Source organism: Vitis riparia, chromosome 6 (assembly GCF_004353265.1).
Source record: "Vitis riparia cultivar Riparia Gloire de Montpellier isolate 1030 chromosome 6, EGFV_Vit.rip_1.0, whole genome shotgun sequence".
In the NCBI taxonomy this organism is placed as follows: domain Eukaryota; kingdom Viridiplantae; phylum Streptophyta; class Magnoliopsida; order Vitales; family Vitaceae; genus Vitis; species Vitis riparia.
In genome coordinates, this window is record NC_048436.1 from 6,642,323 (window position 1) to 6,704,761 (window position 62,439).

The window sequence follows — 62,439 nt, forward strand, 5'->3', positions numbered from 1 at the left end:
TCTAAACTATTGAAGATGTAGTTCTTTTATAGGAACTCATAACAATTCCAAACTTTTATGGCTGCTTGCACTTGCATATTAGTTTCATTCTCCTTTAGTGTGGGGGCATCCTCATACAAAACCTAAGTAAAATTCAAAGTCACAAGGTGGAAGAACATCTTTTGTTGCAACCTCTTGAAGTCTATACCAATAAATTTCTTAGATTTCTCCATGATTTTAAAAATAGGATCGGACTGGCCAGTCTGACCAGTCCAATCGTCGGTTGATCACGGTTCTGATCCGGTCCAATCAATTGGACCAGAATTAGATTGAAATGGGATTGGATTGTTTAAATCGACGGTCCAACCGGTTCCTTTCGAACCGGTCGGTTCGATTAAATTAAAAAAAAAAAAAAAATTACAGCATCAAAACGACGTTGTTTTGGAGAATATAAAACCACAACTGTAAACTCTCTCTCGTCCACCCCGCAGCAGCTGCCGCCCTGCCCACCCCCGACATGCTGCGACACCCACACTAGGACAGCTCCCACCGGTGGCCGTTACACTATGCAAAACCATCGCCTGACTCGCCTCTTCCCCACAACGTCGTTGCAAGCTGACAACCCCCCTTATCATTGTAAACCCCAACTGTAAACCACCCCGACCAAATGGTACTCCCATTCCCCCAATCAGCTGGTAATTCAGTTTTGAGATATTTTCAGGGGTGGAGTTCGATAGGAAAGAGGCATTTGAATTTGAATGTGGAGGCGATGGGTGATGGGGTTGGAGCCAATTGGGATATGACAAAATATCAGATTTCTTGCATAAACTGATAAACAACCCCCACTGTTCTATGCCATTATTCATGATGTGATTGTGATGTTTGGATTTTTAGATAAATTTACCCATTGATATGTGATTTTTATAAATTATTGATGACTTTCATTCTCTAGATTAATGTAGCATTTTTGTTTCTAATTTGATAGAGAAATAAAAAAAATGGAATCAAACTTGACCCCATCCTCTGGCCAAGATTCAACTACCAATTCACAAACAACTAGAAGTAAGACCAACCTTGCATAGAAGCATGTTTCTGAAGAAAGATATGCAAATGGAAAGAAAGATCTTAGTTGTTTGTATTGTAAAAAGATTGCAAAAGGTGGGGGCATTCATAGAATGAAATAACATCTTGCTGGAGTAAAAAGAGATATTGGTCCATGTAAATCGGTTCCTCCTGATGTCAGATTTCGAATGGAAAATTCTTTGCAAGAGTTTGTGAATTCCAAGAAAGCAACCCAAGAAGCATAAAAATATAGAAATCCTTATGGTCCTAATGTGTCACAATTTGAAGGGGATATAGCAGAAGGTGAAGAAGAGGTTCAAGAAATGCAAAGTCATATGGAAGTTAGTAGTGGAAAAAGAAAACAATCAATAGTGGATAAGTATTTTGTACTAAGAAATACTCAAGGAGCTCAACTTTCCATGAGGGGTGTATTAGCTAGGAAAAAAGCTATTTGGAGAACAGATATGGTGGGTGGGAGATTCTTTTATGATGCATGCATTCCTACTAGTGTTGTGAATTCCTTCTACTTCAAGCCAATGTTGGATGTTATATCTACAATTGGTCCTGGATATAAGGGTCCAAATTACCATCAGTTGCGGGTTAATCTTTTAAAGGATGCCAAAAAGGAAGTTCAGTTACTTGTGGACTCTTAACATGCAATTTGGACAAAAGTTGGGTGTACAATAATGGGTGATGGTTGGACAGATAATAGACAAAGAACACTCATCAACTTCCTTGTGAATTGTCCTAAAGGAATATCGTTTGTGAAATATGTTGATGCTTCAAACATTGTCAAGGATGCAACTAATTTGTTTATGTTATTTGATGAGGTGATTGAATGGGTGGGTCCACTCAATGTAGTTCATATAGTGACTAATAATGTAACAAATTATGTGGTCGCAAGAAGATTGATTTTTTAGAAGCATAAACACATCTATTGGTCACCTTGTGCAGCTCATTATCTTAATTTGATCTTTAAGGATATTGGTAAGATGAACCATGTTGTTGAACTTGTAAGACGTGCATCAAATGTGACAATTTTTGTGTATAATCATGTTGCTTTGTTAAGTTGGTTGAGAAAAAAAGACAGATGGATAGAGATTCTATGACCTAGTGCAACTCGCTTTGCTACTACATTCATTGTACTCAAGAGTCTTCATGATCATAAACATGACTTGCAAGCTTTGGTGACTAGTAAGTTCTTTGTGGGCTCTAGATACTCAAAGAATAATAAAAGCAAAGTTGCAGTTTCCATCATCTTGGATAATAGATTTTGGACTGATTGTTTGATTGTTGTGAATCTTATGTCTCCACTAATGCGCTTATTGTGTATTGTTGATTGTGATGAGAAACCTTCGATGGGATATGTGTATGAAGGCATGTATAGGGTTCATTTGGGCATCAAGAAATTGTTTAACTATAATAAAAGACTATACAAACCTTATACAGAGATCATAAAGCAACATTGGGATCAACAACTAAAGAAAAACATTCATTCAACAGCTTATTGGTTAAATCCATATTTCCAATATGGTCAGGAAAACTTTTGTAATAAGCTAACTGTTATTGGAGGTGTCATGGATGTTATTAATCAGAAAGTTCTGAAAGGCAAGCTTGATACAATGAATGAAATGAAGTTGTTTCGTAATCGATTGGGAAGTTTTGCAAATGACCTTGCTTATCCTTCACGTGAAGTATTTCAACCTGGTAAAAAATTATTTTCATTTATTAGCATGTTTGTTCTTTTTTATTAGTTACCTACTTACTATTTAATATTTTAAACTCCAATACTTTTTTTTTCTTATTTTTAATGTGAAATGGTAACTAGATGAATGGTGGAGGTTACATGAATATAGTGCACCACATTTGCAAAAGTTGGTCATTCAAATATTGAGCCAAACTGCATCGTCTTCTGGATGTGAGAGAATTGGAGTGTCTTTGAACATATACATACCAAAAGAAGGAATAAATTGGAACATTAAAGGTTTAATGATCTTGTATACGTTCATTACAATTTGCGGCTAAAAAATCGGTACAAATGTTTTCTCTGTTGTTTTGAATTTAAATTCTTTTATTCACAATTATAAATAATTATATGCTTTTCTTTTTTAGGTTCTATAACAAGAAAAGAATCTATGATCCCATTGACTATGCAAGCATTGATGAAACCGATTTTTGGATAGTTGATGAGGATTAGCCAATAAAGCTAGATGTTGAAGAATTGAAAAATCTTCTATATGAAGAAGGGTCAATTCCAATAAATGAAATGGAAGGTTCAAGTTCTCACATTAGTTAGTAGAATATTTAAACTTATAAAAGTTCAATAATTATATTTTTTTTCTTCAAAAATGATTTCTTATTGGTATATATTCAATATTTTTGTAGATGACGAGGATGGTGGTGGCATGGCTATAGAAGGGCTTAATGTGGAGAACTTTGGCTTTCCAGATGCTCATTTTCAATCTCCATATTCCAATTTCCAAAATGAATGAAGACTTGAATTTTATATTTATTAGTATGCAAAAATCTTCATGAATATTCAAACATTGACATGTTATATTTTGAGTAACTATTTAAGTGTTGTGGTTAACATTTGTATTATCTATTATGGACAATGTGTTAACAACTCTTTGATAATTTGGTTATTATAGAATAGAAATGGTTTGATTATTTGATAAATATTGGGTTTATTGACATTATGAATGTATAACATCTTATATTGTGTTATAGATATCATATATGATGATTGATGACTTCTACAGGTAAAAATTTTGTGAAAAAACTCAACAAACAAAGAAGATGTTGTCAAAATTTAGATAGAATTTATTAAAATTTTAATTTTTAACAATATATAAAGTAATAAAATATATATTTATGACATCACCAATTCAACCACCGGTCCGACCAGTGAACCGTGAATTGGTAACTTTTCCGGTTCAATAATCGGTCACGTTCTGAAAACATTGGATTACTCACCATGTGTGACAGTAAGAGTTCAAAAAGAATATATTAAGGTCATTCTCACTAAGAACTATACGTAATTAAAATAAAATTAGCTATGAAAAAAAATTGTTCATCTTAAAATTATTCTCCAAATTATTGAGAATATTTGGATCAATAAGTGTAAATAAATAAATAAAACAAATAAAACTCAAAAGTAATGTCAATCAAGGCTAGAGTTTGACTCTATGTTCTTAAAACGAATATGTCCTACGTAGGTACTTATGGTTTAGTAGCAATCATCTATTATAAGACAATGATAAGTTTCTTGTAATAGTAGCACGTCAAATCCCAAGAAACATTGAATTAAATAATACTTTGTACTCTCTATAAAAGTTTGACACTTTGAACATTGCACATTAATAACTCAAACTTAACTTGGAAAGGAATGAGAATGACTTAGAATGTACAACACTACAATTGGGAATTGATAGAGAGATGGATGATTGTTAGAACAAATGAAATGTCATGAAGGGGTCCCCTATTTGTAGTTGTAGGAGGTAGCTATTGGAAAGGTTGTGTCTTTATTTTAAAAAAATTATGGCTTAAGACACCCAGAGACGTTTTTTTTTTTTCAAAAATAGGTGTCTTATCACTTTAAGCTTAATTTTTCATTCACCTTTAAATGGATTTAAGTAATTTTATTAAAACCATTTTCCAACACTTTGCTTGTGAAAAATAAAAAATAACAATGATAGATGATATAGACCGGGTGATAATTGAGCTTCAAGTTAACTTTAGTTCCAAAGTATTAACAAGTTTGATTTTTAACTTTGGATATTAGTGGAACCAAACTCAACTCAATATCCTTACAAGGATGCAATCACAAGGTTTTCACTATATTTCCCTAATTTCACTACTACATGCCAACATCCAAGTTCAAAAGTCAAAAATCTATCTTACCGCCTAACCTTTCATTAACATTGTCCTCATTGTTGTTAAGTAACATATAATGAAAGTATAAGACAATTAAACAATGCAAAAAATTAAAAAAATAAAAATAAAAATAGGAAGGTAGAAGGATATTGTCTCTTATAACATTGATGATAGTGGAATGACTTAGAGGGTTATTTAAAAGTTATAAAAGGAACAAACTAAAATAAAGCAAACAAAATAAAGATGGGTAGATCCTTGTATGTATAAGAAACTCCAATAACTATCATGCAAACTGTTAGCCCAAGGGTTCTCCAATCGGGTTTTGATGATAACAAACCATGGTTAAATGACTAATTGGTTTAATGGTTAAGAATCTCAGGCATAAACTCGAAAATTCATCAAATGACCAAATGGATACAAGATCGAGACATTTGGAAGACTTGTGATCATAGGAAACTAATGTAAGATGAATGCATGAGTGTACTTAGGATTTTCATACCGTTTCATGCAACTTAGAAAACTCGATTTATTCTTTAAAACTTCGATTTCATTAAAACCCGAGTTTTAACAAATGCACCTTAGGCAAAATGTTTTAAAATTGGCATAATAATTCACCTAAAAAAACCTTGCCTAAGTGTTAGAAAAGAAAGGAATTGAAAAATATAGGTTTTCAGAGCCAAAAGGCTCAATCGATCGAGGTTATGGCCAACCGGCTCAATCGATTGGGGAACCGGTCGACCGGTTGCCCTTGTTCGATCGAGGTCCGGTCGAGGGATGCACAAAATTTTCTCTCTCTCCCAGCAGCCTTCTATTCCCGATCGAGGATCGGTCGAGGTCCTATCAAGGCAACAGTAACCTGTCAAGCATTAAATGTTCCAACGGCTAGTGAACCGGTCGACCCCTAGCTTGATCGGTTGAGGTTACCTTTTGTTGTTTTTGGCTCTCGAGCTTAGAAACTTATAAATTGAGAGCTTCACTTCATTTATTGACAAGATAACACTTGCAATCAATTGTCTACCTACATGTTCTTGACCAAAAATCTCTCATTTCTTTCTTAGTGCATTAAATCATCACTTGCATATTCTTTAGTGCACTCTTGTGTGTCATCCTAGCTTTGTCTTGTATTTGAGCTATCCTTAAGCTAGGTTTAGGGATTCATTCTTGTAAAAAATCGAGTGTTAAAGCCTTCAAGAGGTTTGAATCTTGAAGAGATTATGTAAGAGCCCATTGGAGCTAGAATCCAAGTGTAAGAAGATTGAAAGCTTGGTTGAAGCTTCAAGTTAGTGGAACCCTCACTCGGTTAGGAGATTGAGGAGAGTGGACGTAGGCAAGGAAGTGTCGAACCACTATAAAATCGAGTTTGAATTCTCTAACTCTATCTCTTTATTTTGTTTATATTGTGCTTAAACTTGTTGTGATTGAAAATAATTTTAAAAAATGTTTTTCTTAATTAAGCATAGCCTTTATTTTCTCACAAACAAACATGTTAAACAATGGTAGAGAAATCCTCAAGAAAAATAGTGCACTCCAATAACATTTAGTCAAATACATGGCAAATATGTACTATTTCACTCTAGAGGCATGTGGTGAGGTATATCTCCTTGCCTCAACAATTGAAAATTTCTCGAATCTTAAGTGTACACATGATGATAACAATGAGATCACATAAATATATGCACTCAATTTGTCAACTTTAAAGGAAATGAAAGTGATATTCCTAAGGTCTCAAAAAAAAAAAAAAATTAACGATTCACTAATATAATAGAAACATAAATCAACAAGAACCAACCAAGTTTTTGGATAAAAAGTGGATTTAGCTTACTTTGATGATAGTGTAAGTTTAAAAATAAAAAATAAAAAAAGCTTAGAAATGAGAAAATGTATTGAGGAATGGGAGACTTGTGTGGATAGAGTGAGGAAGAGTATGGTGTGGTGAGGCCTTTTTATGGGGAGGAAAACTACTGGGACCCTATGTGGAATAAAAGAAAGTTAAATTAGGATATAGAATGGCAAAGGAAGAAATGGAATGGAAAGTACTGACTTGGAGTGTGGGATGACAATTGATGAAATGGAATAGAAGGTGAAGACTTTGAATGGAAGTTAAAGAATTAAAGTCTAGTTGATTTAAATAACAAAATAAGGATTTGTGAGTTGAATTAGGCTACATTGGAGAGCCCTTATTTGCTCTTAGAAGAGGGTAACTTGATAAACTTGAAGGAAAGAGAAATATGGATGAAAAGAGAGGGAATAACACCACAAAGATGATGCCTACAATGGGTAGAGAGGGGGACTGCCATAACAAGGGTGGCACCCAAAGTGGCACATTGTGACATCACTTTTCATTCTTCTTTTTTTTTTTTTCTCTAATTGGATCTCTAAGAAAACAACCTCTAAAAATTATGAAAATTGGTGATATTTAAGTTTAAGAAATTAGGAATCCAACAAAATTATTTCGGATCATTTGGACATCTTTAATCCCTTCAAATACTTTAAAACATTTTATTGGTCAAACAAGAATAGCGCTTGAAAGCAAAGAACTTTACTAATTAGTTCTCCAAGCAAATAACCTCTAAAAATTATGAAATTTGGTTAGATACAATTTCAAGAAGTTAAAAATATAAGAAAAGTAATTTCAATTCATTTGGAAATATCTTTCCCCTTCAACCACTTAAAAATATTTTGTTAGGTGAGTTGGGCTAACACCAATTAAAAATGGGCAACATGGTAAAGAAAACATAAAAAGAAAAATGCATTCTCTCTCTTGTATGAAGGTCACTTACCTTAAGTGTTTCTTAAGATTTTGTGGCCTCCCAAAGGAAATATATCTCATGAAAAACACACACACACACACACACACAAACATCAATGAAATCCACAATACTTAAAGTGGTCACACAAATTCAAGATCCTTCATGAGAGTTAGTGATAGTAAAAATATGAAGCAACCCACCTAAATAAGGAAAAAGAAATTAAAACAATGAAATAACACCCAAAGAAACAAACTCAAATTAAATTAAGTAAAAAAATATGATGTGGTGGTTCCCCAAGCATATGATGTGGTTGTAGCTTTAAAAACCCGATGAGTTGGATGTCAAACCTCAAGGAAAGGATCTTGGATAGGTGAAGTAGAAATATTAAGAAGTTAAAAGATAGTGGTAGAAAATTTTGTCTTGAAATCTTGCCTTAAGCAAGAAGGTGGTTGGAAAGTTGTTATGTGAAAAATAATAATAATAATAATAATAATAATAATAATAAACAAGTTAAAAAGGCTTAAGGGTATTACCCTTAAGTGCTTGGAATACCCTATGGGTTCTGTATTGATTTGGAATGACCATTATTGAGCTCTTAATGCTACAATTTAATAAATAGAAGAATATAATGTCCGACCAAAATACCAAACTTTTATATATTTGGAAATTTGAGTTTAGAAGTTGCTTTAGGGTATTCCAAGAACTTAAGGGTAATACCCTTTTGACTTAGAATGAGCACTAATGAGCCCTTAATATTGCAATTTGTCAAATTAACATGATTATATGAAAATTGCATATGTACACGAGGATCTAACTAATAGGTTAAGATATTTCAATTCAACTCAAATGTTTAACTCAATTCAAATGTTTTTGTTGGACATTTTCTAACCAAAGGAACTTTAAGGTATCTTGGTTGAAATAATAATAATAACAAAGGTCATTCTATGGTGAGAAAAGGGAACTCACAGGGCATACCCCTTCCTCAACTATTAGTTACAAGTTAGTTAAGACTTTTTAATCAATTCTTGGTTTTTTCTTTTTTACCTAACAACTTTCCAACCACCTTGTCTAAGGCAAGAATTTTCCACCACTCTTTTTCAACCTCTTAATCTTTCCACTAAACCTGTATTTTAATATCCCTTCCCTGAGGTTTGACACTCAACTCACTGAATTTTTAAAGCTACAACTGCAACTTACACTTAGGGAATCGTTATTTCATTAATACATAGTTTGTTGTGGTATACATATATAACAAGATACCAAAATAATTAAGCACTCACGTAAAATTTACGTCATAGACAAGACAATATTTTTTATTATGGTAAAATTTTGAAGAAATGAAAGTGCTAACATAATAAGTTTTAGAAAAAAAATTATCTTCTTTACATATCAACTTAATTATCCAAAATATCTATGTTAATAGATACAAATGAAGAATAAAAATTTATGTTTTTGTTTATCAATTCAATAGTAAAACTAATGAGATATAAGGGAAATTTTTATTTGGTCATGTTTTTATTTTAATTTGGGTTAATTTAATTCACCTCCCCTAAGGTTTTGACTAAATATACCTAGTACTTATTGATTTGATATTTTATTAAATATTTCATTATGGACTTGCATTGCTAACATGTATTCCTACTCAACGATAAGACTTGCTATTATAAAAATTGATTTTTAAAAAATTGGAATTGCTATTTATTTTTAAAGGAAAAACAAAATAATTAATAAAACCCTAAAGTAACTTCTTTTTTAAGAAAAAACAAGTCTACGAAAAACCAAATTTACTCAACGGTGAGACTCGTTGTTATTATGAAAATTGATTTTTGAAAAATTGGAATCACCACTTATTTTTATTTATTTTTAAAAGAAAAACAAAATAATTAATAAAATCCTAAAGTAACTCATTTTTTTAAGGAAAAACATGTGTATGAAAATCGATTTTAAATTCGAGGGTCAAGTTACTTATTAGGAAGGTAGCATAGTGTATCATCCCTCTAAACCTTGAAAAATTCTTTATTAAACAAGTAGAGAAAACTATGATGATTGACTAATAGACCATGAATACCAAGAAATCAAAACAAAAATAAACTACAGGGCATGGTGATAATAAACAAGAAACTGATGATGAATATATGAGCTATTCACATAAATAATGATAGTAATAATAATAATAACAATAATAATAATAACAATAATAATAATAATAAAATTAAAAAAAATTAAACCATAGAATAAAGACCAAGCAAATAAAGAACACTCAAAGCATAGCATGCATATCAAAGAAATCAAGCAAAAGTGTACGTCAATAATGCCTAAAACAAGGGTAGGAAGCTTACATAAGAAAGGATAGGTTAGTTCACAAACATAAGCAATGATGTCATACAAAGCAGGGATCAACCAACATATACAACTCAAATCAAAGGTCAAAGATAACAAAACTAACATCAAAAGAGAATGATTTACATAAAATGCAAATGGGGTAGAACTAGGCAATAAATAGGCACTTACAAAATAAATTCAACGAAAATAGGTTAAAGAGGTTCATGCTACAAGGGTCTGCTTTATCTAACATCTATAAGATATATAATGCACAAATCAAAATCCAAGGAAGGCCAAAAGTGTACCAATTAGGAATGATTTAACAACACAAATAAAAGGTGCAATAATAAGCTAGCATGCTAGTGTATGAAAGGCAGACTTATTCAACGAGGCAAAAGGTAAGATAAAAAAACAAAGAAAAAATTCTATGGCATAAAAAAAATGTATAGAACACATTTCAAAAGCCTAGGGAGCCCAAACATACACCATATAGTATAGATTTCATAAAACATATCACAACTCATAAAATAGGGTAGCATTAGAAAACATGCAAAGATTGAATTATTTAATAAGGTTAAAGATGAGATAAAAATAAGAGTAAAAAATCTATATCATATACAAGATGTCTAGAACATATTTCAAAATCTCAAAGGGCCCAAACATGTACTATATGATACAAAATTCATCAAACATCTCACATCTCAAAAACAGGGTTGTACAACAAACATGCAAAGATTGAATTATTCAACAAGCATAAAAAAAAAAATAAAAAAATAAAAAAAAATTAACAGGGTCAAAGCTCCCTAAGTCAATTAATATGTATAGAACACAGACCAAGCTTTAAAAAAATTAAAAATGAAAGAGTTAGGACTAATTTTTAAAAATACTTCAGCATACAAAAATAAAGCAATAGATAAACACTTGAGAAAAATGAATTCTTTAACAAGCTTTCAAAAGAATTTTTCAATAATATATATTTGGCATTCAAGATGTCTAAAACACATTTTAAGTCCTAAAAATAATTTAAAATAAGTCAAAAATTTCAGATATGCAAAAACATTTTGGGAGTCCAAAATAGGGCAGCAAGAAACTGAAACTTAGCAATCAAGATATATGGGCTTTGACACAAACCCAAATTATTTTTCATAGACAATTCGACATTCCAACCCTTTAATGACCATGGAAAAAGGCTCATAAGGGCTAGAAATAACCCCATTAGTTTCGAATTTGCAAGGGTAGTTCATGTCTCCAAAATCAAGAAAAATTGAAAATCATGTGTTTAAGAAATGAGTGATGTTGGCTAAGGCTTGGGGCCATAGATCAACTATAGGGCTCCCACTCCTTCATAACCCTGAAATAAAAATATGGAATTAGGTTTACATGAGACATGGAAGGCCTAATTAACACTCCGATTTGAAAAAAATGGTTGAAATGAACATGAAAGCATCCATAGAAAGGTATACTCCCATGTGAATTCAAGTCATGTTTGCCAAGACAAATGGCAACCATTAATAATCATAAATTAATCATAATATCAAGCCCTTAATGATCATGAAAAGGTACTCACAAGGACAGAAAAATGATTCTCTAACATTAGTTTAGAAAATCCTTTTAAAATTGTAAAAGAATAAGAGCAATTATCCATATTTTCAATAATAATGGTAAGACTAAAGTCCATGGTAAGGGACTTGACCTTTGGCCACGAGATTGACCATAAAAAAGAGCTTGAAACTTAGTAAAAAAATATCTTAAAGACAAGATTTTACAATCATTTATTAAGAAGAGACCAAGGAAGGCAAAAAAAAGGCTTCATAGAGCATTTCCTACGAAAATTATTTTGGCAAAACCTCAAATACATGTGGTTCCCAATTTTCATTTCAAAATCAACCAAAATACTTTCAAAAATCATCAAAATAAAGGGAAAATTGAGATCCTAAGACTAACCAAAAGAAGGAACATCAAAGACCATAAACCGATATAAGCTCAATATCATATTTTAACTCAATGGGCTTCCATAATAAATAAATAAATAAATAAAAACCACTAAGAAATAAGCAAAACCCAACCAAGCAAGGCTTGAAAAATGATTTAGACAAATGATCAAATATCTTGCAAACACCTAAAATGACAAAAATAAAGCATAGTAGCTTAGAACTAAAAAATGAAAAGAAAATACCCAAAATCAACAATGTGGTTGTGCAATGTTCACAACTCATACAATCATCATCTCGAGAATCAATAAATAGATGAAAACAAATTGAAAATAATCTTAAGAAAATGAAATCAAGAAGAACTTACCAAAAATCTCCTCTCAAGTGAAACATTGACTTCTTGTAAGCATCAAACGTGTTATCCAAGCCAAGCCTTCTTCATATCTCCCAAACTCTCCCTTCTTCTTCTTCTCTCTCAAAATTTGGGTGGAGTTTCCCCTAAACAAAAATAGAGAATGATTGAAAATGAGCCTCAAAACCCATATTTAGAGGCCAAGGGAGGGTAGAGATGTTGACACATGACATCATCTCCACCTAGGCCTAAAGTCTTCTTCCAAACTCTCCCAAACTAAAGCCCAACCAAGGAGACCCAAAGCCCTAGGTTTAAGCCCAAAAAACTCTCCTAAAACCAACCTAAGAAACCAAAAAAAAAAATGATAAAAAAGCTAAGCAAGAAAAGGGGCATCGAAAATGGACAAAAAAAAAAGGCTAAAGAGCCCATTTCACGCAAATAAAGATCTATCTAAGCTCCAAACATTCTGAAACATTGGGGACTCCTACGATGCCACTAAAGTTATATTATAGATCCAAAACTCCCTCCAAAAGATATCCAAAAAGCGTCTCAAAAATCAATGCCAAAGCCAAGTACAAGAATAACTAAGTAAAAGAGGATCTTACATGTACTATAGGAAGGCACAAAGTGAGAATCACTAAGTATGATCAAAGCATGTACCATGAGGATAAAATGGAGGGATTACACTCATTTATCTTTATCATTAGTATTTTCACTCACACCTACTCTTATTCAAAATAAGAAAGATATTTGATAAAATTTCAAACCAATAGGATCAAGTGTATTTAGCCAAATTCTGAGGGGATTTGAATGAAATTAACTCTTTCTTTCAATTTAAAAAATTAAAAATGATAAAAAGAAAAGAGAAAATTGGTTATTGTTGATACATAAATACTTTATTTAAAATTCGAGAGTTTGCCAAATTTTGATTTATAGCACTTTCTAAGAGAAACATCCATGTATATAACTACCTTTTTTCTTAGAAATTGAAATTTTCTCATTTAAAGCTTGTTTGTTAATCATTTTCAAAAATATTTTTTTTTTCGACAACAAAAAAATAGAAAAACATGCTTGATAACTAGAAAATAGAAAATGCAATATGGTTTCTGAAAACATATTTTAATTGTTTTCGGTTGTTTTCAATTATTTTTCGAAGATTGTTTTATGAAATAATGGAAGAAATTAGAAGAATAATTTAAAAGAAAGCACTAAATATAAATTTATTTTCAAATAAGTATTTGAAAACATAAAAAGCAAGTTAGAAAACATTTTATATTCTCAAATGGACTTTTGTTCTAAAAAGCATTAGAGAACCGTTTTGAAAATTGTTTTCAAAAACTATTTTCTGAAAATATTTTTTTTAATATGAATTTTAAGGACTATACTTGAACCTTTTTTTCCCTCCATAAGCTGGATGTTTCTTTTATTTTTGAAACAAAAAGAAAATTTTAGCTTATGGAGGGGAAAAAAGTTGGCATATAGTTCTTAAAATTTACATTCAAAAAATATTCTCAAAAAAATAGTTTTTGAGAATAATTTTAAAAATGGTTCACTAATGTTTTTTAAAATAAAAAAGTCTATTTAGAAACATGAAATGCTCGTAAAGTATTTTTATATTTTCAAATATTTCTTAAAAATAACAGTTATTTATAATATTTTCTTAAAAACATTTTCAAAGTATTTTTATAATATTTCTTAAAAATAATTATATTTTAAAAACAACCCAAGAAATAAAATAAAAACAATAGAAATGCATTTATAAAAAACCTCCTCTTTTCATAACAATAATAAAATTAAGAAAACAAAAAAAGGTGTGAAGGAAAAGAAGGGTCCCGTTCTAGAAGACTTGTACATATTTAAGCATATGTGATTTGCCATGTGAAGCCCCTATATTTACAGTTCCGACCAAATCATTAATTATGTTATAAACCCTAAATTTGTCAAACCTTGACCTAATATCCTAAATCCACCAAACCAGCATGAAAAGTCAGCATTCGTAGATGATATTCAAATTAAATATAATTAACTTTTAAATAATTATATTATAATTTTTTAATTAGACCAGTCAACTTGACTAACTTCTTATATGAGTAACTCAAATCAATCTAATTATATTCAACTCAAATTTCGAATCCTCCAAATATATAGTTTAATTTGGACCGTTCAATAAAAAAACAAATAAAAAAAATTAAATAATAATAAAAAGATCAAGATACGAAATGATAGGATCATTTTTCAAAATACAAAACAATAAAACATCATTAAAATGTTTTATGAAAAAAATACAAAAAAAAAAAAAGATAATGTAAATAATTACTAGGAAGTCTTTTTCAATATGCCTAGCTGGTTATTGAGTTACATTAGTGATGAGTCATGATTGTGCCAATATAAGACAAAGACCAAACCCTATTCTATTGTGGAATGAGTCTTTGTGGGTCAATTCTCTCAAGCCTTTTTGAAAACTCCTCTCTTATTCAATACTGTTCATATATGGATGTGCCTTGAAGCTTTGTCATTTTCATTTGAGGCTTTTGAGTGTTTGGGTTCTTGGAATGTGGGTATCAGAAATAGTATCAATCATACTCAAAGACTCATCTACAATCCACCAGACATCAACCCCATACTTCAATTATTCCACTAGGATTAACAGTGTATGCTACTTTGTTCTTTACCCAGTAATGCAATTCTTCAAAATGATAGCAACTGGGTTCCTAGGATGCCATTTCCAGACAAGACAGCCAAATTTTATAACACTTGAATTTTCTCTCCTAATTTCCATTCAAACAAACAGGGTCTGGGTTGTTGGTATCACTGTCTTTCCCCAGTACATTCAACTCAAATTACACTAGAAGATGTGTATTTTCAGGGTTTGGGTCGGGCATTTGTCTGATAAGAACAGGAGGGCAAACCAAAGATTAAAATTGTTGAAATTCAAGTTCATAAAGGAATGTATCAAAACCAAAAGATGAAATGTGTTTCTATGAAGAAATAGCAATCCAAATACATGCATTGTTTCCACATGATCCTGCAATAATGGTTATTGCGTTACAGTCCTTTGCAATTGCAACCAATTTCAGGCCACATCACTACAAACAGAGCAACCGTTCAATATATAACTGAGAAGATCAGTTCACATATGCACACACACTCACTAGTCCTGTGTTCCATTAAGGAATAAAATGAGAAGAAAAAATGAACTTCTAAGAGCTTGAGAAAGGTCTTCAAATCTTTCAACAGTATGCATTGGCAAATGAACAAAATCTTTTCATACAAAGAAGAAAATGAGAGGAAAAACTCAAACCCTGTGTGACCAGTAATCTAAATCTTACTTTCTATTCCTCCAAGCTGATACCGAAAAGAGTGGTCTGTCTTGACAGCAAATCACTGCACAGCCATGCTCTTCCTTGATCCTATAACCATCACAACCATAACCTTGCAGCAACCTCTTTGCCTGCACCATGCAGTAGTAGCTGAGAGGCATGCTCTGGAACCCAGCTGAATCAAGCCTTTGAATCCACTTCTCAAGTTTTTCATGTCTCTCCTTCCTCTCGACTCCCTCACATGCTATAATGTTCTTAATTTCCTCCCCAAAAAGCATCTTCTCCACCTTCAATCTCTCTATAGATGTTCTTGGTAGAGTAGATTCCAAACAATCAAACAATGCTGCATAGAAGTACAAGGATTCTAATAGCCTCTCCATCAGAGTAGATCCATTATGGTTTGAATCTTGCTCTGTTATGACCATGAGCTTTGGTGTCAAACCCCACAATGCATTAAGAAAGCCATCCATTTTTGGCGAACCTGTGAAAGATGGTGGTGATGATGAAGCTGAGTCAGGACTAAGGCTATATCGATTAACCACATCATTCTCAAGCAATTCACCCAATGTGGTTTGGTTCAATTGCAGGACTCTTTGCAAGTGAACCCCATTTGAATTCTTTGATGCTAGTGAGGATTTTTTCCTAAGGAATTCATCATCATAGGCCAAAAAGGAATGCAATTGGAGAACTGAGCTGATTGCTAGAGCCTCCCCGGTCTTAACTCGCAGCTTCTCAAAATCAAGATTCTCTAATTTGCTAACAATGGGATTGAACTGAAATGGAATATCCAATTTCTCTGCTTCCTCGGTTAATCTGTGAGCCATTTGCTCTAAGACCTCTTTCTGAGGATGAATCCCTGTGATTCTCAAATGGGGTGGGCCTTCGGGGCGAGCACTCAAGGCCTGAAGAAGTGCAATCCATTGTGCAGGTTCAGCCGAATTGAGATCAATTATATGAACCATCCTTTCCCCTTCCATAGCTTCAATAATAGTGTGGTTAGTGATCACATATGCCATCTTCAAGAATGGAAACAACTCAAAAAATAGTTTCCGAACAAGAATATCCTCAGAAGGAAAAGATATTCTGGTGGAGTTGAGGGCCTTGTGGAGACCAGACCATGTCTTGAGTATCCGATCAGCAAGTGCCTCCGTGAAGTAAGCAGCAATGCGCTGCATGGTATCACCATCAGCAGAGGCAAGTTGGGAGATTTGCTCCAGGGCAATATTCACATTTTCCAGGCTACCAGAAGCTACATGGTTTGCACAAGTGAGTAGCAAATGGATCAAACACAGGCCCCGCTCCTCGGATTTTAGCTCTCTAAGCCATGGATATGGTGATCCCAAGCTGGGTGAAGGCGACATCATGGAGAACAATTGGAGAGGCGAAGAAGTAACAGACGAAGATCTTTCATCCATTGGTGCCATTAACACAAATGGAGAGATGGTAATTGCAACAGATGAGATAAAAATTGGACTCAACAAACCAAAGGAATGGATCTCAAATTCCCCCAACCAAGAACCAAACCAGAATTGAATGAAATCACATCACAAAACGAGAAAAATGTGCATCTCTTCACAGCAACTACCCAAGAATGATCAAATTCAGAGCAGTTTGCGGACCAAAACAGACCCTGGTATAACAAGAACTAGGCAGTGAAGAGTACAACAGGCTGAACAAGAAGCAGAGGGTTTTGGGGTTTTGATTCAGCAACAGCCAGAGCCCAAATTCGACAAAATTATGAAAGACGCAAGCATCACAACACAAACTCAAATGGGTTCCACAGATTTCATGAACTCAGATCAGATTAACACTGAAAATAACATGAAGGCATGCATGAAAAAACAGAGAACGGTACCAGAGGCAGAAGAGGTGGGAAACCAAAGCAAGAGCCACCAATCCCTTTGTGGGTTTTTTAATCGATCAACAACCCATGAAAAGCCCCATGAAAAATAGGGGAAGCGATGCTTGAATCGGAGTGCAGAGCTGCTGTGGCTTGGTATATGGGAGGATGTGTGTCAGTTTGTGGATGTGGTGCAGAGGAAGAGAGAGAAGGTGAAAACGGTAGAGTTAAAAGGCGAGGGTGTTCAAGAGGAGGGTACGTTGAGAAGAAGGGTGAAGGTGGCTTTTGTCGTTATTGCAGGGGTGTCCTGCCCCTCCAGTGGAATATGGAATTTGTGAGAAGGCGAGTCTTCCAGTTTCTCTCTCGCTTTGTCTCTTTCTCTCTCTGCTCCTATCTCTTCTTTTTGTCTTTTTTTTTTCTATTCTCCTTTTATGGGGACTTTAAAAATAAAAAGAATTCACCTTGAAATTTGTCTCATACTTGTATTTTTCCTCTCACTCTGCACCCTCAACTCATTTTAGTCTTTTGTCAATTTCCATTTGAAGCAACTTTTCTATTTTTGCTCTTTTGTCCATGCCCACTTCAACTCACTTCTCTATTAGAAAATTTTATGATATAAAAATTATTTCATATCTCTTTTCTTATCCTATCAAATCCCCCCAATATTTCATCGAGACTTCAAAATTTTCATTAAATATCTCTCCTTATTGAAGTTAAATTGATTGAGCTAAAACCCCATGAAGGCAATTCACCTTACCCAATTCGAATCCAACCCAATGCTTTGGGCAAATTTGGACAATCATTTTTTATACTCAAGTTGAACTTGGGTAAGGATTTTTCAACTCGAACTCAATTTAAGTTTGACTTAAATAATATTCGAACAACTCAATCTAACCCCAAAATATTTCTATAATATTTATAATGTATATTATCTTATGATATGATATTCATTCTCATTTTTTAAAATATATATATATATATAAATTTTTATTTTTTTATTATTATCATGAAATTTTATCCTATTAACTATTTAAATTTCCGTATACATACGTTAAAAAGTGTAGGAAAACTTCGTATTGTCTTTTTGAAATGCCCAAGAGCCAAAACAAAGTTGTTTCACCATTCAATTATTTACTCTAAATCATGAATGGAACCATACTCTAAAATCGAAAACCACTCTATTTCACATCACATATCTTTTGCCTTCTTTGGCAAAGAACTTTTCTTCCCAAGTTCGTTGGATCTTTCTTTTCACAAATAAAAGTAAAAGTGAGACAACTAGAAGTCTCTTCTTCTTTTTTCTTATATTTTATTGGGGTGATTTATGAGTAGTTTCTAACAGCTCCAACTCTCATGAACTTCTCCCCCTTATCTCTTAGTTAGTTGGATTGGGTAGGATCAACCCAACTTGGGCTTCCACCCAACTCCAACAAAAAGTGTTTTAAAAAATATTATAAATGGATTTTGAATTATATAACTCGATCAATCTAAACTCAACCCCAACAAACCCAAATCTTACTTGAACAATTCGAGTTTAGATGATATTTGAATTAGGTTTAGATTAAATACCTTGAGTTAGAGTTTATGTTGAATTGAGCTTCAATTGTTTCTTAATTCAGATTGGGTTTGGATTAGTTATCAACCCGACCAACTCACCTAAATTACAATCTTAAAAGAAATTGATCATTTATTTTTATTTGATCTTATTTATCTATATCATGACTCGTGTATTTATAACTTCATCCAATTATCTAAATTTTATAATGCATTCTCAATGTTAAAAATTACAAATTTGGTGATACATAATTGACATCCAACAATTTTTGTTTTTCTTTCTTCTATTATAGAAATTCTTTTGAATAATTACCTTTGTAGGAGCTATATTAGCATACTTGGATGGGGATAAAAGAAGGAAAGAACTTAACTCAGACAAGAATGAATATGACTTCAAAATTTGTATTTTAGTGGGAAGTTATATAGAAGAGATATTTTTAGGTATATTTAAAATGAAGATGTTAAGACATTGGAAAGTGAAATAGACTTCCATCCATGGTTTGCTTGAAAAAGAAGTATTTCCCTGGAAACTGCAAACCGCCTCTCACTGTCAAAGCCTTGACAAAAGAGGAGAGAGAGAGAGAGAGAGAGAGAGAGAGAGAGAGAGAGAGAGAGAGAGAGAGAGAGAGAGAGAGAGAGAGAGAGAGAGAGAGAGAGAGAGAATTTTTTTTTCCTTAAATTTTATGACTCAAAGAGCCAAGAGGTTGTTGATTTTAGATAGTTGTTTTTGTCTTGACTTGTAGAGTGGATGGTGGGGGAATCATAGGGGATAGCTGGCCAAAAACTTCATGATTCCTATTTCCCTACTTCACTCCAAACATGCCCTAACAAAGCCAAACAAATGCCTCTCAGAGTTTTGTTTGGTAGTGGGGAAAGTGAGGGAATTGCAATAAATCTCACAAAATCCTTCCAAAACCCTTGCTTTGTTTTCTTTTCATATGCAAACACCTTCCACTTGGCTTTATCCTCATGCATTAATACAAAATGACAAGGAAGTTAAGCTACCTTCCAAATCTGCCTCCCACCTTTATCATGCTCCTCCCCCCATTCTTGTGACTTTCTTAAAACCCCACCTCTTCTTTTCCCATTGTATTTTCCTTCTAATAAATTTACTATTTACCATTTTCTTATTACTCTTCTATTGATCTCATCATTTGACCTACAAAAAATGAGTTCATATTTAATGCATTGTCGTGAGAGATTGGATTTTCTTGTCTTATAATTAAGAAGTGATTGATATAATATCACTTGTATATAACTAATAAATGGAAGAATCAATATTTCTTGTAGCATTGGACTTTAATTTCCATTAGACTAAATTTTTTATTATACGATAATAAATAAAAATAAGAAAAAATATTAAGGAAAATGATTTACTTCCTTTGTATATAACTAATAAAAATATATGTAAAAAACGGTTAAGAGAGAAATGCAATCTAAAAGAAAAGTAAAAAAGAAAAGAAAAATCAAAATTTAAAAAATATGGCAATTTTTTAAGGAAGAGTCGATGTAATAAGAATTATTTTAAAATATCCAATTTTTATATAATAAAAAAAGGTGTAAGAAAGTTTATTGAATTTAATTTTTTTTTTCCCACTTTTTTCATCCATCCTTTCCCTCTATTTTTCATTTTACATAATTTCACTCAAACCTTCTACAATCCAAATCAAGTCTTAATATTTTCAAATAATGTTATCAAGGGTTTTTTTTTTTTTTTTTTTCATTTTTGTCTTTAAATTTAAAACTAAAAAAAAAAATCTCATGCCCATTGACAAATAAGCTTTTTAATATCTTGTGCATATTTCATAATTGAAAGTTTTATCCAAATGCTAAGATAACAATAAAAAGCTAATTATAACATTTTCAACCCTTCAAAATAAAAGATAGTAGTATTGGAAGTTCTCACCTGATGATTACGTTTGGTGAACATGATCCCTCGTGTTAAATGTTTTATACATAAATATCCTTATTTTAATTATCAATCTCGAACATATCATTTTAAAGTCAACTTTGGAAGGGGGAAAAACACCTAAAGACGAATGAGTGTAGAAAAAGATAAGACCATCAAGATGGTGTGGCGTGTTTGGATTCTTCTAATGTTTGTTTTGTGAGCTTCAAGTTTCATGTAACTTGAAAATAGTGTCATGTACATAATCCTCCTCCCTTTCAGTTGAGATGACACTATATCATACCTACTTGTTTCCTACATCCTAGCTGATTTTTAACAACTTGAGCTAATGGCTTTTCCTCTTTATCACAAATCAAAAATCAACAGCACCTGTTCCACCAAACAGGGCCTAAGTAGTGCCAAGGAAACACCTAAATCCATCACACAAAACTCAAGGCTGCATATGAATTCAAGTTTTCCATGACAAAGAGAAAGGAATAAAATTTTAAGTCAAAGGAAGCCTATACTGGGCCATCAGCTTAAATTGGACTAACCCCCTTATTGTAAAATTAAATTTGCAACTTGTACAGCATCTAATTTTACATTAACAACAGACAGAAAAAAACCCTCACCTTGGCCTTTTCCAAAATTAAATTTGTGTTCTACCATGTGATGATAAGGGTAACAGTGAGAAAATAAATCATCATGAATATTATTCAAAGTCGCAAATGATTGGCTGCCACATTTGTCCAAGAACCTATGATACTGACTGAGCATCACCTGTAAAAATTGAAAACATAGAGAGTAGTTAAAGACCCAAAGTTTCAATATAGGACAACATTTTTTCTCACAACTATTAGTAATAGATCAACAAAACAAAAGCTCACCTGTATTACAACTTTCTCTGAGCTGAGCAAGTGCTACAGATATCTTAGCACCAATGGCTGCATTATTCTTGACAAGTGCAATATCTAGGGCAGTTAAGATAATATATCCAATTGTTCACAACAGAGTCAATGTAAAAGGGAAGTAGAGAACATATAAAAAAGTGCAAGTCTATTACTAATACAGACTGTTTTTCAGTCTTTAAAGTTCATTATGCTTAGACTCGACTAATTCACCAGCATATGCTATGGTTTCCATGCAAAAAACTTGAGCATAGAAGGGAAAGGATACTTGAAGCCAGTGAGGCTCCTCCAGTTAGTTCACTCACTCTTGCAAGCAAAAAAGGCGTTTCAGCATTGCCTATTATATTCTTATCCCTGATGATCCAATGTGAATTTGTAGAAGATAATAAAATATTACAAAACAATTTGATATAAACACTTCAAATGCTTAATGAGGAAAAGAGAGATTGAAAAAAAAAAACACTTACCTGGCTTCTTTAAGGGCTAGTTGTATTGCTGACTCAATTAAGCTTCCAGAAGCCGCATGTTCTTTTGGAATTGGAACCGCAATCAAAATACCTGTCCCAAGCTTGAGTTTGATGTTTGCATCTGAAATTAACAATAGCAACAAAGACAAGAACCATAAATTACATCAGTTTTTAAAAACAATAAATGTATGAAATATAAATGAGTTAATTCTGACACTTACCTATTAGTTGAGCACAGTCTTCTGGCGTATCTACACGACAATGCACCTAGGTTTTCAGGTCATAAACCAAATATAAAAATGTTCAGTCACATACAGTCATTTGGAACGAATTTGTTATGCCATTGACTTGCATGCAAGTCATATTGCTATCAGGACTAATATACTTGTTTTTCAGTTTGAGACATCATCATGACTATTGCACCAAAATAGTTCAGTAGCATATATTCTCTTTTCAAGAGGTTTTGCCATTCAAATGTCAGACACTAGGACGTCACCATTTTGAGGTAGACCATGTCATCTACCAGCAGCAAAAGAGTGATTAAAATAGTAAAAACAGGAATAATAACTAAGAAACCATTTACTACAAACATCTTTTTGTTAATGAGTAATCAGCTTTTGGGACAAAACAATGCCAAAGCAATATTAATTTGCTGAAGCAACAGTAAGTGCAACTCTAACATATAACAGTATGCTGAGACAGAGTCCAACATTAATACCTTGCTGCCACTTTTTTCTGTGAAAAATGCTGGAAATTCATTAGTCTTATAAGCAGCAACACATACTCCTTGAGTTTCCTGTATTGATGATCATAAAAGCTAATAATTGATAATAGTAATATGAAGTTATGTGTTACTTCTCATGATGTTTGGAGGCAAAAGGATAAATACCAAATACTCCAGGGTTCTGGGAATATCCAATATTGATTTTACCCCAGCCGAGATAACTGCCACTGGAGTTCTTCCAAGCTCAGTAAGATCAGAAGATATGTCCATTGCTGCAAAAGAAAATATCAAAATCAAGCATACCTGACATATTAATGCATGGGCTTGTTAATTCCAATAATCACTTCAGAGAGCTTCAAATGTTTTCAGTTCTTTTTGCTTAGAAACCCAATTAGTAACTCGAAGGATGTGTTTAAACAGCAATGAAAGAAACAACCAATAAGAAACAGATTTTTTTTCTTTTTTTTTTATGACAATAGCATGGCTCCATTCAACCTAGCTACTAATAAGGTTTATTCATATTTGCAACTTGGGTAGGGTTAATTCATATCTGCCTCCAGTGTGGAAACCAAATTCCTCGAGTGGAACAGTCTTTCCCCTCTTTTACCAAAGGTACCAAGACAGTTTAGTAAGTGCTATCTCGTTGAGTAGCAGCACTTATCAGAAAGAATGATGGTTTCACTGCTCTCCATAAAAACAATCAATTCTTTTGGTTACAACATACCATTTCAACTCCCAGGCCAGAAATCCATTAGATGGTCCACAGCCCAAAAAATGTACAATTTGGATTACATGGTAATTGAGTAGGAGCTAATGCTGTTTTAGCTAAAAATGGCTGTTTTTTAAGAAATACTTAGATGGCAGGATAAGATAAATTTTAGGTGTCCATTTATAGCAAGCTTCAAAAGTGCATATGAATTTCTAGCCAAGAAAAGGCAGAGCCCATCACAAACACCAACTCATTTCTAGCTTCAGGATATACAAATGGGTTGCACTTACTATTCTCTCCATGTCTATGTACTCCTCCAATTCCTCCAGTAACAAAGACAGGTATGCCAACCTGTAAGAATTTTTTGCTTAATAACTATGAGAGAAATATATAACAAATTATTAAGGTTACAGAAAATGCCAACATGTATCTAGTAACTGTGAGAAAGCTAAGATCAGAGTTGTCACCATTGACGCAAAAAACATGGTTGCAGAAACAGTAGTTGCACCATTCCCTCTGGTAGCCACCTAAGAACATAAATCAGCATATAGAACACAATCAAAGAAAATGAAAAGCAATAGATGGCAATTTTAGCCTAATTGAGAAGCTTCATATTAAAAAAAAATGCACTAATGTTTACTTGTAAACCAGTCATTTGGCAATGCAATCCCATGTTACAAAAAAGTTATTATCATTCACTTCACTGACATGAGCCTTCCACTAAAAATATGCCAGATATTATACTGACACAAACTTCATAAATGGGAAATACTTTGAGAAATCAAAGTGGCAGCCTGCAAGACAACTGAAGAGTGGAGGACCAGACTCCCATCAGAATGAAACATATACCAATAAAAATTGTTCACATGAATCAATACGAGTCAATTTTCAAACCAAATGCTAGTTATGGACTCATCGAAATCTTAGGCTAGGCATTTTTGGAGATTGAAAGGTGATTAAAAACTGTCTTTGTTGGGAGGTTCTCTTGTATTCTTCTAGTTTGATAACGTTTTTGAAGTTGAAAGGGTATGGCATTTGGGGCCAGTTTGCTTAAGGGGAGAAGATTGCAGTTGGATTGGTGGAGGCTAGATGTTGGCTGCTTTAGAGAAGAGAGTTTGTGTAGGTGAAGTTTGGGTGAGAGTATTAGGGTTACCGGTGCATCTATGGGAAAAGATTTTTTTACGAGGCTTAGCGATGCTGACAGAGACTTTGTGGCAGTGGATGAGGAGAAGACGGAGAGGCGTCACATGAAATGGGCAAGAATCCTCCTCAAATCTAGTGGGAGGAACATGTCAGGCTAGTTGCTTGCTGTGGACAGGGGAAGTTGTCTTTACTGTCCAATTATGGTGGGAAGTTCCACTATGTTTGACAATGGTGATCTCTATGGAGAGTTGCAGAGATTTAATGGTTAGGGATGAATGGGTGGGAAGTGCATGCATGGTAAGGAGAGTGAAGTCGGACAAAGAGATGCTGATGAAGACCTGCATGGGTTGGGTCGAGAGCTACGTTTCACAGTACACGTAATGGCGAAGGTAGCTTTTCTGAATAGACAGCAGCATGGTTGTGGAGCCTTTAGGGCTTCCTTGTATGACATTAGGCCTCACATCTTCTAAAGACAAGGAGGTAGGCAGATGGTGCTCTTGCATGTCCTTATTGGGCCATCCCAAAGCAACAATATTAAGCTCTTTTGGAGGGAGCTATGGTGAGCTGGATAAGACTAGGTCATTCCCTGTGAGATCCAGTTCAAAGGTTCCATACCCTTTAGAGGGCCAACCAATGGTCTTTTTTCCAAACCTAGCAAAGGGGGCTATGGGTAAGAAGGCCCAAGAAGACCTTCAATGCTCTCCTATCAGTGAAGCATTTACCAGCTTTCTGGCGACCTTAGTCAACCCTTCCTGAAGACGACATCTCAGGGTTCAACAATGTGGGTTTCAAGAGTCAATGACACCCTCTTAGCAAAAGCAATGGGTTCGAAGATAGATATCATCTTCCCCTTATCCCCCTTCAATTTCTCCAATTGGGTCGCCTGTTGTTGACAGTGGGCCAGTGAATCAGCGCCAAGGAGATGGCATTGGATGGGAGATTAAGTCTCAGTCAAAGGCAGGGCATTCCTTTGGGTCTTTAGGATCTGAAATTGGGTTACTAAGGATGATGCCTCAAGATGGCAGTTTGTTGGATTTCTCAGGAAATCCAGCAAAGGGTCCAAGGTCAGGGTTGAGGAGATGGAGCCCTCTAAGGCCATAGAGTCCAGCTGCTATTCAGTGAGGAAGGGGCTTTCTTCTGACAGCTTATTAGTAAGCTGACCAATTTCAGTAGCTTTATGGGGATGCTAATTACAGGTTTTGAAAAGGAGATTAGCTCCTTTTTGAGGAAAATGAAGGGCAAGAAAAGGGCATGGTGTTAAGGCCTCAAGGGCGAAGAAGAAACCTTTCTCATCATCCCATTTTGAGAGGGAAATCCAAAAACTAGACTGCTCAGTAATTGCAAAAGTTCTCCTTTAACAGTCAGGAGAGGAGCAGTGGGAATACAACTCTCATTCCATGAGGTTGCTTTTTCGCTGTCAGATTGGTAGGGAGAATTTGGCTGCAAATTTGCTCAAAGGGTAGATCGTGTTCTTTTTCAGGTTTTAAGGTGCTTCAATTGGTCTACACTTGGGGTGTTTCCTAGTTTTGGGAGTACCTGCTAAGGGTTGTCCAACTTTATGGGGTGTAGGGTTTGGTTTTGTTTGGGCGGTTGGTATTTTCCATCGTATTCTCTTTCTTGCTTGCCTTTTGGCAATATTTGTATACTTCGTGTGTACTTTGATGCGTCATTTTCCAACTGTTTTTTATATATTCTCTTAGTTTACCTATCAAAAAAAAATTGACTCCATGGAATGCTCCTCTTCAACCTATTTGCAATTCTCCCTTAATTAAATTTCCTTTTTGGATAAATCAAACATAATTGTACTTTAATTAGATTATCTACATATTAAGCTCATTTTTTTATTTAGTTGGAAGAAAACTTGTCCTTTATGCGGGGGAGAGCCATGTGAAATACAATTAAATTATTAGGTATCATGGTTTCTTCCATTACATATTATGTTCATCTGTGCTATAAGACCACATCAAAACATGATAAGCAGCAGTGTCAGACAGCAGACAACATGGTTCTAGTTATGAGATATGTGTTCAACACATTTACCATCAAATATTTAAAAAGAGGCTGATAATATACTCCTATTTCACCTATAAGCTCGCTCAGACTTATCAATTCCTATAGAAATTGCAACATCTCCTAGAACATCATATAAATAGCAAACCTTCCAGTTCTATCAATGTAAACATCTAAAGCAAGGAACAAAACAGGAAATGCACTAAAATATAATATTGAGATAGACTATATGAACATGAAAGCTTGTTTTAAGTGCCACTCACAATATGTGCAATATCTCTGCGAGCTGCCTTTTGAGCCTTGGTTCCCAGATTAGCAAGCCTCTCCAGTTGTTCAATACTCAAACCTACACAAAGAAATTGTTTGGAGACATAAGAGAGTAGATAACTGATTTGAGAACAGAACAGGCCAAACAATTAGACAATAAACAACTTTATATCAACTATAATTTCCAGCAGAATGATGCTGAAAGCTAAAGAACACTGGAATCAGAATGTTAATATCACTCAGATTTGACCAGAAGTCAACAAAATTGTTCCCTCACATCCCAATAAATGAGAGACGGGGTGCAGGGAGAGAGAGAAAAAGAGAGACAGAGAGACAGAGAGAGATCAAATGATAATATGATAATAAGCAAACTTAGCACACCACTTTTTGATTGAAAGGAAGGCAACATAAACAGAAACTTAGTATAATGATTAGGTGAAAATCCTAACCATTGAGATGTATTAATCCTGGCAGTTGAATATCTTATTTATATAAAAAACTTATAAACAATACTGTGGTAGGCTAGTAGCACTCTATGGGACACAGTAGATCCTCCTATTATCGGGTATATTTGAGAGCAGATTCCAAAAACTTTGAACATTGCCAGTTACTCAAAACCTGAGACAGGTTCCCATTTTCAATAGTTTAAATATATTATGTTGTATTACATATTAATGGATGAGTTACACCAGTATCAAATACTGTAAGAATAGGGAACCATTAGTGTCTAATTCCTAAAATTCTCATGTAAGTATTATTTAAGCATGCCAATCTGTGAATTATCTCTCTTAAATAAAACATATATCAATGATGTCTTGACATTACACATCAGCCATGTCTAACATGTAGACCACACTTGCATTATGAAAAGCAAAAAAGTAATATTTTCGAAATTCTCAAAGTGTAGAGAGAGTGAGAGGGAGTAAGGGAGGAGATCCAGCGGAGCTGTTCGCGAGCGATGGTGAGACAAATTCCAGTGGCGTGGAAGCTCGTACCAGTCGATGGAGGAGAAGCTTCGAGGTGGAGTCGAAGATGTTCGAAATCGAGGTTGAGAAGAAAAAAGGCAAAACACAAGTCTTCATTGAGGAAAGGAAGAGAGGGGTTTCCTCGTGGATCAAAATGGGGCTGGAGAGCCTAGGGTTTGTTGTGGAAGGGTTAGCCTTGTGTATTAAGGATACTCGAACAGGCAGATGGGTCAGAAACTGGAGGGAGAGAGGGAGGATCTTCTCACTGGTGCGGGATGAGAATAAGGGAGGAAGCTTCATCCGTCTAGGTGTAGAGGATCTGGAGAAAAAAAGGTATACTATTTTTATCCCCAAAGGAAATGGAGGGAAAGGGGGCTGGACTGCGATGTTGGATATTCTCAAGGCGCTGGTTGATACCACAGAGAGGAAGGACGGTCAGAAGAAGGAGAAGACGCTGATGGCGCCATGTGCGGGAAGTAGCTATGCGGAAGTGGTAAAGGGTCAGAAACGCAATGGTAGGTCAGTGGTTAGGGTAGAAGTAAGCCACAAGAACCTTGGCCAAAACCTAAAAAGGTTGGATCAGTGCATTGTTGGAGTGTGGGATCCAAAGACGGTAAAGGGGGAGGATTTAAGGAGTTGGGGAAACCAAATGGCCTGAGCGTGGGGGCTGAGGGGTAACTTAGGTTTGGCTAAGTTGGAAAGGGGTAAGGTGTTGTTAGAGTTTGAGAAGAGTGCTGAAGTCGAAAAAGCCGTCAATATGGGAGGGATTTTGGTAGGGAAGACGCTGCTGCGACTGGAGAAGTGGAACCCTAGGACGGGATGTCTGTTAGAAGGAGAGGAGAAGAGTGAAGCCTGGGTGAGAATAGTGGGGCTTCCCGTCTCGCTGTGGGATCGGGACGTCTTTAGAATAGTTGGAGAGAAATGCAGGGGGTTTTTAGCGACGGATTCGCAGACGGAGAGGCTAGAAGAGTTGCAGTGGGCAAGAATTCTGGTGAAATTATCCGGCGAGGAGCTTCCGAGCACGCTAGAAATTGGGGTTGAGGGGGTGTGCTACTCGCTTGTCCTATGGTGGGAGGTCAGGCCGGTAATGAAGGTGTTGCCGGCAGAAAAGAGGAGAAAGAAGAGCGGTGACGCAGCAGGTGGGGTTGAGGGTGATGTCGCTACACGCGCGGGCAAGCACGTGGAGGAAGAGGTGGAAGGCGCGAGGCTCGAGACTCACTTGCAGGCTGCTGATGGGACAAGGGAGCAGATAGGTGGGTCGAGTTCCCTTTGGGCTCGGTCCCAAGGCCCAAAAGGGTCGGGTCTGGGGGACTAAGAAGGAGTGCCTGGGAGGCTTGGGCTTTCTGGGCCTCTTCAGGGCCTTGACTTGGGTGGTAAACCCGACGGGTCTGAATCGCCTAAGGCCGGGCCGAGTGCCAGTGGGCCGTCGTCATCAGAAGGGCCTTCGTTTTCAGAGGGTATTAGGCCATTGGAGTCCGTTAAGGCGGGTGGGCTATCTGGGAGGGAAGAGTGCCTTGATCCAGCTGGAGTGGCCTTGCCTCTTGTGTGGGCTGGCCCAAGTCAACTGAAGGAGTCTGATGCTGAAGGCTTTCCGTTTTGGGATTATGATGGCAGGCGAAGGCAAGAGGAAATGGAGCCCTGTCCAGCAGAAAAGTCAAGGACCGACTGCGCTCTAATTGAAGAAGCGTCGAGGTACGGGTGTGTTCCTATCCCTGACTTAATGGCATCTGCGCCATCTCCTTCTTCTATCCTCTTTTTTGGTCGAACCCCGTTGGGGGATTTTTGCGACATTTTTGGGGATGATAGGGTAACCTATTTGAAAGAAACTCCCTTACGTATGCTTCCCCCCTTGGGTCCCTCAGAAGAGGAAAATGCGTACCGATGGGATTTGAGGGTGGGCCCAAGCGCCAGCAAGGTGAGCAGTGGTAAGGAGTTGAGTCTAGCCATGCCATGTGATGGAAAGGGATGGGAGGAGGAAAATTGGGAGGAAAGTGAGTTGGCCAAATTTAGCAAGTTCTTGGGATTTTCTACAGAAGGTATGGAGGAAGAAATTTTGGAGTTTCTGGTTAAAATCCGTAAGAGAAGGGAAAAGGTCCATAGTAAAAACCTTTTAGAAAAATCCAAGTTTGAAAGGGAATTGAAAAGGTTGGAATGCTCTATTAACTACGAGGGGGGAAAGAAGCAAAAGAGTGGGATGTTAGCAAGAGGGTGTCAGATTATGGTGGTAAAATGAAGCTTAGAATCTTGAGCTGGAATGTTCGGGGAGCTAACGATAGCTCAAAAAGAAAGGTAATCAAGGCCTTGATAAGGAGTCAAAGAGTGGATTTGTTCTGTTTCCAGGAGACCAAGATCCAAGCAATGACAGAGGGGCTGGTGCGAAGCTTAGGCACTGGCAGGTTTCTTAATTGGGGTACTCTGGATGCCCAGGGGACCGCGGGAGGGATTCTGATCTGCTGGGATAAGAGGACATTGGAATTAATGGAAATGGAAGTGGGGAGCTTCTTAATTTCTTGTAGGATGAGGAATGTGGAAGACGGACTAGTCTGGATGTTTACTGGGGTTTATGGGCCATTTTCTAAAGAGGACAGGGAGTGGATGTGGGAGGAAATAGGAGCAATCCGAGGCATTTGGGAGGACCCATGGTGCATAGGGGGTGACTTCAATGTCACCCTGTCAATGAGGGAAAGAAGTAATCAGGGGAGACTAACGAGTGCAATGAGGAGGTTTGCTCAAGTGGTGGATGATTTAGAACTCATTGATCTTCCTCTACAAGGAGGGATGCTTACTTGGAGTGGGGGGAGGAATAATCAGGCGTGGGCCAGATTGGATAGATTCCTGGTGACCCAGAGTTGGCTTGACCACTTCAGTGAGATTGTGCAATGTAGGCTGCCTAGACCGATATCAGATCACTTTCCTATTGTGCTGAAGGGGGGAGGGTTGAGGAGAGGTCCGTCCCCGTTTAGGTTTGAAAATATGTGGCTTAAAGCCGATGGATTCACGGATCTTCTGAGGGGATGGTGGCAAGGAATTGAGGTCAAAGGGAGGGCCAGTGTCAGACTAGCCACTAAAATGAAGGTGCTGAAGCATAAGATTAAAGTGTGGAATAGAGAGGTGTTTGGTAGGCTGGAAATTAATAAGAACTTAGCCCTGCAACAAGTGGAATTTTGGGACGGGGTGGAAAGGGAAAGGAGTTTGTCTGCAGATGAAACTGAACTGAAAAAAGAAGCTAAGGACTCTTTTAAAAAATGGGTCTTACTGGAGGAGACACACTGGAGACAAGTGTCAAGGGAATTGTGGCTTAAGGAGGGAGATAGAAACACTGGATTCTTCCACAGGATGGCTAATGCTCATCGAAGGAACAATTCTATGGATAGAATAAAAGTTAATGGAGTTTGGATGACGGAGGAGCAAGAGATGAGGGAGGGAATAGTGAGTGCTTTTCAGCAGGTGCTTTCTGAAGAACCTGGCTGGAGGGCGGATATTGAGGGGGTGCACTTTAAATGTCTTAGTTCTAGTGAAGCTGATTCTCTGGAGGTGCAATTTACTGAAGAGGAAATTTACGCAGCCTTAATGGGTATGAATAGGGATAAAGCTCCGGGCCCGGATGGGTTTACAATTGCTTTTTGGCAATCAAGCTGGGAGTTAGTGAAGGAGGAGATTATGGAAATGTTTAGAGAATTCTATGTCCAGCGTTCTTTTGCCAACAGCCTTAACTCCACCTTTATAGTCCTCATTCCTAAGAAAGGAGGGACTGAAGATTTGGGTGATTTCAGGCCAATCAGCTTGTTAGGGAGCTTGTACAAGCTGTTGGCTAAGGTGTTGGCGAATAGGTTAAAGAAAGTGTTAGATAAGGTGGTGTCCAGGGACCAAACGCCTTTGTGAGGGGCAAACAGATCTTGGATGCGTCTCTTATTGCCAATGAGGTGATCGATTTTTGGCAAAAGAGAAACGAGAAAGGGCTGATCTGTAAATTGGACATTGAGAAAGCCTATGACAGCATTAATTGGAACTTTCTCATGAAAATTCTGGTCAAAATGGGTTTTGGGTCGCGGTGGGTGGAGTGGATTTGGTGGTGCATCTCAACCGCCAAATTTTCAGTCATGATCAATGGGGTGCCGGCTGGTTTCTTTTCAAATTCTAAGGGGCTAAGACAAGGAGATCCCCTTTTCCCGTATCTTTTTGTGTTGGGAATGGAAGTTCTTAGTATCCTAATTAGAAGGGCGGTTGAAGGGGGCTTCGTATTAGGCTGCAGAATGCGCGGGAGAGGGGAAGAGGAGATGATAGTTTCCCACCTACTCTTTGTTGATGACACGATCATTTTTGTGAAGCTAGCAAAGAGCAAGTGTCCGCTCTAAGCTGGATTTTGGCTTGGTTTGAGGCGGCTTCCGGTCTTAGAATTAATCTTGATAAAAGTGTCCTAATTCCAGTGGGTGAGGTGGAAGACATTGAGGAGCTGGCTGTGGAACTTGGCTGTAAAGTGGGAGTGCTGCCCACTGTTTATTTAGGGCTGCCTCTTGGAGCTCATCACAAAACTGCCTCCATTTGGGATGGGGTGGAAAAGAGAATGAGAAAGAGATTAGCTCAGTGGAAAAAACAGTATATTTCAAAGGGAGGGCGTATCACCTTAATCAAATGCACTATGGCCAGCCTTCCCATCTACAATATGTCCCTTTTTCGTATGCCGAAAAGTGTTGTAAAGAGGCTTGAAAAACTACAAAGGGACTTTCTTTGGGGAGGGGGCAGCTTGGAGAGGAAGGCCCATTTAATTAAGTGGGAGGTGGTGTGCACTAGAAGGGAGAAGGGTGGCCTTGGCATTCAGAAGATTGACTCCCTGAACAAAGCTTTATTGGGAAAATGGGTTTGGAGATTTGCAGTTGAAAAGGATAATCTTTGGAGGTTAATGATTGGGGTGAAATATGGTCAGGAAGAGCTTGGGTGGAGAACCAAAGAAGCTCGGGGTACTTATGGAGTGGGGGTTTGGAAGGAGATTATGAAGGAAGCCAAGTGGTGTTGGGAAAATACAAAGTTTAAGGTAGGGAAAAGGACTAGAGTGAAATTCTGGTCTGATCAGTGGTGTGGGAATGAGAGGTTGTCCCATTCTTTTCCCCTACTGCATGAGATGGCGGTCAACAGGAATGCAACAGTTAATGAGATGTGGGATCATAGCAGTGGTTCAGGAGGTTGGAATCTTAGATTCCATAAAGACTTTAATGATTGGGAGCTGGACTTGATTAGAGGACTGCTTATTATGCTCAGGGACTTCAAACTATCTTCAGAAGAGGACGTGGTGCTTTGGAAAGGGGGGGGCCATGGGAGGTACGGGGTGAAGGATGCCTACAACAAGCTGGTTGTTATCAATGCTGGTGACTTTCCGTATAGAGGCGTTTGGGTGGATAAGGTCCCAACCAAAGTGGCGTTTTTTGCTTGGGAAGCCGCGTGGGGGAAGATTCTTACCTTGGATAGGCTTCAAAAACGGGGATGGCAATTTCCTAACCGATGTTTTTTGTGTGGTTGTGAAGAGGAGAGTGTAAATCACATTCTTTTGCATTGTATAGTAGTAAGGGCCTTATGGGAAATTATTTTTGCCCTAGTGGGGGTTCAGTGGGTGTTCCCAGAGTTGGTGAAGGAGGCGTTATTCAGTTGGAAGGGCCCCTTTGTGGGGAAAAAGAAGAAAAAAATTTGGAATTCTATACCGTTGTGTATTTTTTGGACGGTATGGAAGGAAAGAAATAGGTTAGCTTTCAAGGGAGGGGTGTTAAATATACAGAAACTCAAAAATTCTTTTGTTTATACCTTGTGGAGTTGGGCTAGGGTGTACATTGGAGAGGAGTCCTCTTCACTCTTAGGTTTTTTGGAGTGGCTAGCGGCCACTTAGGGAGGGTAAGGGTGCTTGTTTTTTTGTGCTCTCTTTTTGAGGCAGATTGTATACGTCCTGTATGCTTGGTGGCCTTTGCCCTTTAATATATTCATGATATTTATCAAAAAAAAAAAAATGTTAAGGGTATTGAGTGACATCTCACACATTGGCACAATTCCCCTTTAATATATATATATATATATAACTAAAAAATTCAACACAACACTTTGACAATTCAACTTAATAAAATATGACATTTAAATATTTAGATTATCATAAAATCCACAATTTTAAATTTTTAAGTATAATTTCAATTTCAACTTTCAACAAGCATATACACTTGTACATATTACAGTATTTATATGTTTGTGTATGATTTTCAAAATTCTAACTTTCGAAGCTCATCATTCCCATTGCCAAAGGTAAAGAATGAAAAAAACAAACAAAAATAAATAAGCTAATCTATTAAGTAAAGTTTTTAATCATCATAACATTCAGGGTCGACACCCAAATCCTTCTGAATAACATCTTCCCGATAATCATTATAACAATAAATTTAATTAAGTTCCAAAATTTCATGTACATCTTTGACAACAACTGTGTAGCGTTTGATGGAGGATTCTTTTACCTTTCCCCTTCCCTTTTATCATCAAATTTTGAACCTTAAAGTACATTATAAACTATTAATCACCTTTCTCAAAGAATTGAACCATAAGCTTTTAATAACTATCCATAAGATTGATTCTTTATTTCCTTACACCACAAATAAGAGCAGACACAATTTTGGAGAGAACTTATTTTCTTTTTTCATTTTTTGGGTAGGCAAAGTAGAATAAATATATTAATATAAGTGTTGCACAGAAGCGTGACCCATATACACATGAAGTATACAAACAACACATAAACCAACAAGAAAGAAACAAACCAATAACAATCACTAGTTAACTAATCTTAATACTATCAACAAAATCCAACAACAAAGTAGCTAGCCAGATCCCCTCTATGTTTAAAGGAACAATGTCTTTAGAAACATGTCTTCCACCACCAAACAGAACCTCTCCGCACCAGAAAAAAATGTTGACTCACCTAAGTGATTCAAATTAGACACAATGAAATCAGCCTCCCTACGGTTGGCTCCAAAAAGGCACCTTGATAGCAAAGAAAAGCATCTCCAAGCAAACAAAGAAGGAACCATAGCACCAAACAAAGAGAAGACGATGGATAATAAACCAGATATCCAATTGTAATACATGAGAATGTGATCAGCAAATCATGGATCTTCCTAGTGAAGAAAACAACACCAATTTTCCAAACTCCAACCTCTCCTCGTTAGTTGGTCAATGATCAAAATCTTCTCCCATGTTGCTATGAACTTTGGAAGGCACCTTAGGGTTCCAAATCAGCTTTGCAAGGAATGTACATAACCCACTTGAAGTCCAAGAATAATAGTAGGATCCAATACAAAAAAGGACTCCCAATTGGCAATTTTCCAGATCAATTTGTCTTCTAGCTCTACAAATAGAAAACGAGCTCAAAAATGAAAGGGCTCCACCTAATACAACTCTTGATCCCTAAATTTCTCCTAAACCTAGCTGTCGTAATAATGTGAAACCTAAGCCTCTTTATGAACTGTATGATCAAATAATCATGGGAACTATCCTTTAGAGATCCTTCACCATACCAAGGGTCATGCTAAAACTTGACTGCACATCCATTACAAATAGGAAAACTTGTCCTCAAGAAAAAATCCACCCCATCTTTCCTAATGGCTTTCCATAAGCAAGGACCATAGTTTGCTCTACCCTTTCTAGAGCACCAAACCCCTCAACTTCCTCAAACTTCCCCATAATCACCTTTCTCCAAGAATTATTCCACTCCTGAACATACCTTGAAAGTCATTTGTCCAATAGTGCCTCATTAAGAGGACCAAGACTCCTAATGCCCAATCCCCTAGTAGCTTGGAAAGAATTATTTTCATTCAGTATTGCTGTAGTCTCTTTTCAAATTGGCATTTATACTTTTCTTTAATGGTAGCAAGCCTTGAGAAAAATGCTAGCTCCAACATTACTTAATTGGTTTTAGCAGGAGATAATCTAAGACATTATGAAAAAATCAGACAACTGATACAAAACCAGTTAAAAAAATGCATGAGTTTTTTGTACGAAACATTTTACTCTGATGAACTACCACAGAGCCATTTGCTTCTAAGATAGTAAAAAATAAATGTTAGATGTTCCATTCTTAACATAAATCAATGAATATTTAGAATAGACAATATAACTGTTATGATTTGTGACTAAAATTGGATCTCAACAATTCTATCCCAAACTGAGTTATAAGCTGAGTTGAGTTTATCCATTAAGACTAAGTAGAAATTCTGAGAAAAGAATAAAAAGGTATAGCTTCAACATAGGATTATTATTATTAAGATTTATTTTGAGAAAATATTATTTATGACTTAAACAACATAAAGCATCCTTGGAAGTATAGATATATGGATACAAATAGAAAGAAACAGCGTAGAAAAAACACCTATGCATGGAATGCCATCTAAAATAGCAACTGTTGCAGGAACTGCTCCATTCGTCCTCACAATGGCCTCCACCTCCTTTGCAGTTTCCAAATTTCGTGGGTAGGGCATTCCTGAATACAAGTCAAAAAGTAATATGCCATAAAAATTCAGTAAAGCTTAGGATATGGAGTTTTCACATGTATCCATAAGTAATGATGTGTTTCAGTATGCTACACACATTTAATTGTTTATAAGAACTAAAATAAATTATTCACATAATAATGCAACACCTCAGAATTAATTATACCATGATCAAAATGACAACTATGTTAATTATGCCATACCCAAGATAAAATCCTTTACACAGTCTGCTAGACTCCTTTCAAAATGCTAGGTAAAGCAAAACAGAGTCATCAAAGATGCATGTGTAGGACGCCAAAGTTAGCTCTGATTTATTGCAGTTATAACATGATCCGAATGAAAATTGGAACTCACCCAGTGTGGTAGTAAAAAAAATAAGGACTTTAGTGTTTCTATAAATACCCAAGAACAACTCTTGATTCGATTGGATATAGTTCCTGCAAAAGTTTCCAAAGAAAATTTTTCACTTCAAACTTTCACATGAAGCTAAACTTTCCACCCTTTCCGATTAGTGTGTGAAAGATCTCCCTCCACATTTGAAACAAATTTGTTCTCAAGAAAAATTTCCTCGGATGTGTTTTCGGTAAAGATACGATATGAGCATACCATGGGAAATTATAGTAGACTCAAGAGCAACAACTGCACGCCCACATGACAAAGCATTGGAAACTTCCGGAGATATCTTCACCGGCACTCCAGTTGCACCATCACTGTCACACTATAAGAAAAAAAACCATCTTCAATCATTTGCAGTTCTAAAAAAAAATAGCATTTTCACAATTACAAGATATTGAAGAGATATTGGGTATTTGTGCATTACAGAGAACCAAAATTTGCTTAAACTTAACTTTAATGCCAACGTTACTAGAAAATTCTTGAATTTCATTTACACCTAAATTATCCCAAAATATTACAAATTAATCCAAATTAAAGTGGGCTGCCAAAGAAGATTTACAAAAGGAGGATCTAAACACATTTTGGGTGATTATTTGGAATCCATGCTTGTCCCAATTGACAAACTATTGATTTTTTTTATTTTTTAAAATCTTCAATTACTTGGCTGAAAACTTCAACATCCTGACCCAATTTTCATCCAAGCTAATTAATAAAGAATAGCAGACATGTTCAAAATAGGTCTAATTCTCCAAAGTACAGCTATTTCTTTTTTCTTTTTTTCCTTTTTCTCAAAATTGGCATTCAGTCCAATATTGGGTCCAACCCAAGTCTAATTTCACAAAATTTTTCCAAAACTTGAGCGAATTGAATTCTAGACGAGTCTGCATTTCTTATATTACACCCAAACACAATCTTAGATTTTCTTGATCTCGCTATATTTTCATGGCAAGGAAAATAGAGGCAAAAGAAGAAGAATTACGGAGTGCGAGACAGTGGGCTTCAGATGTCGATTGATATTTGATAGCCTTGAGAGAGCCGAAGACACCATCCCTCTCGTTTTCTCTGGTCAGCAAAACCTTAACGGTTGAGAGTGTCGAGAATGAACGTAGACCCTAAAGTTTCAAATATCCGAGGTTTTTCCACCAAAGCCCTGTTTGGGTACGAACATAAATACTAAAGAAAGAAACTTTTTAAGAGTATTTGAAATTGTATTATTCCAAATGTGATTTATTTGTCTTAATATAAAATATTAAAAATATATTTTTTGCCCTTAATAAAAATATTGTTAAAATAAAATGGACACAAAAATAAATTTTAGCCCTTCCATCCTGCATTTTGCATCACGCATGGTATTTGTTTTTTTTTTACTTAATTTTAAATAGAATTTAAAACTAAATCGTGTTTGACTTGGTTTAAAGTTGATTTTAACCCTTTTTTTTTTTTTAATTCATATATTAATGGGGTATTTAGTAAAACTTAATACTTATTATTTAATAACTTAAATTGATTTTAAGAAAAATTAATTTGTTATTGACTTAAAACTTATTACTTAATTATTATCTTAAGTATTAAGATTACTTGATTAAATTAACTTAAAATTTATTTTAAATCATTCAATTGACATATTTATCCCTATAAATTATAATTAGAGTAGCAAAAGAAATCATAAAAGTAATTAGGGCAAATGGGTATAAAATGATAAAATGAATATATGGACTTAATAATAAATTAATTATTTTTACTTATTCGTAAAGTTATTTTTAATCATTAAGTTATTTTAGCAAATATATTTAATTTACTTAATAACTTAAATTAAATTATTAAGTCATTTTAAATTATTAAGTTAATTTATCAAATATCCACTAAAATTATGTTTGTTTCATGTGAGTGTAATTTAAGGTTTATTATTTATATAATTCTTTATAAATATTTATTATAAAATTAATTAAGATATATATATATATATATATATATATATATATATATATATATATATATATATATATATATATTTAAAAAAAAAAACATTCGAAAACACATAGATAACTTCCAAATATCCTTTATTAATAACATAATACCAGGGTAACCTCCAACATTTGCACATATTGAATTTAGCGGCACCATAAAAAATAAGCATAAATACCCTCCTTTCCATCCCAAAGTAATCCCTCCTTGACATGATAAAAATATAATTGAATTATTTTAATAATTTCATATAATCCCATAAGAGGAAAAGGTGTAGCCAAAACTTAAAAAGTTTTATTCTTTTTTATATATGATTATTATTATCTTTTGTTTATTTTTCAATGAAATTCAAAAGGGTATTTTTGGAATTAAAAACCTTTTAAATAGGTTATGTAACAACTAGCGGGCTAAGCACCAAGGTCATTTTATAAACTCATCTAAAAAAATATTATGTCTTAATAAATAATGATAAGAAATTATCATTTCGCACCAAATTTATAATCTAAATATGACAAATTATCTAAAATAGTAGTGGTAAATTAAACTACTAGTAACAAAATATCACCATGACATTAACTCAAGACTAAGAATTAAATTAATTTATGAAAACTCCTCCTACTCGAGTCACTTTTTGCCAAAATTAGGTGTACCCGAAGATATTTAGTAAAAAGAGTGAATTTAAAGCCTAATAAAGAGGGTATAGAGACCAATTATACGTGTTTTAAAAAATGAAAAATATTAATTTTCATAGTATGTTTTCAAATGCAGCAGAACAAACTTATACATGTGTCATTTTTAGAATATGACATCATTTTTGCAAACATACATATTAAATAAATAGTTATGACGTTTTATAGAAAATGTCCATCAAATTGGGACTTATAGAGATGTCAATGATAACGGGACTTACAAGAGTGGACAAAACCAAAATCAATATAATGGTATACATAAGTCGATTATTACCCTACCAATTGGGTTTACATGTAATCATTACATCCATCAAAGGCAATGAAAGTTGAAATGTTTTTCCCATAACAACAAAGGCTAGAGTATTGGAATCCTAAATATTCATATTACGCGTGTAAGTAGATATATAAAATAAAAAATAATTAAAACTAAATATTTAGAAAAAAAATGATTAAAACTTTTTATTATTCAATTTTTAAATAATTCTAAAAATAAAAAATTAACATCCATGCCTAGCTCATGTCTCATTCTCATCTCACAGAAATTTATTATAATAATTAAAAAAACATATTTGTATTTTTTTTATTTAAGAGGTAAAAATATTATAATAAAATATTTATAATTTACCAAGATTAAAAGCATAAATAAAAATTATTAGTTTCTTTTTATAAAAATAAAAAAAAAAATACATTAACCAATTAAATATTTTTGAAAATATGTTCAAAATTTAAATTTTATTTTAGAAATGATTTTTTGATTTTTTAAATTGATGAAAAAGTCTAATAAAAATTATGAAATGGGAATAGAATGGCAAACAAGCCCTAAAGAGTAAGGAGAAAGGGAAGAAAACCACATGGAAGAGTCGAGGAGCCTCTTCTTTACTTGTTGATCACTGAGAAAGGTTTGTTTTTCTTTTTTGTTCTTTCAATTGTCTTTTTTGCGTTAATTTTTCATTGGGTTGTGTTTGGTTGTTAGGAAAGTGGAGGAAAAAGGAGCAAAGGTGAACTATCTTCCTATTTTCACTTTTGCTAATTTTTCCACAGAGATGGTTTGTTTGGGTGTTAAGAACTGTTGAAAAAGAATTTTAGTTATTTGTAATCGGGGAAAACGGTGGTTTGCCAAATTTTCGCAGCAAGCGTAAAATGTTGATTTTGATTTCTGGAACATTTTGCGAAAAGAAATTAGTTCGTTCTCTCATATGTCAATTCTTAATCCAGGAAAAAGGAAAAAAGGGTCAAGATTTTTGTTTTTTCCTTCATTTTCTCAGCAACCAAACTGAACACAATGTTGAGTTTGGTTGGGAATTTTTTCTGTATTGATTTACGAATGGTGATTGATTAGTGATGGTGGATGTTTGATTTTAAAATGTGAATATTGCTTGAAATGGCGTTGGAAAATCATTGTTATGCATTGTAATTTTTCATATTTGTTTATTTGTTGGTCTCCATATACTTTGTGTGTATATATTTTTTAGGAATTTGCTGCATCAGCTATAAATTTAGAATTTTAGGTATCATGGATTCAAGTTGTTGTTGAGATTTGGACATTGTATGGATGTTGAACCTTAATGAATAAGTCCCAGGTTTTCATTTTTGGTTGATCTAGCTTTAATTTTAATTAGAAGTGTTTACAGTTTGACTTAAGCTAGTTTTTAATTTGATTTTTTCTTTTTCTCAAAGATTCGGGTTTGATCTTGTTTTAGATTTTTTTTTCTTTTTCTCAAAAATTCACATATATAAGGGCTATAAGAATCCTATTGTGGAAGTTTCTTTTAGGGTAAACTGATAGAATTGTATTAAAGTAAAACAAGAAGGGGATGAGCTCATATGTACAATGAGGTATCTTAGCTGTGCCAAATGCTTGAAAAGACTTGATGATGTTGTGGAAGTTTCTTTTAGGGTAAACTGATAGAATTGTATTAAGGTAAAACAAGAAGGGGATGAGCTCATACGTACAATGAGGTATCTTAGCAGTGCCAAAAACTTGAAAAGACTTGATGATGAACTGTGAACACAATCTCCTTGAATTCCTTCTTTAATCCTATCTACCATATCTATATTGATTTTTTTTTATGTATATCCTGTAATCTTTGCCTTGCAATCTCAGACTCCTGAAAAAATAAAATAAAAAAACTAATTCTCCTACCTTTCATATATTTTCAATTGTGCAAAGCAGAGACATGCCCCATTCCTGGCCTCTAGAAAGGTCAGATCCAATTTCTATGAACCAAGTGATCAGTTGCCAAAATCTTGTAATAAACAGATGCCTGAGAAAATGAGTTCTTCCTTCTAGGTAATCTAAATAATTCTGCATTTTTAAAAGGGGTCTCAGTTCCACAAATATCAGATTGATATGGTTGTTCCTTTCCCACACATAAAAAAAAACCTTTTTATTTAAACTTTTTATTTTTTTATTTTATGAGATTCTACTTTCTTCTATTTTCCTGAATATTTTGTTTTATGTGAACTTGTTTTGTTGCTTTGGGACATATTCTTTGTCCTCCTTTTTTTTTTCACTATCTTTTTCATACTTGGGCCATCAGGGCATTATTCTTAGTTATCCACAATGATTTAATACACAAGTTCCATTTTCTTTTTTCACTTTATACTGGACCCAGACGTCTTTTATGCACTCTGTTAAGGTATCTGAAACTTGATTCAATTTGCACATGTTCCTCATCCATAATATATGTCCCCTAGAATATATTCCAATATTCAGAAATCATGGGGCCTGCTTGGTTTGGAAAATGAGACCTGTGTTCGGTTTTTAAGAAAGTTGAAAATAGATAGTCCTATAGTAGAACATGTTTGGCTGGTTATTTTGTGGAATGCATTTTCAGAAATAACTAATGAGAGGCCATTTTCTAAGAATGAATGGAAGTCATTTTCAAGAATTTTTTAAAAACTTTTATTTCAAAGGAAGGCATCACATGGAAAATGGTTTTCTATTTGATTGCATATTGTTAACATTTATAATTCGAAAACAAAGAGTGGTTGCCCCTTACAACTGATTTGAGCCCTAGAAAGGAGAGTCTTCCTCCTTTGATTATCTTGCCCGATTGTAATTCAATTAGGTGAGTTTCTTGTCTGTTTTTTCTTGTAAAAATTGAAGTATTTTCAGTGGATTTGGGTGTTTTATTATGATATTACCCAGTGCCTGATTCTGAATTGTGACTGAATAGTTTACCTGATTAAGGATAAACCTTTTAGGATGAAGGATGAGTTACTTAGATGAATTGATTATGTGTTAATTAAATAGAATATGTATATGTAGAAGCATATACAAATCAAGATTTTGTGTGACATGAAGTTAAAATATCGGGGTTGAACAATCCCAATCAAAGCTCGGGGTTTTTATCACCACATTGTTCCTTATAATTATAATCAGGCTGTGTTTGTTGGAGTCAAAACTAATTGATTTGGATTTTCATTTCTTTTGAGTTAAAATTCCTTTATTTTACCATGGAAATAATCTTCATGGTTTCAGGGTCTGTGTAATTTAAGTTCAAAATTCCAAATCAATTAGTGTGTAGAGGAACCAAACATTGGATATGAAATTGGGTCCTCCAATTACCATTCCAAGTCCCTGATCCTGCAGCCTAATGTAACCTTAGAGTTTTTATATTTAGGTCCGAGAAGATTTCTATTGCTGCTATTTGTGGTGGTAAATTTAGATTTGATGAGCACTATTGGCTTCACCTTTAATTTGGATTTTTTCATTCAGCTTTAATTTAGGTCATTCCATTCTTTTATTGTATAATTTTTATAATTTAATTATTTGGCAATCATTGACCTCTAAGTTCTTGGGTGCAGAAAAAACTGTTTGAAGGATAACATTCTTGAGTCCTCACTCCAAATACCTATACACAGAGAACAAGACTCCCTCTCTCTCTCTCTTTCTCCCTCCATATTTGCAAAAGTCCACCATGGTCACAGCTCAATTTTCTAATTTCTCTTGATTTCTCTCTCTAAGGTATCGATTCTGTCAATCTCTGCTCTTCTAATTTCCTTATTTCCTGCTTGTTGTTGCCTTTTTTTTTTTTTTTTAATTTATTCCCTGTTTGGATCCCCAGAAACTACCTTGGAAATCAAAGGAAAATGTGCATGGGCTTTTCTTTCTCAAGCTAATTCCACCATTTTCCTTTGAAATAACCTGGAAAATGGAAGGAAAAGGATCGTGGGTTTTCCATTCTGAATCTAATTTCACCTTTTTCATTTGGAAACCACATGGGATTCGAAAGAAAATGCTTGTGGGTTTTTCATTCTCATGCTAATTTCACCTGTTTTCCTTTGGAGTAATGTGCGAAATGAAAGGAAACTTTTTATGGATCTTTCATTCTCAGGCAATAAAATTGAAACATCCAATTCCTACCTGCACTCTCAACCAACTAAACCAAATCCATGCCCACCTCCTTAAGACCCACAAACCACCGTTGATCTTTAACACTCTCCTTCCATCACTCTCCCCTCAGGATGCCCTCCTCCTCTACAACCAGATGGTGCTCCACCGTACATCCCACAACCACTTTACCTTCACCCATGCCCTCATTGCTTCCTCCTCACTTCATGCACTCCACAAGACACTTGAAATTCATGCACGTGCCATAAAATCTGGACACTATTCTGATATTTTCATTCAGAATACCCTACTTCATTCATATGTAGTTGAAAATAACATTGTTTTTGCTAAGAGCGTTTTCAAATCAATCTCCTCTCCCGATGTGGTTTCTTGGACTTCAATCATTTCTGGGCTTTCTAAGTGTGGTTTTGACGAGGAAGCCATTGGCGAGTTTTTGTCCATGGATGTGAAGCCTAATACTAGCACACTTGTTAGTGTCGTATCTGCTTGTTGTGGTTTGAGAGCTGTTAGGTTTGGTAAAGCTATTCATGGGTATAGTTTGAGGAGCATGGATGGGGATAACATCATTTTGGATAATGCATTGCTGGATTTCTATGTCAAGTGTGGGTATTTGGTGAGTGCAAAGTACTTGTTTATGAAAATGTTTAGGAGGGATGTGATTTCTTGGACTACAATGGTTGGTGGTCTGGCACAAGGTGGGTTATGTGAAGAGGCGGTTGAGGTTTTTCAAGCCATGGTAAAAGGTGGAGAAGCTGTGCCTAATGAGGTCACTCTAGTCAATGTATTGACAGCATGTTCTTCCCTTAGTGCATTGAATTTGGGTCGATGGGTGCACTCATATATTAGTACTAGGTATGATCTTGTGGTGGATGGTAATGTGGGAAATGCTTTAATCAATATGTATGCTAAATGCAGTGACATGTATATGGCTGTTAGGGTGTTCAATGAGCTTACCCACAAAGATATGATATCATGGAGTACCATCATTGGTGGCATGGCCATGAACGGGCATGGTATGCATGCTTTGCAGTTCTTCTCGCTTATGTTGGTTCATGGGGTTTCTCCGGATGATGTAACCTTTATCGGCTTGTTATCTGCATGCAGCCATGCTGGGCTTGTTGAACAAGGGTTAATTTTCTTTAAAGCCATGAACGATGTTTATGGTATTGCACCTCAAATGCAGCATTATGCTTGCATGGTTGATTTGTATGGTAGAGCAGGGCTCTTGGAGGAAGCAGAGGCTTTTATTAGAGGAATGCCCATGGAAGCTGAGGGCCCCATTTGGGGAGCACTACTCAATGCTTGCAAGATTCATGGGAATGAAAAGATGTTTGGGCGGATCAACCAAAGCCTTCGTAATGCTAAAGGAGTAAGCATTGGAACTCTTGCTTTACTATCAAATACCTATGCTAGTTCTAATAGATGGGATGATGCTAATAAGGTTCGTGATATGATGAGAGATATGGGATTAAAAAAGATGTCAGGATGTAGCTGGATTGAGGTTGATGCAATGATTAATAGATATGATGGAGCCAATAGAAGCTTTGCATTTGCTGGCAAGTAGTAGACTTCTTTATCATTATTGGTTAACTGGTGACCTGATCAAATATAAGTCAGTTGTTATCTCATGGCCATTTTGGTTATAAGAAATATATCACCACAACATGGTAGTTGGAATCTCCCTGTTTTAGTATGGTTTTTCTTACTCCAGTGGTAGGCCATTTTGCACAAAGAGGGTTTTTTGAAGATGCAGCTGAGGTCTTTTCAGGAGATGATTCAAGGAAGAGATGAAAAGCCTAATGAGGTCTCTCTAATCAATGTATTGATGGCAAGTCCTATGCTTTTGGTGCCTTAGGCCAGAGGGGAAATTCATACATCCAGCAACATGAGCTCATAGTGGACTTGATGATATGAAAACAATTCAACCAAAATTTAAGCTGTGTGGTGACAAGGTCATGGTTTTTTAGGATTTTAATATGCTTACATGCAACAATATAGTGGGCCAGCAATGAATGACTATGGCATGCATGTTGTCAACCTTTTCTTACTCTTATTAGGTCAAGAGTTCTCCCTGATATTGCAACATTCATTGGTTTGTTTTCTGCATCCAGTCACAAAGAGCTGGTTGAACAAGGATTTGTGTTCCTTGGAGCCACAAATGATGATGGAATCATGCCCAAAATTCAGCATTATGCTTGTGTGGTTGATATTTATGGTCAAGCAGGACTTTGTTAACACTTTTGATTTCAAAATAAGGCATAACATGGAAAATGGTTCTCCACTTAATTGCAGATTGTTGACAATTATAATACGAAAACAAAGAGAGACATCCCTTTACAACTGGTTTGAGCCCTAGAAAAGAGAGACTGCTTCCTCCTTTGATTATTGCCCAACAGTAGTTCAATCAGGTGAGTTTCATCACATTTTTTTTCTTGTGAATTAAACTAATTTCAGTTGATTTGGGTGTTTTTGTGATATATTTTGCTTTATTCTTCCTATAATACTTGAAGCCCAAATCCATATATTTTCTTACATACTGAACTACTACTTGAATTATCCTCATACCTTCATGCTGAATTACCATCTCCACTGCCATTAAAGCAAGCAAACAGTTACCTGCCCAATCTCTTCAAAGCCCCAACCACCATTCTTGAATCTCTACAAAATGGTCAACTGCCCATGGTACAGATTACATCCCCATCTTTTTTCTTTTTGATAACTAAAAAAAGAGAATATATTAAAAGCATTTATAAAATGGCGCAAATAGAGTACACATGGAGTATACAAAACAGGTCAAAGGACAAGCAAAAAGAAGAAAAGGAAAAGAGAGAGCAAACACAAACCACCCATAGTTGTGAAAGGCGTGCCTAGGCTTCAGGTGGTGCAACGCAACCCTCCGGCGCCTCTCCTGAAGGCAGGCGACGCCCCTTCACGAAGACGCCACTTAGGCATGCAAGGCGCTCGCCTCTGGCAAGGCACGATGCAGTCCACAAGTGCGCCTCGATCCCCTATCTCCTTCTTTTTCTTCTTATTTCGGTCTCTTCTCTAGTAATGGGTTGTAGAGGGTGAAAGAGAAGCCTTTTTTTTTTATTTATTTAATTTTTTGAGACCAGAACGACATCATTTGGTCCCTGTTCTTTTAAAAGAACAAGGTCCAAAATGACATCGTTTTGGCCTTTTTATTTTAAAAAGAATAGGCCAAAACAATGTCGTTTTGGAGTTTGTTCTTTTAAAATAAAAACTATGCCAAAATGACGCCGTTTTGGCCCTATTTTTCACTCTACCCCCCCTTCCTTTTTGGTTGTCTTCAACCCGACAACACCCCCAAAGTTTGCCCTAGCCTCTGCTGTGCTGTCAAGAAGCGAAGAAGATGAAGAATAAGAGGAAAAATAGATGTACCTTTCCGGGACCTTGTTGATTAAATTGAAGTTTTTGATGATATTTGATGATTTATGTGTTTAGGACAAATAAATAATTGTTAAATTTGATTATATTATATAAAAATATATATATGTAAATGAGGGTGCGCCTCACTTCACTAAAGCCTGCGCCTCAGGCTCCAGGAGTATTTTGAGCCTTGGTGCGCCTTGAGCCTTTGAAAACTATGCAACCACCTTAACTAACCAACCATCCCCAATAAACCTGAAGCCCCTCTTAACCCAAACACAAACCAAAACTCTTGACCAACCTCACAGGTTTTGAGTCCCCAAAGCTCCTTCCCCTTTCCTTGATAGGGGTCGGAGACTTGTTATAATTAATCGAACACTCTAGTTTATAAATTTCCTTCTTGAAACGGGAAGTCGAGGGAATACTCCTCTTTTCAATTGAAATCTTGACTACATGCTCATTTCTTGACTCCAATTTCTTTAGCAGTGAACTAATCTCCTTTCCAAACCCCTTCACAGGCAACCCTAAGAAGCTGCTGAAATTGACAAAATTAGTGCAGAGGGCATCCAAAACCCCCCCTCTGGGACACAAGCAATCGCTAAGGCCTTAGGGGGCTCTACTTCCTCACCATAGCCTCCTCCTCCTTACCCAAAGGGTCCTTCTCGGCATTTTCGGAATACTCCAGCAAACTATTGTTTCGCAACAACATACTTATCGTCCATAGGCCCCAAAGAAGAGAGAGGCCTTGGAAACCTGTTTGCCTCCATCGCGAGAGCTTCGTTGGTGAATGCCACACGTGAGCTCATTGAGACCGACATTGGCAATGCCTTAAGCCTTACACGCCCATCTTCGATGCAATTGTATGGTGCCGTCTCCTTGAAACCTACAGAGAAAGGCCTCCCTTTAGGAAGCTTTAGAGAGCCCTTCTCTCCCTCAGCCAAAACCACTAAGCAACAACCCTCCCTTTTTTCCTTTAAACACAGTCCTTCTGATGTACAGGACTTACCTTGGGTCTAGCCTACTCTTAAATCCTCCCCCACTTCATTAATAGAAATTGAACAAGCCTCTGAAGTGTCTGGTCCACTAAGGCTTGGACCTGAGGAGTAGCACAACCATTGGGACATTGGGCTCCCTTTAACCACTTACAGCCCAACCTTTTGGTCCCTAAGTCAGCCCCACTAAAGACGCCTTTAGCATAGTGATGTTCCATCAAACAGGCCCCTCTTGTTTCAAATGTATACCACACACCACTTCCTTGGACACACCCCCTCTCTGCAGCTTCTTGCAGGACAGAGATTTGCCCCCTCTCCTGCTAGAGCAGCCTTGTCACATGGCTGCAACACATCACCCTCCCACTCCCACTCCCACTCCCACCTTGGCACATGGATCACCCTCGACACCTACCTCCAACGTGCACGACCCACTGTTACTGCTTCTCTACACCACTGAAGAAAAACTGGGTGGAGCTTCCCACCACAACCGTAAGGAGAAACTGGAGGATCCCACTACCACTTGCAACAAGTTGGGCTTAGCTCTCCCATCAGCCCTAACCAAAATCCTCACCCACTGGAGATGAGACAAAAACGTAGTGTCTTCATCCACAACAATAAATCCCCCACAACAGTCCCCTATTTTCTTAAGCAACTCCCGACTCCACAGATGCAAAGGGAGACCCAACACCCTCACTGAAACTTCCTTAGCAAACCCTCCCTTAAGCAAACACCCAACTTCAGGAGTCCACCTTACCAGTTGCAACACCTAGTCCTTGAGTCTTCTAGATCCTCTTGCAAGCACCCTCTCTACCTCAAAGCTCTCTTCAAAGTCAAGCAAAAGCAGTGTTCCCCCAAACACTGAGATCTTCACCCCCCTTTTTAAGGACCAAAGGTCAGTCACCACACTTTTCAGCGAAAAGATATCTGGAAGCAGGTCTGAAACTGCTCCCAACCACCCTACCAAATGCCTTCTCAACTGCTCCTCCCTACTCTTCACCTCACTCTCCCCTAGCTATAGCCAAATGATGTCACCCACCACACCCAGAACCGTCCTAACCACCTCTACATAAGTCCCACTGACAGGTCTCTCCTTTTAAATACTTAAAAAGGGGAAACCACTTCCCTAAACTCATCTGAGGAGATGACTCCTAGATTACGAAGCTTCTATGCCAAAATGGACCACCCCCTTGGAAGCCCCTCCCTTCAGGGAAGATCAATGAGAACCTCTTCATCTCCTCAGTCACCACTGAACAAAATGATAACAAATCACATCCCATCTATTAATGTTATTTTGTTTGCAAACCTAAGTTGATTTTTGAATCAGTCTAGTTATTCTTTTGGAGATTCAGAAGATAATTTGATTTAAATCTTCATACATTGAACAAATTGATTATCAGTTTTGGGAGTAACTATGAAATTGAAGCTTCACTTGATTGGGATTTGATTGAAGATTGTTGAGGAATAACTATACTTTCATGTTCTAGAATAACTGTGAATTTAAAGATTTGATTGATTGGGGATTGTTGAGCAATAACTATGATTTGCATTTTGCAGCAAGAAGAAATTTTGAGTTGTCAAAGGTATTGTACATATTGCAAAAATCCCATAGAGGTTCTGGTGAGGCCTTTCTCTATTTTGTGGATTTTTATTTTAAATATATTTCTCTGATCTAATATAATTATGAGGATCAGATCAAAATATAATATCTGAGTATCCAAACACACATGTATGGAATATATTTTCAAGCATTGGATGAAATGTTGATTTTCTCTTGGGCCTTTAACCTTCTACTGGGAAAATTTTCTAGTTAATAGTCACATAAAAAGGATGCGGTACCAACAATTTTTGCGCAGAATGAATCTGGTTAATACCAAATGCATTTCACAATTTTGTAAAATGACAAGAAAAACTCTTTGTTCTCGAAAATAAAATTAGACCACAAATACTTGTTTTCATTTTTGGTATAAAAAAGGCCCATAATTTTCCGTCTTTTGGCTCATTCATTATGAAACCATGATATATGAAACTCCCTGATTCAGTAAAATGGTGTTAAAATGAATTTTAATAGATTTTCCTCAAAAACTGAAACCAGAGCACAACCAACCTATTTTTTTCTTTTTCCTGTTTTTTAAGCATTTTCTTTTGGTGGTTTTCCACAGGAAAAGTACTTCAATTTAGGAAAACACTTTAAACCAATGACTTGTATCAGCTACATGAATTCTTTTTTAAATTCATCAGTGCCTAGAGCTGTCTACTCACTACAACTTTTGTTTGGGATTGGGACTACCTATTTGAATGTTCGAAAATACTAAGTACTGCACTATTGGCGTTATGGATAGCACAATATAGTGCTTTAAAAAAAAAAAAAAACCTCAAAGACATTGTTCATAACAGTTGAAAGATTTGGAGAATTTTGAGTTCCTTTTGCTAATAAATAGGTGACTTTTTGAATAAATGATTTTCTTCAACCCCAGAAATATGATTTTTTTCTTGTATTTAGCCAAACAATATCGGGGAACGGAATTTCTTCTATAATTGGCTCAGTCGAATAGTAAATTCTCTTAGACTTGTAGTATACAACATGGAACACAAAAAGGTCTGATCCATTTATATATCTCTTTTGCAAATATATATGACATACATGGTATCTACATCTTTACTGATAAATTATTCATCTGTTTAGATGTTGGTGAAAGGGAGGAAAGTTTCTGGGAGGGGGGAAGCAATGGCTGCACACTATGCTTTTGGTCCAGAGGATGATACAATCATAAAACATAGGCTTCTAACTCGCACAACAACTACAAGGGGTGAACCCCCATTAAAAAAACTTCAGAAGAAGTTCACCTCTTTCACCCTGGAGATTGAGAAGGATACAGACAACTTTAGTGACTGTGAGAGACTTTCCAAAGCCTTCTTACAGGAGATGACCACTTTTGAGATTCCACTCCTTAAGAGTAAAGCTGTTATTGATGCAAACCTTAGAGAGAAGGAGAACTTCAATGAGTTAAAAGATGACATAAACAGGATGATTCTCCAAGCTCAGGCTGATATAGAAGATCTGAAGAAACAACTTGAAGAAAGTAAGATTGAAAGGCAGCACAAGGAGGAGTGTGAGGCAATTAGGAGATTGATTGCCATGCAGCCTCCAAGATCAGAGACAGAAAAGATCATATCCGAACTAGAGAATGAGATTGCAGCATTGGAAGCAGAGAATACTGCTGGTTCAAGAACCCTAGAGCTTCGCAAGAAACAGTTTGCTCTTTTGTTGCATGTGGTATGTAACAATTTCCATTCAATCTATATATCATTTTATTACGTGCATATCCATTAGGGAAGGGTTATTACTGGAGTTGCTTTATATAGCAAGTTAAAGTAGCTAATTGCATATTTTGACTTCAAACACTATGAAAACAATCAGATATCACTACTTTCCCTTTTTATTAGATAAATTTTCCTCCGATATAAAATTTCAAACACATTTGACTCATGTAAAGTTTAATTTCTATATTCATTTTGGATCCCTTCATATGCCAATCATTCTGAGGTTTCTCCCAAAAGTTTTGGTTCTAATGATTCTGCTGTAATGTATGAACCATTGATATATTTGGATTCAAATCCATAGCTCCTGATTCATGTCATAGCCTGCCAGTTTCTTGCTGTTGATGCAGTTATGAGGCTTCATCCTCACTACTATCTCTATCCCACTGAACCGTGCTAAGAGGACTCCGTATGAGTGATTCTTATTACAGGATTTAGAAGTATTGAAACTTCAGTCCCTAATCTTCAGAGTTCTGCCACTTCACCCCCACCCAAGTCTATTTCATCAGTGTCAACTGGGAATCATTTTTAGTATTTGAGAATTAAGGATTTGTTGAATAGAGCAAGGAGATTGTTGAAATCACTGTGCCAAAAGTTTATGCTCATCTAAGAGTTAGGTATGGACCTTAACAAGATTTTCTAATGGGTGGTTCAGGAAATTGATGAAAAAAGGTTTTTGTTTTTATTTTTATTAAAAAAATAGCCTCTGTCAAGACCCTTTTGTGTGTGTATATATATATATTAAGAAAAAAAGGTAGAATAAGCATAATTTTGTCCATATTGGGGTTTTTGAAACAAGTTTCTTGTAATCTTCTCAGCATGACATTGAAGTAGTGCTTCACTTGGTTGGCCTTCCTACCATAACTACAAAACTATAGGAGAAGGGGACTATAGCTGAAATTGGCAGCCATCATCAACAACCATATTTGAAGAATTTAAATTAAAACATCTCTTGAAATTTTGGTGCTGGTCTTATACCACCAGTTGTGGTGATGGCTCCAATTTTCTCTTTAATGTCTGGATGATGAATCTAGGCCTTTGAATGTTCTGTGAAGCATAAGGAAGCTGTTCATTTGCTTCCCCAATTTCCCCTTTTTCTGGTCTTTGAATGATTTTCTTGGCTGTGTCTCAATCTAATCTCCTGCTCTTACTATCAGCAACTCATGCTTGCCTACACATTTGTTATTAAGTTCTGTAAGTTGTTTGTTCAAGCTTTAACCCAATACCATTACTGTCTGCAGTGTTTTAGCTATGTAATTTAAATGACATACCTTTCTTGATCTATATCTACTTGTGTTAATTGACTTGGTTCAAAAATGGTAGATTGAGCGATCTGCAACTGAAGCACTTGATCTGATGGGTTGAAAATGGTTAGCGTTGTTTGACTCGTCTTGTGTTTCACTTTATTTTCCTGCAGGTTGATGAGTTGCAGAATACCATAGAGGAAGAACAGAAGAATCTGATTGAGGAGATAAGAAGTCTAACCGAAGAGCATAAGAATGGGATGGAGGATGGCAATGGGGTTTCTGAAGCTATGGCTGTTGATTAGGATGCATCTTTCTTTCTATCTGTCTTGAAATTGTGAGATTGTGTACCCTTTTAACCCTTGTTTTGTTCATGCTTGAGTTTCCCATTGATGCTCAGAAATGGCATTTATACACATTTTTGGATTCAGTTCAGTTGCAACAACCTATCAGATACCCTTTTATGAAGCATTATCCCAACTTTTGAATCTTAAAACCTGGAGTTCTGGAAATAGTGCCTACTCTGTGTTTGGATTGAGAAGATTCATAATTGGATGTTTCTTTCTTTTTTTTTCTTTTTCTGCTGCTGGAACACCATAACATGATGTTGGGTCATTCTATCAGACTAAGCCAGTTTGGGATCCAAACTCTGGAAGAATGGCCTTTCTCTTCAATCTCAATGGAAGTTATTATATTTATTCAAATCATACCTTTTGTAAATGATGAGTTGAATTAACCTTGAAAATTATGGTTTTGTGTTATTGAATTTCAATTCTGTGCTTTTGCACAGGTACACATCTTTCATGTACAGGAAGAGCAGCTTTATTCTCTGTTTGGTTTCAGGGAAAAATCACAGAAACTTGAAGAGCTCAAGTGATGCATATCATATCATATCGTATCATTTTAATCACAGAAACATATTATATCTTCCATTGTGCTATTTTGGTTTTTGGAAAGGAAAAAAAAAAAAAATTGTGAAGAAAAATGATTTTTTTTATGTTTGCATTTACGAAGAAAAATATATAAAAAAAACCAAATATAATTAAAATTAATTAGGAGTTTATGCATTTTTAAAAAAAAATTAGATATATGTATTTTTGAAGTACAGATAAAATTTTATTTTATTTTTGACTTTAAATCTATTTTTTATATTTTTATATTTTTTTCCTATTTTTTCCTATTTTTTATTTTTTATTTCTTCACATTTTCCTTTACCATGTTTAATATTATTATGAAAAATAATATACAAAAGAAAATCAAATAAAATTAAGATTGATTAAAATTTTATTTATTTAAATTTTTCATAAAAATTTAAAATAAGAAAATGAGTCTTATGATAGATATAAAAATATTTTATTGATTTAAAATCTATTTTTATTTTATTTATTTTTTCTCTTTTGCTTTATGCCTTTGTTAGATTGGTTGGATAATATGATATAGTACAAAATATGAAACATTATATCTTATCTTATATTTGATTAGTGATAATATATGATGAGTTATCGACCAAACATGGGATAAAACAAATGATACGATATTTTTTATTAATAACCAAGCAACCTTTTACGGGTAAATCTATGCTAAGATATGATATATGTATATCACATCTATCATAAATTTATTTATTTATTTAATTTTTTTATATATTCATTTTACAAAATAATTTTCTTATTATAATTAAATTTATGAATAAACAAAAAGTTAAAAAAATATTTATAAAATAATATTAATTATGTATATAAATTATTTTTATATATTGAATAACATAATATAAAAAATTTTATTTATAAAGTTTAGATTTTCCATCATGTCCCAATATTAGTAAATTAGAAAGAAAAAAAAAATGGAAAAAGAAATAAAGACCATTTACTGGAAACTAGGGGCTTCTGACTGAGTCCACACTCCAAAGACCTATCCACAGAGAATAAGACTCTCTCCCCTTCTCGCTCTACCTACTTGCCTGAGTCCACTATGATCGCTGCTCAATTCTCTAATTTCTCTTGACTTCTCTCTCGGAGGTATTGATTCTCTTAATGTCTGCTCGTCTGATTTCCTTATTTCCTGCTTGTAGTGCCTTTTTTTTTTTTTTCCTTTAAGTTTATATGCCCTGTTTGGATCCCCAGAAACTACCATGGAATTCGAAGGAAAATACGCATGCGTTTTCCTTTCTCAACCTAATTCCACCATTTTTCTTTGCAATTACTGGGGGATTGGATGGAAATTGCTTCTGGGTTTGTTTCTCTGACTCTAATTTCACTATTTTCCCTGGAACAAAGTGGGAAATGAAAAAGTTTGTGGGGTTTTCTTTCTCTAGCCAATTTTACCGTTTTTCTTTGGAATTACGAAGGAAAGGAAAGGAAAATGCCTATGGGTTTTTAATTCTCAGGCTAAGTCAATTTTCTTCTTTGTCTATCAAAAAAAAAATTATCAGGCTAAGTCAATGGAAGGAAAATGGTTATGGGCTTTTCATTCTCAGGCTAATTGTGCCCCGCCCCCCTCCCTTGTTATCTTTTCTTTTGACATACATGGGAAATGGAAAGAAAATGCTTTTAGGTTTTCCTTCTAAAGCCAATTTCGCCGTTCCCCCTTCAAATAACGTTGGATGCGTTTCTCTATTCCAAGCTAATTTGACCATTTTCCTTCCATTCTTTTGCCTTTCTACGTTTTTATTTAAGATTCTCAAGGTGGCTACGGATTATTTGCGAAGAGAGTTTTCTCTAATTGTATTTACGCGCTGAAATTTAGGTCTTTTTTTTTTTTTTTTCCTGTTTTTGTTTTGGTTTAATTCTCTAAGTTATTTGCGTGCAAGTTGTGATTCCTTTTAATCGTTTTATGCACATTGATGTTTTTTTAGATTTATTAATAATGCGATTTTAGTGATATGATTTGTGGTCCAAATGCCTTAGTTGCTTCATGATTTCATCCTATACTAGAATTGAAATTTGGATTAGTTCTACATCCCCTTCACTTCTTTGTAGCATCAACTTAATGCTTTTGCACATAATGGTGCATAAGTATAAACAATTGAGTAGATAAGGAGTGGAAGTGGTGTATAAATTTGTGGAATTGGGTTGATCAAGCAAGATATGGAGAAAATGAAGCAAGATGTGGTGCAAAAATAGAGCTGTTCATGAGGTTGTGACTACCTTGATTAAGCATTTCTTGTCATTAAGGAATGACAATAGGGGGAGTTTTGGGATGGGCTAACCCCAAAGTTCAATCCAACATAAAGACAGTATGTACTCGGTGCCTGATTCTGAACTGTGACTGAATAGTTTACCTGAGGCAAGATAAACATTTTAAGAACCTCCCCCCAAACCCTCCCTACTCTTTACTGATTGAATTACTTAGAGGACCTGATTATGCATTTGTTAAATAGATTATGCATATGTAGAAGAAGCATATACAAATCAAGCTTTTGCCTAGCTAAAAAAAAGGCTTTTAGGTAACATGAAATAAAAAAATAAAAAAAAAGTATTTATGGAAAATTGAATGATCCCAATTCTAGTTCAAGTTCTCTTAATCCAAAATCTGGGCCAATGGCGATGGGGGTGGAGGAACTAACCTGGTCAGCCCAACATATTGGCCATCTATTGAGTGTTACACCTTGAGGCTTGCCACAAGATGAGGCCCTCCAAATTAGCCTTGAGGCCTGCAACCGTGAGGCTGTTGAGACTTGAGTCTTAAATATTCAAATGGTTTTAATGAATTTGGAGCTTTGTGGGCTTTTGGTATACATTTTATAAGAAGTTTAAGTCTCAATATTCAATGAGTTTTGGTGAGTTCTATGCTTTTGTGGGCTTTTGGTATAGATTTTATAAGTTTTGACTTGGGTGTCCAAGCTTGGTTAAACCTTTTACAAAATAAAAACTTAGTTGACTTCTAGTTATCCATTTTAAATGGAGGGGGGTAAAGGGATATTGAGAAGAAATAGGTGAATTGTTAACTGCAGAATTCATATATAATTGTTATCTTATTATTGATAGATAAAGAAAAACACAACTATAATAGATAGATGAAAAAAAAAGAATGAATGGACATCAAAATTGATGTGGAGGGTAGGAGGAGATAATAGAGCAATTGGATATGATTATGATTTCTTGGAGAATCCTACTGATGATAGTGATGGTAGTATTGAAGATTATTTGATGAAGCCATGAGAGAGAGTTGAATTTTACAAGAGAGGAAAAAGAATTAAATTAGAAACTATTGACAATGACAAGCAATTGATTTTGTTACTATATATTTTATGGTTTTTTTGTTATTCAATTTTCATATGATTTTATTAGTATGAATTATTTATTTATTTAGACTATGTTTGGTTCTTGGAAAGTTTGAAGGAAAATGTGTAGAAAAGAAAATAGAGAGGAAAGTTAAAAGGAAAGAAAAAGTGAAAGAAGACAAAAAATAGATTTAAAGTAAATAAATTATTTTTATATACTACTTCAAACTTTTTTCATTTATTTAACTCTTCTAAGTAAAGATTAAATAATTTAAAAATATATTAATTTTTTAATAATTTTAATTATATTTACCTTTCTTTCTTATTTTCCATAATAAAACCAAACATGAGATTTTAATTTTCCTTAACATTTTTTTTCCCTTGTACTTTCTAGGAATCAAACATAGCCTTAGTTGTTTGCTTGTTTGTTTAAGTTGAGGATTATGATCTATTCTGCTTCAAGGCTTATGCCTAGCCTCATTTGGGAAAAATGCTTCAAGGCTGCCTTTATTCTCTAAAACATTGCTTGTACATTGGTTATGTTGATTTAGTTATAATATTTTATTTTAATCCAAATTTGGTTTTTAGATGTTTTTTAGAGTGTGTTTGACAGTGCTTTTAGGAAGTGTTTCTAGCATCTTTAATACTTGAAAGATAAAAATTTTCAAGTGTTAGAAAGGTTAGAAACACTTCCCAAAATCACCGCTAAACACACTCCTAGTGTCATATTCATCTATAAGTTGGACCAAAGCTCGTGTTGGGTTGATATTTGGGGTGTTCAGTTTAAGTGATCTATGTGTCATTGTGTTTGATACCATTCGTTAAACTTTTGTCGTGCTTTGCTTCATTGTGTTTGATACCATTCATCAAACTTTTGCAGTGCTTTGCTTTTCTCTTAATTTGGACTATATTTTTCTTGTAATTATAATTAGCCTATGGGTACTAGAGTCAGAACTATTTGATTTGGAATGTCATTTCTTTTGATTTTAAAACCCTTTGTTCTACGGTGGAAATTATTTTCTTTGATTTGGTCTATATAAGTTATTGGGCCCTTCAATTACCACTCCAAGGCTCTAATCCCCTGCAGCTTAATGCAACCTTAGGTTTTTTATGTTTGGTCTGAGAAGGCTTCTATCACTGCTATTTCTGGCGTTACAATTTAGATTTGATGAGCAGTATATCGTTCAGCTATAATTTGGATTTTTTTTATTCAGCTCTTGTTTGGATTCTTACATTCTTTTATTATATAATTTATGTAATTTGATTAATTTGGAAATCAATGAACTCTGAGTTCTTGGGTGCAGGGAAAACTGTTTGAAGGACAAGATTAGGGTTTGGTCTAAAAGATTTATTAGGGGAGGAAATGTCGACTGGTGGAAACACACACTGGTGTTATCAATGCAGGCGGAGGGTTCGTCTTCAAGGACAGGACACGGTTTGCTCTTATTGCTATGGAGGCTTTATACAAGAGCTCAATGACCTGGAAGGTTTAGTACCAGAAGCTTTCTTGGGGTCTCGGAACTCAGAAGATAACCATGGCCAGATGTCTTCAATTTTTGATGCTTTTAATGGTCTCGCGAGACAGGGCAATGCTGACCAAAGATTTGGACTTGTGAATGCTGTCAATGATTTTATGAGGCAGAGAATGGCAGGACGAAACCCGAACTTTGATGTTAGAGTGAGATCTGGTTTGGTTCCTGAAGACAACAGCATGAGTGGCTATCGTTCAGGTCCTTGGTTGGTATTCCATGGCCAGATCCCCGTTGAAGCCCTTTTCAGTGGTGGTACAGGCAGGGGAGGTAATGTTGGTGACTTGTTTTTGGGCCCTGGACTGGAAGAACTGATTGAACAGCTTACCATGAATGATAGGAGGGGTCCTCCCCCGGCAACTCGTTCTTCCATTGATGCTATGCCCACTATTAAGATCACGCAGAGGCATCTTCGCTCTGACTCACACTGCCCTGTTTGTAAAGATAAGTTTGAGTTGGGTTCTGAAGCAAGGCAGATGCCATGTGACCATATATATCACTCAGACTGTATTGTTCCTTGGTTGGTTCAGCACAACTCATGCCCTGTTTGTCGCCAGGAGCTGCCTCCACAAGTTTCTGGTAATGTTCGTGGTCAACAAAGTTCAAATGGTGGAAACAGGAGCAGCAGGAGTGAGAACAGGAGCAGCAGCAATGGCAGTAGTGCCAGTGGCAGCGAGAATGGTGGGCAGAGTCAGGGAAGGAGGAACCTGTTCTCGTCTTTGTGGCCTTTTGGCTCGTCAAACCCAAATGCTCATCATTATGATGAAACAGGAGGAAGCAGCTCAAGAACCCCCCATGGAGAGAATCATGAGATGGATTACTCTGGATGGCCTTCTGATTACTGAGGTCCTGTTAGTGCTTTGCTTGCTTTATTTTCTTTGTTGTGTGCCTCTACAATTCACTTAGTATCTACAAATAAAGAATAGTGATACGGTAGATGGAGAAGTGGTTTCAGAAGAACTTGGCTTTATGTTGATCTTGAATCTGTTATTGAAAGGGTATTAGAATCTCTGTCAATAGGGGGTGATTTTCTTTTACTTTGTATAAATGATGACAGTATGTTTTTCACTTGCATCTTTCCTGGTAAGTGTACTGTGCACCTTAGTTCCTTTCTCCTTTTGTCACATATAGTTAGATTGCACCTTTATTATTACTTTAAAAATGAAGTCTTATTGCTTCTTGATGCTGATGTTGATAGTTCCTTGTATGATTGCCGAATTATGTTGGGTTTATGGCTTCTTTGCTGTTTTAAGTTATGAAATCACAGCACATCTTCTTGCCGGTTTCTGCACTTAGCTAACTCAGAAATAGTTGATGATCTCAACAAGTTAGACCCATTAAAGAGGTGCTTCTTTTTTCATTTCACCTTGAAATTGGAGAAAACACCCTAGAGATTTATGAACACAGAACTAGGGAAAAAGAGTTTGGAGTTTGTTGATGGAGTGCTTCTTTGTAGGAATGGGTTCAACCAGATGGCTGATATAGATGTGTCACCCTAGGGCCAGTCTAGCATTTTGAGATGATAGGGGCATGATTGTCAAAAACTTATAATACACTTGCATGATATACAAATACATTGCTTTTTTTTTTTTTAATGTAAAAATGAGTATATGATATACGATCCAATACATGTAGTAAATCTTTATGTATCGAATCTTTAATTTTATCTTACAATGCTTATATGATATGCAATCCAATACATGATACACCAATATATGTAACTTTGATTACTTCTAATAGTTTTCGAGAAAGTCAACTTTGGGAAAATTTCTTTGTCAAATTATTATATTAATTGCCTGAATTAAGGTCAGGAATAAATGGTAAAAGATAAAAGAAGTAGAGTACTCATACAAAAATGGCATACACTAGTTGAATACACATGAAAATTTGAAACTTAAGTAATTTTATTTATTTATTTTAAATATTGGAAAATTTTTCTTTGAATAGTTTGGATTTTGACTTGAATATGATGGTAAATGAGTTACTTCTTTTCATGGTGTTTTTATTTATTTATTTGTTGTGTGTGCGCTCCCTTAGACTATGTTTGGTTCCTAAAAAATATAAGGGAAAATATGAAGGAAAAAAAAAATAAAGAGAAAGAAAAAGTGAAGGAAAATAAAAAAAACACATTTAAAGTCAACAAATGATTTGTATGTACTACTTTAAACTCATTTAACTTATTTTAATTCTTTTACATAAAGATTAAATAATTGAAAAATATATAAATTTATAACTAATTTTAATTATATTTGATTTTCTTTATTATATTTTATATTACAACCAAACATGAGAAAATAATTTTCCTTAAAAATTTTTTCCTTGATACTTTTCGAGAACCAAATATAACCTTAGGAAAAGGGAATGATGAGCTTGGAGAGTTGAAGAACTTTGAAATTGATGCATATATAATAATAATATATACAAGCATATATAACCTGTTAAATTTTGAAAATAAAATAGCAACTTCTCTATCTATTAAACAACTTGATTATTCCTCAAATTTCAATTTTCATAGTTTGATTTCCCTTTAGTTGCAAGTGTAAGTTTAGAAAGAAACTGGTAAAATTTCGTGCTCTTCCTTACACGTTTAAGGCTACTCATTAAAGAGACATATCTTCTAGCTAGCAATTGACTCATCTTCAAGTTGTTGCCATGTGCCATCCAACTAGTCATTGTAAGTGTTCTAAAATAGGCCTATTCTCACACCTATTCCTTGACTATGACTCATCCCAAAAGTTACTTCTCTTAAGATAACAATCCTCATTCCAAAAGACTAAATAATTGATATTAGACTTTCACTAACTTCATGTTATTACATAAACTATGTAACCTCATAATTTTGTTCAAAACAACCTTGCCATAGAGGAAGCACCGATGATCTTAGAACTTTATATTAGTGTTATCAAATCTGATGGTTGCCTAGGCTATTAGGCTAGGCGGGACAAATAAAAGTTGCCTTTGAAGACTCAAGCAAGGCAGCTTCAAAGAGGTAATGCCTAGACAGTTGCCTTGGGATAAGGTGCAAGGTATAGAGGCTACCGCCTTTGACCATGAGTTAAGATTAAACATACTTAAATTGTAATTTCATTCAATCTAACATAAAATGAAATATCATATTATTAATTATAGTGATAATGAGATGAAGAGTTATCAATCTAGTCTTGATAGAAGTAATGATGATTTTAATTTCAGTGATGACGATAATGATGATGCTCAAAACTTCTCTAAGGTGTTCATTCTCTTATTTTGTTTTTTATTTTTATTTTTAAATGTTTTAAAAAAATAGAATATGTATTTAGACAAAATGAATATCTCTAAACAATATGATATTTCTTATAATGTGGGGTATAATATTTAACACTTTGAATAATTCCTTTGAATAATTATTATTATTTTGTTAATTTCATAAGACATCACGAGGGATGAAAAATTAATAGTGTTGATTGTTGAAGATGACGCTTATATTGATTAAGTATCAAATAGGTAAATATGTGTATGTTTTTTATAGTCAGGCTATTGTCTTGTTTTTTACTTTTCACCTTAGGTTAAAAGGAGTCCTATCGCCTTGACATTGTCTTTTGCTTCTGACAACACTACTTCAGATAAAATGGGCTTAGATAATCTATCCACAACTACCAAAATGGAATCATAACCTTTGGTACATGTCAAGATCACACCAAGGTGTATGTGGAATAGGTAATGGAGTGCACAGACCTATGTTTTGTTTTTTAGCCTTAACTGATAGGTATGACATGAGGACACT

At 35.2% G+C, this 62,439-nt stretch overlaps 4 protein-coding genes across 9 annotated transcripts; 2 read left to right on the top strand and 2 right to left on the bottom strand.

The window, feature by feature from the left end:
- Positions 1–15,226: 15,226 nt before the first annotated feature.
- Positions 15,227–17,815, bottom strand: LOC117915559 (scarecrow-like protein 3). The gene has a single exon (XM_034831140.1). It carries the CDS (start codon positions 17,014–17,016, stop codon positions 15,598–15,600), a length of 1,419 nt encoding a protein of 472 aa, XP_034687031.1. The 5' UTR covers positions 17,017–17,815; the 3' UTR covers positions 15,227–15,597.
- Positions 17,816–21,314: 3,499 nt separating this feature from the next.
- Positions 21,315–38,105, bottom strand: LOC117917122 (pseudouridine-5'-phosphate glycosidase). The gene is made up of 13 exons (XM_034833348.1): positions 37,953–38,105; positions 37,184–37,295; positions 36,457–36,567; positions 27,099–27,181; positions 24,150–24,209; positions 23,973–24,033; positions 23,139–23,245; positions 22,968–23,045; positions 22,471–22,516; positions 22,250–22,370; positions 22,051–22,136; positions 21,762–21,845; positions 21,315–21,654 (listed from the first exon to the last, which is right to left on the bottom strand). Exons 1-13 carry the CDS (start codon positions 38,019–38,021, stop codon positions 21,632–21,634), a joined length of 1,041 nt encoding a protein of 346 aa, XP_034689239.1. The 5' UTR covers positions 38,022–38,105; the 3' UTR covers positions 21,315–21,631.
- A 2,334-nt stretch (positions 38,106–40,439) lies between these two features.
- On the top strand, positions 40,440–53,500 carry LOC117916221 (THO complex subunit 7A-like). Of its 5 annotated transcripts, none has more exons than XM_034832144.1 (6): positions 40,440–40,526; positions 43,438–43,597; positions 46,277–46,392; positions 49,918–49,980; positions 51,047–51,637; positions 53,099–53,500. In XM_034832144.1, exons 5-6 carry the CDS (start codon positions 51,047–51,049, stop codon positions 53,228–53,230), a joined length of 723 nt encoding a protein of 240 aa, XP_034688035.1. In that variant the 5' UTR covers positions 40,440–40,526; positions 43,438–43,597; positions 46,277–46,392; positions 49,918–49,980; the 3' UTR covers positions 53,231–53,500. The 5 variants fall into 5 exon arrangements, with proteins under 5 accessions (XP_034688035.1, XP_034688038.1, XP_034688036.1 ...); XM_034832147.1 differs by having other exon boundaries at positions 49,918–49,943; XM_034832145.1 differs by lacking the exon at positions 46,277–46,392.
- A 1,316-nt stretch (positions 53,501–54,816) lies between these two features.
- On the top strand, positions 54,817–59,854 carry LOC117916504 (probable E3 ubiquitin-protein ligase RHC1A). 2 transcript variants are annotated; one of them, XM_034832576.1, is made up of 3 exons: positions 54,817–54,943; positions 55,049–55,156; positions 58,452–59,854. In XM_034832576.1, the coding sequence occupies exon 3, from the start codon at positions 58,511–58,513 to the stop codon at positions 59,519–59,521; it is 1,011 nt and encodes a 336-aa protein (XP_034688467.1). In that variant the 5' UTR covers positions 54,817–54,943; positions 55,049–55,156; positions 58,452–58,510; the 3' UTR covers positions 59,522–59,854. The 2 variants fall into 2 exon arrangements, with proteins under 2 accessions (XP_034688467.1, XP_034688466.1); XM_034832575.1 differs by lacking the exon at positions 55,049–55,156.
- Positions 59,855–62,439: the final 2,585 nt, after the last annotated feature.

Bases quoted from the DNA above. Each gene is read 5' to 3' on its own strand.
- LOC117915559 (XM_034831140.1), bottom strand. From the start codon at position 17,016: ATGGCACCAATGGATGAAAGATCTTCGTCTGTTACTTCTTCGCCTCTC.
- LOC117917122 (XM_034833348.1), bottom strand. From the start codon at position 38,021: ATGGTGTCTTCGGCTCTCTCAAGGCTATCAAATATCAATCGACATCTG. The intron at 23,246-23,972 runs GTAAGTGCAACC...TTTCTTTTGCAG, and splicing joins ACATAGACATGGAGAGAATA to CAATGGACATATCTTCTGAT. The intron at 21,846-22,050 runs GTATCCTTTCCC...TAACTGCCCTAG, and splicing joins AGGAGCCTCACTGGCTTCAA to ATATTGCACTTGTCAAGAAT.
- LOC117916221 (XM_034832143.1), top strand. From the start codon at position 43,923: ATGTGCGAAATGAAAGGAAACTTTTTATGGATCTTTCATTCTCAGGCA.
- LOC117916504 (XM_034832576.1), top strand. From the start codon at position 58,511: ATGTCGACTGGTGGAAACACACACTGGTGTTATCAATGCAGGCGGAGG.